We start from the raw sequence: 72,089 nt of genomic DNA on the forward strand, positions 1-72,089 counted from the left end.
AACATGTTAACATGATCATCTTTTTGAACAAGAACCAGTAGGCCTGCCGCCTACAGTCTCTCGCTGGAGTTTAAATGTAAGTTAAGTTGGACGCTCTTAAGGACACTAACGTTTTCAGTCATCCTCCTATTTGTGAGTAACAGTTTTTTTACTGCTCCTATGGTGAGTTACTTATTTTCTATATTTTTATTTATAATGTAAAATGTGTTTTTAAGTTAAACAATTTAGGCTACTCACTGCCTTGTTTAAGAGGATTGTTATCTGACTGTAGTGTCTAGTTAATGTGAATGAATGAATGTGTGCATTGTGCAATTCTGCAATAGCAACACAAATAAAGTTTTTTCCCCAAGGAAAACATGTTTGTTATTTCTGCCCTAGTTTTTTTTTTTTTTTAATGAAAAACAACCTTATTGATTAATCGATAATTGATCGTTAATTCGTTACGATTATCGAACAAAAAAATTTGATCGTTTGCCCACCCCTAATCGCGACGACTCTCCACTCCACTCTATCCCACCTGGAGAGGGGAAACAGCTACGCGAGACTGCTCTTTGTGGACTTCAGCTCTGCCTTCAACACCATCCTTCCAGACAGGCTAGTGACAAAACTACTAGACCTGGGACTATCACACTCTATATGTGCATGGATCAAGGACTTCCTGTCTGACCGCCCCCAGAGGGTGCGGGTGGGCTCCCACACCTCCACAGCCCTCAGACTCAGCACTGGGTCCCCCCAGGGCTGCGTGCTAAGCCCCATCCTCTACAACCTCTACACCTACGACTTCACCCCCGTCCACCCCAGCAACCCCACCATCGTAAAGTTTGCAGACGACACCACCGTGGTGGGCTGCATCTCGGGGGGGGACGAGGCGGCGTACAGGGATGAGGTAGAGCAGCTGAGCAAGCTGTGCAAGGTTAACAACCTGCTGCTGAACCAGTCAAAGACCCAGGAAATCATCGTGGACTTCAGGAGGAAAAAATCTGAGGTCCAGCCCCTGCTCGTCGATGGAGAGAGAGTCTCAACCCTCCGATTCCTGGGGGTGCACATACAGGATGACCTGTCCTGGAAGATCAACACAGCAGCCATCATCAAGAAGGCACAACAGCGGCTCTACTTCCTGAGAGTCCTCAGGAAAGACCACATCGGACAGGAGATGCTGGAGACCTTCTACCGCTGCGCAGTGGAGAGCATCCTCACCTACTGCATCTGCGTGTGGTTCTCCAGCTGCACAGCCGCAGAGAGGAATGCGCTACAGAGAGTCGTGAGATCGGCCCAGAAGATATTCGGCGCCCCCCTCCCCTCTCTGGAAGAGCTGTACAACACACGCTGCCTCAGGAAGGCCTCCAAGATCTCCAGAGACCCATCCCACCCTGGGTACGAACACTTTGCTCGGCTGCCCTCGAACAGGCGGTTCAGGACCATGTTCGCAAGGACAAACAGACTGAAGCTCAGCTTCTACCCTAGGGCCATTCAGGCCCTGAACACAGCAAAGACCTAGGTTCTAGGCCCTGGACAATCTAGACAAATTGATGGCAGCTACTAGATTGAAATCAAGTGTAATACTGAAACACAACTGTGTACATTTCAAACCTGCAAACTGCGACACTTTAAATGAATGTGCAATAACACTATGTGCAATATGACAACCCTAGGGTACATAAGGTTCAGAGAATAGGAAATGTTAGAATAGGTATAGCATAGCATAGAGTACAGCACAGTGTTTTATTTGTATAGTATAGTATAGTGGATAGTGTACATAGCCTTTATTTATGTAAACCAGCTCTTTTCCCTTCTTGTTTTTAGTTTTTTTTTTCCTAGCACCAGGGGAGCCCCCCCCTCCCAAATGTCGTTGTTTGGTACCTGTACTATATCAATGACAATAAAGACCATTCATTCATTCATTCATTCATTCAATGAGCTTGCATCCTTTTTTAACAATAAAATAGAAACCATTAGACAAGGCATTAGGTCTTCTGTGTCAGGCATGAAAAACATGTCCCCATTAACAACCCCAAATAGGGCGGACATAACAACCATGTCACAATTTAACACCATTGATTACAAGACCCTAGATAAAATCATGTCACGTCTTAAACCATCCACCTGTGCCCTTGATGTCCTGCCAACAAGCTTTTTAAAAAACATATTTAGCTGCATGGCAGGCGAACTAATACAAATAATTAACACCTCCCTTTCATCAGGAATCTTCCCTGAAGCCCTGAAAACTGCAGTTATTAAGCCTCTACTAAAAAAGAACGGCCTAGACCCATTTGTACTAAACAACTACAGACCCATATCAAACCTTCCCTGTACAGGAAAAATTATTGAAATGGTTGCCCACGAACAACTTAGCAATTATTTGACCCTAAATGATCTCTTTGATGACTTTCAATCAGGCTTTCGCCCCCTACATAGCACTGAAACGGCCCTTATTAAGGTCCTTCATGACATTCGTGTAAACACAGACTCCGGAAAAATCTCAGTTTTGGTACTACTAGATCTTAGTGCTGCCTTTGACACAGTGTAGACCAGGGGTAGGCAACCTTTTTGATATGAAGTGCCATTTTTAAATTTTCTTGTTAGTCAGTGTGCCAACCACAATATCAACATAAATTATGACTCGACATCAAACCAAACCAAACAGACCAACAGATCTGCAAAAAAATGTTCCCCCCCTCGGTGGATTTTTTTTTAAAAACAGTTGTGCAATAGTCAATTTTGATGAGTTGTTTCTATACAATTTACTTATGTGACATTAAGGAAATGAATAAAGGAGACAACAGGTATGCAGGTAGTAGCCTACATCTTTCCTAGCAGGCAGACTGGTTCAATCTCCTTAGAAACCAAACATTACAGATTTAGCTATTCTCAACTCTAAATTAACTGCACTGTTAAAACGCTAGATTAGACCTCACCTGTGTCCCTGTCACCTGTTTAGAGCTCACCTGTGTCCCTGTCCCTGTCACCTGTTTAGACCTCACCTGTGTCCCTGTCCCTGTCACCTGTTTAGACCTCACCTGTGTCCCTGTCACCTGTTTAGACCTCACCTGTGTCCCTGTCACCTGTTTAGACCTCACCTGTGTCCCTGTCACCTGTTTAGACCTCACCTGTGTCCCTGTACTTGTCTCTGCTGCCCTTTGACCAAAAGAGGTCTTTATGTCCATTTTCCTTTTTTCTCCTGGTATATTTGTTTTACCAGCTCAACTAGTAAAAGTGAGACGATTGATAATATCAAAAACATGCTTGCACACACATATAACGTACTCACACACAAGTAAGTGTTACTGGCCCCAATTTGGTACAATTATTACTGAAATTATTGAGAATAGAGACATTGTTGACATACGTAAACTAGCTCTTGTAATCTTTAATGTTCGCTAACTAGCGAACTCACTAAAATAACATTAGAACATGTTTGTACTGACAAAACATGACATGAACTTGTTCATTACTATGTTACATTTGAACCAACAGTATGTAAATGGCATTTATACAGTTTGTTTAACCCACCTGAATGAACGAGAATCGTGGACAAGGTTTTAACATGAACGTTACTCATGGCTTGTTTATTGAGGAACCGATGTCCCGCTCCAGTGTTGCCAGATAGGCCTACTTTTGGTCACACTGGACGGGTGAATTTGGCAGCTTTTAGACTGGTTGGGCTGGAAATTGTCAAATCCCGTCTGGCAACCCTGCGCTCCACTACAGCGCTTGGCTGGTGGGGTGAGATGGAGCCGGGAGGTTTTGAGTTACCGTTGTGTGGAGTGGATAAAATCACCAACATGACTAAACGTGTTTCAGATTTTTTAAAATGTTAAGCCAGGTATGGCGAGTGCCATGAATTGCCATACCAAAACGACGCCTATTATTGAGACACAGAGAGCGAGCCACGCACTTTTAATGAATGGATTAAAGAGCCGCACAGAGACAGGCAAAGAGCCGGGTTGGCCACTCCTGGACTGGGGCTGCATTCGTAAATTCGCCCTGAGAGCGCCGGAGCGTCCCTGAGACTGCCTCTAGTCCAATCAAATGACTTGGTCCCATTGTGATGTTGAACCCAGTGTGCGCGAATTTACGAACGCGGCCAACATAAACATAAAAAAAAAAAAAAAAACATTCTCGCACTTTTCTCGCAATTGCTTGCGTGCCACTGTTTAAGCTGTCGCGTGCCACTGCTGGCACGCGTGCCATAGGTTGCCGACCCCTGGTGTAGACCATGACATTCTAATAGATAGACAAAAAACCTGGGTAGGACTTTCAGGCACTGCCCTAAACTGGTTTAGATCCTACCTACAGGACAGAAGCTACTATGTCTCCATTGGCAACTTTGTATCTGACCAAATTAAAATGACATGTCGGGTTCCCCAAGGGTCAATCCTTGGCCCCCTTCTATTCAATCTCTACATGCTTCCATTGGGACACATCATAAAAAAGAACAAAATTGCCTACCACAACTATGCGGATGACACTCAAATCTACATAGCCCTCTCACCGAACGACTATAGTCCCATTGACAATCTCTGTAATTGCATTGAGCAAATAAACGCCTGGATGACACAAAACAACTAAACAAGGACAAAACAGAGATAATTGTATTCGGTGCACCTGACAAAAGATCGAAAGTCAGTGCAAAACTTGATTCTCTCTCTCTTCACACTAAAAAACAGGTCAGAAATATTGGTGTAATTCTAGACTCCAATCTAAACTTCAACAGCCACATAAACTCGATAAATAAATCAGCCTCTACTATCACCTGAAAAACATAACAAGAATGAGAGGTTTCATGTCCAAGCAAGACCTTGAAAAACTCATCCATGCATTTGTTTCGAGTAGACTTGATTATTGTAATGGTCTACTAACAGGCCTATCTAAAGGAGCTGTTCGTAAATTGCAGCTCATCCAAAACGCCGCTGCTAGGGTCTTAACAAAAACAAAGACATTTGAACACATTACACCAATCCTGAGATCCCTGCACTGGCTACCAGTCTCTCAGAGAATTGAATTCAAAATCCTCCTAATTACATACAAATCACAAAATGGTCTTGGACCAAAATACATATCAGATCTCCTCCCACCCTATATTCCCGCAAGGTCCCTAAGGTCAGCTGAGACAAATCAGCGAATAATTCCAAGAGTAAAAACAAAACACGGTGCAGCAGCTTTCAGTCACGCTGCTGCATGCTCCTGGAACAAACTCCCTGAAGAAATCAAACAGGCCCAAACCCTTAAAATATTTAAATCTAAGCTAAAAACCTTCATGTTTTGCACCAGTTATGATTAAACACAAACACTTCTATCAATGTCTTTTTTCCATTAACTATTGACTGCATGTTGTGCGTATACAGCAACAGCTTCCAAATGCAAATGCCACACTTGGAATCAACTCAGACCTTTTACCTGCTTAATTGATAAAGAAATAATGAAGGAATAGCCCACACTGCCCCATGAAACAGCTTTTGAGTCAATTGTCCAATTACTTTTGGTCCCTTGAAAAAGAGGGAGCTACATATTAAAGAGCTGTAATTCCTAAACCCTTCCTTCGATTTGGATGTGAATACCCTTACCCTAACGCTGAGAGTCTGCACTTTAAGGCCATATTCATTATATGACTGTAACTTGAAGATGTTTTGGTAAACAGCTAAAATAACCCAAATTCTGTCTGTGTCCAAATATATATGGACCTAACTGTATATATATACATACATACATATGGCAAAGAACAGCAGTTTCTATACATGTAACATTCGTTTTTAACAGTTAAGCGGGGTACACACATAAGGAATTTCAAAATCTTAACAGAAATCTTATCTGAGACAGACCCCACACATGAAGAAACAAAATCTTGGATTTGAACAGCCTTGATCGTGTTGTGTGTGGTGTGCGCCAATTTCCCCATTTCAGCACCCCACAGACATAAAGATGTTCGTTACGACAGACTCCAAACTCTCTAGTCTCGTTCCCCACGCTTCTTGATTGGCGAGCAGGGTTCCATCACTGTGAATATGGTGCTCCTTAAAATTACTTTAAAAATGCTTTTATTGAAATAAAACCTATGCTGATTCTGTTCAATCCTTTACTCCCTTTGAGTTTGCGGGATCCGTTTTAAGTAGAATACACACAAAAAATAAAAAAGGAAGAAGCGGGGGGAGGAGGGGTGGGGGCGCTCTCTGATTGGTGCATCTGGGTTGCCAGATGGGAATGACATTTTCCACCCTAACCACAGTCTAAAATCGCTAATTTCACCAAACAATCTGGCAACCCTATGGTTTCTGGTCGGAAGTATTTAACGCATTTCACATTTACGATTGCCGGCCACGCCCATTTTCCGAGCAGGTTGCCGGGAGAGTTGATTGCACAATTGAAGAGAAGTGACTCTTAACACACCTCACACCACAGGATTCTGTTATAGGAAAATGTTAAGATCCATCTGATAACCGGGCGTTTTCTGTCGTTTTCAGACATCCGAAAATCGGGCCAAAACCGGCCAAAAACTCCTTATGTGTGTACCCCGCATTAGCGCAAATCTTCTTTCCTTAAGCGGGGTACACACATAAGGATTTTCTGGCTGATTTTCGGATGGCTGAAAACGACAGAAAACGCCCGATTATCAGATGGCTCTTAACATTTTCCTATAACAAAATCCTGTGGTGTGAGGTGTGTTAAGAGTCAATTAACTCTCAATTACTCTCAAGAGTCAATTATCTCTCCCGACAACCTGCTCGGAAAATGGGCGTGGCCGGCAATCGTAAATGTCAAATGTGTTCAATACTTACGACCAGAAATCATAGGGTTGCCAGATTGTTTGGTGGAATTAGCGGTTTTAGACTGTGGTTAGGGTGGAAAATGTCAGTTCCATCTGGCAACCCTGCTCGCGAGTCCAACTATAACGTGGATGGAATGTAACCAATCAAGAAGCGAGCTGACTTCTTCTTTTCGTTATTCGGCACTTTATTTGCCCTGTCGCACATGGTTGTCTCGTACAGGTCAGTCAGGGTACTACGTTGGATAATAATAATAATAATAATAATAATAATAACTTTATTTGTATAGCGCTTTTCCTGCAAACGTTGCGGCTCAAAGTGCTTTAATCATTATATAATCTTAATTTAATTATTTTGTAGGCAATGGAAACATTTAAAGTCAATATTAAAAGGATGGGTTCACGCAAGATTTCTGGCTTGGGGAACGAGACTCTAGAGTCTGGAGTCTGTCGTAACGAAAATCTTTATGTCTGTGGGGTGCTGAAATAGGAAAATCGGCGCACACCACACACAATACGATCAAGGCTGTTCAATCCAAGATTTAGTATCTTCATGTGTGGGGTCTGTCTCAGATAAGATTTTGGTTAAGATTTTGAAAATCCTTATGTGTGTACCCCGCTTTACTTTATTATTTAGCTATTTCTTGCGAGACACCTGGCAGAGCTTCTGCTCATACAGCTGAGCCACATTTGCCATGATGGAGTATGCCTTCGAGATGGGAATCACTAAGCCTGGATCTGTACTTGCATTTATTAAAGTTGGGGTGGAGAAATCTTTCTCAAACAGCTATGTGCTTCCAAAAAGCAAAAGAAAAGCAAAATCTTGGACAGCTCTGGGAAGGATGGGGGTAATTCTCTCAGAAATTGTCCAGTCATGTCTGCTCTTCCCTGTGCCTCCCTGGATTTAGTTTTTAGGTCACTGTTGCACTGCAAGTCAATAAGTTCCAATTGCATCACACTTGGGACACCCTCCCCATCAGCTGAGAAGGGGTCTGCAAACAGCTGGAAAGTGTCACGGCGTGCCTTGAAGTCGAAAAGCTGATTAAATTCCTGCAGTAGGTTTCCAATAGCAGAGACATATATATCACCTGAATGTTGTGCCATCCTCCACACCTCCTTGCAGAAGGATGAGTTTTTCACAGTCTCAGTTTTGTGGAGAAGGCTTTCACACTTTCAAAAGCAGCTGTGATGAGCTGACCAGATTTCAAAATGCAATCCTTCAGAAACTGTCCTTTGTGAATGGCTTTCCTGCTTTTGCGATGAACTCACTCACCACATTACTTGTTTCAACTGCAGTATTAGCATCCTTCATGGCTTTCTGGAAAAAAACATTGATATGTTAGCCCTCTCTGTAGGTGCGTGGCTCGTTTTCCCCTCTCGTCTCCATGGTACTTCTCATACTGTTCTCTGTGCTTAGTTGAGTAATGACGCTTGAGATTATATTCTTTCATAACGACAACGTTTTCCTTGCATATCAGGCAGATAGCATTCCTATTGAACTCCACAAAAGATACTGCGATGTCCATCTTTCTTGAAACAGTCTATGTTCATCATCCACTTTTACACATCTTTGTTGTTCGCTGTCAAACATCGAATTTTGAGACAGTTTGAGACCCCTGCTTTACAGCCTATCACTACTTCAACTAAAGCTGTAAGTGTTGGTCTTCTGAATGTAAGGTCCCTGTCAAACAAGTTAATTATCTGCCACGATCTGAGACAGGGTCTGTGGTGAAAGAGTCCTCAAGGTAATTTTTCTGTTTTTTACAGATTATGGAAGTGCAGATTGTATGCATTCAAATGATATGTCATACATTAAAAATAGCTGAAGACAATATGCTTATTTGAATGTTGGTATACCTCAAACAGAATGGGAGAAACTCGCCCTGAATCACAACACATGCAAAACAGCTGCTAGTAACTAATAGCTAAGAGCATCGCTATGAACATCTAACTGCTTGTTTAGCACATCACAACATGGTGATAGAACACCAACCTGCTAAAAACACATCTACACATAATAAGATGATCACAGTCCTTGCTTTTGAACACGTCCTAAAACGCAAGTTTGTTTACAAGCCATGTATCACTAACCCAGTAGCCTGCGGCAGACAATACAGTGAATCCAATTCACAAATTATAAGCATTTAGTGATCCTTAAACTGTTGCTTGTTATATCGAGTGGGGTCTTAAACACTCGTAATATGAAATAAAATAATTGTAAAAAAAACAAAACTTTTTTCTCATTTGCGCGACTTGAGAATTGCCGACATGTGGACATTTTCACCGAACTGTTTCACATAGCAGCATGTTGGTGTGTGTGTGTATAGGAGAGTCAACAGGATAGCTGATCATTATCTTAACTGGATAGAAGTTGTCACAGTCTATGAGCCCCGATAGCATCTTCCAGATTGGAGCAGGTGAGTGTCTGGGTTGACATTGCATGCAATGTTATTTCTGGCACAGAATGTGACTGTGTACCAATACCAATATCGTAGTTCCCATATCCTGAGAAACTAGGCAATATGTAATCAAAAAGTATCAACGTTTCTCCTCTGTTCCAGTCTTCCTTTTGTATTATCGTTTGTTGTTCTTTTCTCCACTGCAGCATTAGTTTATCCATCTGTCTCAGAGTGAGAAAGGATGGAGCATTCTCACATTTGAGTTATTGTTATCACAAAAAGAATGAAGCTAACTTACAGCTGACAGACCCTGTCACAGATCGTGGCAGATAATTAACTTGTTTGACAGGGACCTTACATTCAGAAGACCAAAACGTACAGCTTTAGTTGAAGTAGTGATAGCATCTTCCAGATGGGAGCAGGTGAGTGTCTGGGTTGACTGAGGTGAGTGTCTGGGGTGACTGAGGTGAGTGTCTGGGCTGTTGATCCTGATGATCCTGAGTGTAGAACCTGATGATCCTGAGTGTGGCATTTGCCATACCAGCCATCCCCTCAGCACACTTGTGGTAATGTGGTTAGGCCCAGTATGCCGTTTTTAACGTTTTATAATTGTGCTAAATGGCCGTGATAAATCTGTAGCGATCAAGAAATTAGATCCTGAATTAATCATTAATTAATTAATCATTACTAAAGAATGTTTCTTTCGGACACTACAGTTTCCTCTCTGAGAGTGCTGCGGCTGCTGAAAGGAGAAAACCTAAATTCTGGAGAGAAAAAAAATTATATGTATTACTGAAGACAATAGCAAAAAGAACAATCTAGAATCCAACTGAAAAGAATAGTGATAAAGAAGGCATCGATCAGATTTAGATAGGTGTGCCAGGTAAAAGGGCACTGGTGAACAGCTTGATAAATCTGTCACTATGCTAGCTGTCCTGTCCAGTTTCACTATGCTAGCTGTCCTGTCCAGTTTCACTATGCTAGCTGTCCTGTCCAGTTTCACTATGCTAGCTGTCCTGTCCAGTTTCACTATGCTAGCTGTCCTGTCCAGTTTCACTATGCTAGCTGTCCTGTCCAGTTTCACTATGCTAGCTGTCCTGTCCAGTTTCACTATGCTAGCTGTCCTGTCCAGTTTCACTATGCTAGCTGTCCTGTCCAGTTTCACTATGCTAGCTGTCCTATCCAGTTTCACTATGCTAGCTGTCCTGTCCAGGTTCACTATGCTAGCTGTCCTGTCCAGGTTCACTATGCTAGCTGTCCTGTCCAGGTTCAGTGATTTAAAGGCTGCACTGTGTCAGGCAAGGAGGGTTTGATCATTGGGCCAGGCACTGTTTAGTAATTAACAATGAACCCATGGTTGTGCCCTTGGTTACGAGAAATATATTGGAAACAAAATAAACACATTCATGAAATTGGTATGGAGCTTAAATATATGAGAATATTTCAGATATTATGGTGTCATGTGTTGCGTAACATCTTAAGTCTACTAAATCAACCTGGTCTCACACGGAAGCCGTCAGTATTCGACGTCTGTCGTTCGTCTCCAAACGTCGAATTCCGACGAGAAAACGAGCTCTGAAAGCGCAGGGGTGCGCGTGATATGTGCGCCTGTCGGGCTGCACGCCACATTTTGAGATACAAGCGCTTCAACGTTCATTCATTTGGAACTGCGAGAATGAGTAACATTTGCCCGATTGCACTTGCATTAATAAAGCGTTAATATATTTATTCTTTAAACAAACAAATCTGGGGGAGTGGTCGGAGTTAACGAGATATTGTTCCAATCCATTACCTGGCCATTCAAGTTTGCATTGCCTAGCGTGTAGGCCCGTGAGAAATTGAGAGCATATAAATCACTAGATGCCTACAACTACGCAATCTGTGGTCATGTACAGTACATCAAATACCATGACAGATTCTAAATAAGAACAATATTCCATTTGCTTACAGATTCCAGGGTGGTGTTATTTGCCGATGTCCGTGTGAGTCGTCCGCGAATACATGCGTCTTCCTCTTTGCTGGATTATTTGTTCATTTGCTTTAATGAAATGACAATAATTAAACCAGTCCTGAGCAGGGCGAACGCAGGTGTAAACATTAGAACAGTATCTATTTCCTCTTCCGGTGCAAACTAATTGCTCTCCTTTCCTCAACGCAACACCCCCCCCCCCCCCCCCCCCGTGACCTCCACCAATCACAGGAATGCATTTGCACACAACACAGCTCACAGTAACAGTGCTAACATTGAATTTCTGAGCATTAATTGCGACATTAATGAACATATTATTACACGGTTGCTACAATACTTTACCTGATATAAAATGGGCGGCACATGCACAAGCATTTTTTTTTTATCTTGTCCTCAGTCCAGTTGACGCCGCCTGTTGCTCTGAAATGGTCTGATCCTGATGGAATTCGGTAGAACTTGAGTCCGATAGTCGTGGAATATCGATTCTGACAACCGAACACGCAACAATCAGACATTTCTTTATGCTAGTAGCCGTTGTAAGCTATTTTAAGCGTACCTAACTCTATGGAGGGTGGATCGTGCCACATTTAAATGCAATACACACATCGGAATGCAATACACACATCGGAATGCAATACACGTGTAACACTAAATGCAATGCAAAAATACGGCATATTTGTGCCAAAATAAAATCAATGTGTATTACATTTGAGCGCAGTGTATTACATTTGGTCATGAGTGTATTCCATTCGAGTGTCGGTGGAAGAGTTTGAAGCAGCGGAGACAGGGTTGCCAGATGGGCTGTTTTTTGTGGATTTAGCTGTTTTTAGACTGGTTAGGCTCGAAATTGTCAATCCCATCTGGCAACCCTGAGCGGAGAGTCTACAGATAGTATGTTTACAGATATCGCACTGCTGGAGATGCACTCTACACGTTCTTAAAAGAAATAAAGCTTTATTGTACTTAAAACAATATTTCGTATGTGTTTTTTGAGAGTTCTTTAGATCAAATTATATACATCATGTCAGCTGTGTGCCAATCAATCAGGGGGGTGGCACCTGGTGTGGCCAATCAGATTTCAGGGGTGGCACGTGCTACCCCAGGCCACCCCCTGGACACGCCCCTGGCTGCACTTGCATTAATTAGTTAGGCCACATCATTAGTTAGGCCACATCATTTTGAGATACAACCAACGGAGAACAGATTTTAATAGGCCACATTTTGAGATACAACCAACGGAGAACAGATTTTAATAGGCCACATTTTGAGATACAACCAACGGAGAACAGATTTGAATAACAACAGCAGAAACAATTGTCATCTTCACTGTTTTATTCGCTGTCAATAGGCCTATCAAACTAGGCTATTTTACAACCCGACGGCAGTGCGCTTCAACGTTCATTCATTTGGAACTGCGAGAATTAGTAACGTTAGCCCGATTGCACTTGCATTAATTATAGGCTACATTTTGAGACCGGTCGGATCTATTCATACAACAAGGGACACAGCACTTTCCCGTTTTCCCCATATTGTCAGGGTATTTGAGCCTCGGAAAAGCGCTATATGAATATAATTTATTTATCAAAGTGGGTGTGGCTTAGACAGTTAGGGGGAGTGGCTTGTATCAAAGTGGGTGTGGCCTGTCGGTGGGGCCGAGTCGGAAAATATCTGAACCGTGTCTGTGGCACCTACGGTTGCGACGCTAAAGTCCTTTAACCTTTAATGTCACACTAGACTAGGCCCAAAAGCCTGAATTAAAGTGCTGGGGTACGTTTGGGCCCAGGGAACGGGCTGCGAAAGAGTCACACTCACCAAACTTGACACACTCTTTCCCCTTCATGGGACATTGTACCATGTCAACTTTCACCCTCCTAGGCCATTCCCTAGAGGCCCTGCACGCGACTGCTATATATTAGCAGGGACCTGCTATGCTAGGAAGCAAGTTGCCTAATGGCATGAAAATGCAACATGTTGTACTTGTTGTGTGCCTGTACGTGTGAGAAGATGTCTTTTTACAAACGGCACTTCCAATCAAGCACTAGAGCTCCCTACAGTTTTCCACTTTGTCGCGTGCAGGGCCTCTAGGGAATGGCCTAGGAGGGTGAAAGTTGACATGGTACAATGTCCCATGAAGGGGAAGGAGTGTGTAGAGTTTGGTGAGTGTGACTCTTTCGCAGCCCGTTCCCTGGGCCCAAACGTACCCCAGCAGGAGCACCTTTCAGTCAAAGGGCACAGACCTATGAAGGCCTCTAGTGAATGGCCTAGGAGGGTGAAAGTTGACATGGTACAATGTCCCATGAAGGGGAAGGAGTGTGTCAAGTTTGGTGAGTGTGACTCTTTCGCAGCCCGTTCCCTGGGCCCAAACGTACCCCAGCACTTTAATTCAGGCTTTTGGGCCTAGTCTAGTGTGACATTAAAGGTTAAAGGACTTTAGCGTCGCAACCGTAGGTGCCACAGAAACGGTTCAGATATTTTCCGACTCGGCTCGGCCCCACCGACAGGCCACACCCACTTTGATACAAGCCACTCCCCCTAACTGTCTAAGCCACACCCACTTTGATAAATAAATTATATTTATATAGCGCTTTTCCGAGGCTCAAATACCCTGACAATATGGGGAAAACGGGAAAGTGCTGTGTCCCTTGTTGTATGAATAGATCCGACCGGTCTCAAAATGTAGCCTATAATTAATGCAAGTGCAATCGGGCTAACGTTACTCATTCTCGCAGTTCCAAATGAATGAACGTTGAAGCGCACTGCCGTCGGGTTGTAAAATAGCCTAGTTTGATAGGCCTATTGACAGCGAATAAAACAGTGAAGATGACAATTGTTTCTGCTGTTGTTATTCAAATCTGTTCTCCGTTGGTTGTATCTCAAAATGTGGCCTATTAAAATCTGTTCTCCGTTGGTTGTATCTCAAAATGTGGCCTATTAAAATCTGTTCTCCGTTGGTTGTATCTCAAAATGATGTGGCCTAACTAATGATGTGGCCTAACTAATTAATGCAAGTGCAGCCAGGGGCGTGTCCAGGGGGTGGCCTGGGGTAGCACGTGCCACCCCTGAAATCTGATTGGCCACCCCAGGTGCCACCCCCCTGATTGATTGGCACACAGCTGACATGATGTATATAATTTGATCTAAAGAACTCTCAAAAAACACATACGAAATATTGTTTTAAGTACAATAAAGCTTTATTTCTTTTAAGAACGTGTAGAGTGCATCTCCAGCAGTGCGATATCTGTAAACATACTATCTGTAGACTCTCCGCTCAGGGTTGCCAGATGGGATTGACAATTTCGAGCCTAACCAGTCTAAAAACAGCTAAATCCACAAAAAACAGCCCATCTGGCAACCCTGTCTCCGCTGCTTCAAACTCTTCCACCGACACTCGAATGGAATACACTCATGACCAAATGTAATACGCTGCGCTCAAATGTAATACACATTGATTTTATTTTGGCACAAATATGCCGTATTTTTGCATTGCATTTAGTGTTACACGTGTATTGCATTCCGATGTGTGTATTGCATTTAAATGTGGCACGATCCACCCTCCATAGAGTTAGGTACGCTTAAAATAGCTTACAACGGCTACTAGCATGAAGAAATGTCTGATTGTTGCGTGTTCGGTTGTCAGAATCGATATTCCACGACTATCGGACTCAAGTTCTACCGAATTCCATCAGGATCAGACCATTTCAGAGCAACAGGCGGCGTCAACTGGACTGAGGACAAGATAAAAAAAAATGCTTGTGCATGTGCCGCCCATTTTATATCAGGTAAAGTATTGTAGCAACCGTGTAATAATATGTTCATTAATGTTGCAATTAATGCTCAGAAATTCAATGTTAGCACTGCTACTGTGAGCTGTGTTGTGTGCAAATGCATTCCTGTGATTGGTGGAGGTCACGGGGGGGGGGGGGGGGGGGGTGTTGCGTTGAGGAAAGGAGAGCAATTAGTTTGCACCGGAAGAGGAAATAGATAGACTGTTCTAATGTTTACACCTGCGTTCGCCCTGCTCAGGACTGGTTTAATTATTGTCATTTCATTAAAGCAAATGAACAAATAATCCAGCAAAGAGGAAGACGCATGTATTCGCGGACGACTCACACGGACATCGGCAAATAACACCACCCTGGAATCTGTAAGCAAATGGAATATTGTTCTTATTTAGAATCTATGTCATGGTATTTGATGTACTGTACATGACCACAGATTGCGTAGTTGTAGGCATCTAGTGATTTATATGCTCTCAATTTCTCACGGGCCTACACGCTAGGCAATGCAAATTTGAATGGCCAGGTAATGGATTGGAACAATATCTCGTTAACTCCGACCACTCCCCCAGATTTGTTTGTTTAAAGAATAAATATATTAACGCTTTATTAATGCAAGTGCAATCGGGCAAATGTTACTCATTCTCGCAGTTCCAAATGAATGAACGTTGAAGCGCTTGTATCTCAAAATGTGGCGTGCAGCCCGACAGACGCACATATCACGCGCACCCCTGCGCTTTCAGAGCTCGTTTTCTCGTCGGAATTCGACGTTTGGAGACGAACGACAGACGTCGAATACTGACGGCTTCCGTGTGAGACCAGGTTGACTAAATAGTACCATATCAGCCAGTGTGTTGGATTGTGGAAGTGTGTTGGATTGTGTGTAGGTCGAGGTAGAACAAAGGTAGAGCATAAATGCAAGAGTGTAAGAATCTGGAAGACAGTGGAACTAGTGAGAAAGCAAGGTGACAGTATGACACAGGGCTGCTTAGGAGACACATGAAGAAACAGAAACAGCCCAATGGACCAATAGAATGAAATGAGCACATCCAGGCCCGCAGGCCTGCATGTGTGTCTCCAGAGAGAAGTCTGTCAGTCTGAATCAAGCCATGTCAGGCACTAATTGCATGCAATGTTATTTCTGGCACAGAATGTGACTGTGTACCAATACCAATATCGTAGTTCCCATATCCTGAAAAACTAGGCAATATGTAATCAAAAAGTATCAACGTTTCTCCTCTGTTCCAGTCTTCCTTTTGAATGAATGAATGAATGAATGGTCTTTATTGTCATTGATATACGGTAGTACAGGTACCAAACAACGAAATTTGGGAGGGGGGGGCTCCCCTGGTGCTAGGAAAAAAAAAAACTAAAACAAGAAGGGAAAAGAGCTGGTTTACATAAATAAACTATCCACTATACTATACTATACAAATAAAACACTGTGCTGTACTCTATGCTATGCTATACCTATTCTAACATTTCCTATCTCTGAACCTTATGTACCCGAGGGTTGTCATATTGCACATAGTGTTATTGCACATTCATTTAAAGTGTCGCAGTTTGCAGGTTTGAAATGTTCACAGTTGTGTTTCAGTGTTGCACTTGATTTCAATCTAGTAGCTGCCATCAAATTGTCTAGATTGTCCAGGGCCTAGAACCTAGGTCTTTGCTGTGTTCAGGGCCTGAATGGCCCTGGGGTAGAAGCTGAGCTTCAGTCTGTTTGTCCTTGCGAACATGGTCCTGAACCGCCTGTCCGAGGGCAGCCGAGCAAAGTGTTCGTACCCAGGGTGGGATGGGTCTCTGGAGATCTTGGAGGCCTTCCTGAGGCAGCGTGTGGTGTACAGCTCTTCCAGAGAGGGGAGGGGGGCGCCGGTGATCTTCTGGGCCGATCTCACGACTCTCTGTAGCGCATTCCTCTCTGCGGCTGTGCAGCTGGAGAACCACACGCAGATGCAGTAGGTGAGGATGCTCTCCACTGCGCAGCGGTAGAAGGTCACCAGCATCTCCTGTCCGATGTGGTCTTTCCTGAGGACTCTCAGGAAGTAGAGCCGCTGTTGTGCCTTCTTGATGATGGCTGCTGTGTTGATCTTCCAGGACAGGTCATCCTGTATGTGCACCCCCAGGAATCGGAGGGTTGAGACTCTCTCCACGCTCCCTCCATCGACGAGCAGGGGCTGGACCTCAGATTTTTTCCTCCTGAAGTCCACGATGATTTCCTGGGTCTTTGACTGGTTCAGCAGCAGGTTGTTAACCTTGCACAGCTTGCCCAGCTGCTCCACCTCATCCCTGTACGCCGCCTCGTCCCCCCCCGAGATGCAGCCCACCACGGTGGTGTCGTCTGCAAACTTTACGATGGAGTTGCTGGGGTGGACGGGGGTGAAGTCGTAGGTGTAGAGATTGTAGAGGATGGGGCTTAGCACGCAGCCCTGGGGGGACCCAGTGCTGAGTCTGAGGGCTGTGGAGGTGTGGGAGCCCACCCGCACCCTCTGGGGGCGGTCAGACAGGAAGTCCTTGATCCATGCACATATAGAGTGTGATAGTCCCAGGTCTAGTAGTTTGGTCACTAGCCTGTCTGGAAGGATGGTGTTGAAGGCAGAGCTGAAGTCCACAAAGAGCAGTCTCGCGTAGCTGTTTCCCCTCTCCAGGTGGGATAGAGTGGAGTGGAGAGTCGTCGCGATGGCGTCCTTTTGTATTATCATTTGTTGTTCTTTTCTCCACTGCAGCATTAGTTTATCCATCTGTCTCAGAGTGAGAAAGGATGGAGCATTCTCACATTTGAGTTATTGTTATCACGAAAAGAATGAAGCTAACTTACTGCTGACAGACCCTGTCTCAGATCGTGGCAGATAATTAACTTGTTTGACAGGGACCTTACATTCAGAAGACCAACACTTACAGCTTTAGTTGAAGTAGTGATAGGCTGTAAAGCAGGGGTCTCAAACTGTCTCAAAATTCGATGTTTGACAGCGAACAACAAAGATGTGTAAAAGTGGATGATGAACATAGACTGTTTCAAGAAAGATGGACATCGCAGTATCTTTTGTGGAGTTCAATAGGAATGCTATCTGCCTGATATGCAAGGAAAACGTTGTCGTTATGAAAGAATAGAATCTCAAGCGTCATTGGCTGACTACTTTAGCCGGTTCAGTGACAGGCACAACTATGCAACCAGAAGAGGGAATACAGACTTTATTTTACCTAAATTCCGAACAGCAATGGGTACTAATACATTTTTAATTACAGCAGCTTCAGAATGGAACAAGCTTCCAGTGGCCCTAAAAAGCTTAGAGGGAGAGGTAAGCTTTAAACGTGCAACAAAGAACTGGCTAGCCAGTGAAATGAGAGAGTAGAAACACGTCATAGGTATTTATCATAGTTTTTATAGGTTTTTATCATGTTCTGTAAATTTGTTTTATGGTAACTGTCTGTCCTGTCCTCAATCAGGGACCATGATGGAAATAAGCACTTGCGCTTTATCATGTTTTTTATCCCTTGGAAACTGTCTATTTAATTCCACAATAAATCAAATCAAAGCTAAAGCCTCCGACTCAAATCCAAAGTGTTTTAAAAAGAGTTTACCCCCAATGAGCTGAGGAAGAGCAGAATATTCTGTGGATTAGTGGAATATTCAGCCTCTGTGCCCTACAGGTGTCTGTGGATTCACAGGAGCTCTGACCTGATCCTCTGTGGTTTCACGCCATATCGCTCCCATAATTCAGGACAGGGGAGCACAGCACTGAATGAATACTGCACAGGGGGGCTCTCTCACAAACCGCTGGGTCAAATGTTGGACCAGTCTGGTAAAAGATGAGATCTCACTATTCGGTTGTTAAGTCGTGACGTGTTTCCGGGTCCAAAGTTGGCTGAGATGCTGTCTTCGAAATGCCTCAGTAATAATAATAATTAATTACATTTATATAGCGCTTTTCCGACGCTCAAAGACGCTGACAAATATGGGAAAAACGGGAAAGGTAGTAGAATCTCATAGTGTGAGGGGAAGCCCAACTGGCTGCAGCACAAATCTTGAAACAGAGACGCCCTCGAACAAAGCCCAAGACGTGGAATGCGTCCAGACTCCCAAAGGCTTCTTCAATAGCTTCCACGATCCAGTAGGAAAGGCACTGTTTGGAAAGTGCCCTACCCTGTGCGGGGTTGGCGAAACACACAAACGGTTGATCACATCCTGAATGCCTCAGTTGTGTTCATGTACATGCGTAGTGCACGCACCGGGCAGAGACTGTTCAGGCGCCTATCCTCCAGGGAAGAAAGTGGCATTATGGGACAACAAGAAACCAGTTCAATGACAGCATACGAGGAAGAGGAAAAGTACAGGACTAGATGATGTCACAGGATGTCCTATTAACTATCAACAATCCAACTCACTAAAAAAGGAATTCTGAATGTTTCTAAACTCCATGTTTTGGAACTAAACATGTCACTTTCTCTGACTAACTAGCCTCAAACAAGATAGACTATCAAATACCACTTTGCCTGTTCTGTGTATCGTCAAGAGAACACACCAATTGACCCACCCGTGACAGCTGAGCTGACAGTGAATAATAGCTTCTCCAGCTTTCGCCCTCAACATAAAATATATGAAATCCAGTGGAAGTTTAGTTTGATCAGACATAATCTTCTAAGTGTCATGCTGGTGGAAACTGGCCTTGTTAACCTCTTGATTAGAATTAGCAAGGGTTTAGCTTTAGTGTGAAAAAAGCCGCTCCTGTCATGCATGGTTGGATGCTCTGAGTAAACAGGAAGATAGGGCCCGAGGGCGTGCTGCTTTTAGATGATGCTCCTTTGAATCTGCTCCCTTTTGTACTTGGAACAGCAGGATGGAACACCCAAAATAAAATCACAGATCCACAGTCAGAAACACTTTCACATGAAGTTGTAAAAATACCATGTTAGCTGCGTGGAATTTCTTGTTTCTCTTACGATAAGTAACTACTAGGATCCTTTTTGAAACAGTGTTACAGTAGTTTACTCTCACTACAATTCCCATGAATGACGTATGTGCCAAACCTTGATATTAAACATGTGTGGGGGGAATTTTACAATCAATCAATTGATTGCTACAATACTGCTATGCTAGAACATATTAACTAAAATGGGCAGGGGAGGGGCTACAGGGGTGGCCCCCAGAAAAGAGCTTGGCCACCTCAGATCTGATCAATTATATTAGTCGTTTTTTTTGTTTTGTTGCTGTAACAAACCTGAATTTGTTTAATTACCTAACAATAATAATCATAAAGGTGTTTGCCTTGTTCTGACAGTGTGTTGAATCAATGACTATGGGCGCCCTTCATCCCATGATTCACTGAAATATTAATTTAAAAAAAATATCTATCCAAAACCTTGGAAAGTTTTGCTACCTATAGGCCTGCAATTTCATCTTTTTCCATTTCCAAATGGATAATTGAACACTATCATTAGTCACCCCACTATTCATCCCATCCTTGCCACCACACTTGAAATGTTCTGTACACGCCCCTGCCCATGGGGAGTAAACATTATATTACACAAATGTTTCGACTTTTCACTCTCTGTCTATGGTTAAAAATAAATACATTTACTTTAGAAACCTGCTGGGAAAACTCAATTGACAAAGCCAGTAGAAACGCAATAATAAAATGATGCAAGTCATTGCAAAATCCTGAAAAGACCAGCTGCCAAATGGCTGGGGTAATAACACACACACACACACACACACACACACACACACACACACACACACACACACACACATCAAAAAATGGGGTCCAACTCATGAGTTTCATAATTAAATGGACTGTGGAGACTCCCTTTGGACTGACTAGTGTGTCTGAGAGGATGATTTGTAGTTTTGAAAGTCATGTTTTGTGTATGAAGCTCTTATCAGTGACAGATGAAATACTACAGTCCAGCAGTTTGCTGGCAAAGGATAGAGGAGGAGGCCTGGAGGGGATGTCCTGTTTGGGTCATGTGCAAGGGAGCACATTACTGTGGGAAAGGGGAGAGAGAGAGTTTCAGTGGTCAGGGTAAGGGACCAGACGCAGGGCCTTACTGTTGTGCATTACTGTTGAAGGACTCTAAAACATTGTGAAGTCTGTGGGAATAGAGGCATGTTACACACATACACACACACACACACACACACACACACACATACACACACACACACACACACACACACACTTACACACACACAAGATGCACACTCCCCAAGGCACATATATTGGAACGCACAGTGTACACCAATACAACCTTGATATTTGAGAGTAGTAGCCTGTGTGGCAATTAATATCCAGCGTATTGTAAACAAGGACTATGAGGGGTGGGGGCGGGGCGGGTGGTAAGGGTGGGAGTCTCTGGGGTGGGCGGGCGAGAGACAGGCAAAGCTTTCTGAGCTGAAGCAGTGCCGTTGGCCAGGCATAACAATGCATGTATGTGGAAGTATGGCACTCTTCGTAGTTCCTGTACCTCTTTTGGTAAAAATCCTAGCCAGCCCACTTCCTTTAATTCTTCGCCTGCTCTGGGAAAGGATTTTATATCCTTCCTGCAGTGAGACTTTTAGCTGCGGACGCACTGAGAAGTCATCCTTGAGGGCATAAGGCAAGACGTCTCCTCAGAATGAACTATTGTCTTTTGTTTGCATTTTGAACCCTCTTACAATGCCGGGCTGTTTCTCCTCATATAAATAATTCCTGTTGTCTTGTTTGCTATGTTTCTCCTAAACGATAATACCAAATATTTAGTTTTCATTGTATAGATTTCATTCTCTCCCGTCTGGAGGATTGGAGCTTAGCAGCAATGTCAATCAACATCTTTTTCATACATTCACAATGATTGTTGAATTACATGATAAGAGAATGCTTATCTTTTGTCTTCTCTTTTTAACACAGCAGAATCTAATCTGTCATCACTTCTAACATTTTCATATGGCCTTGTGTATTGTGAATTCAACAGCATGATTGAGGTTTAGTTCTGAATTCTAAACCACCATGAGAAGACACAATGTCTTCATAGATCAGTGCAGCTTTGCAGACATAAACATGTCGCTCTGAGACTGTTGAAGTGTTGAATCAGTCTTGAAGAAGTTAAATGGATCAGGAGAACAGGTGAAGAAGATGATGACGATCTTGACAGGGGGAGGGGTAAACTATTTTGCAGCTCTGACAATATGATTAACAGTCAGTGCACGGACTAATTCTAAGTCATTTAATTAAAACATTAAATAGCAGTACAGTAAATAATTCAACAGTTCCATAATACCAAAGGTAGAACTCCTGGCACCCCCAGATATCATCTCACAATTAGTGTGGGCGGCTTATCTTGACAGTGATGTATTACTCCTTCTCCCCCCCGCACCTCCCTGGAACAGTTAAACTGAGGATTTAAATCACAATTAGCGTCAACAGGGTTCCTGCTGAGGTTTCACCACATAAGCAGTTCAATCAGTGATGACAACTTCTGGGGCATCTCAGCATCAACCCAGAGACATGAGGAGAAATGAAGGCAAACACTTGTGGGGGGTTGGGGGCGGGGGGGGGGGGTGTGGACAACAGTTTGACTGTGGGAACAGAGTACAGGAAGTGCTCTAGTCTAGGGTACACACACGGACACATGAGGAAGCGTAACGTTGTGCGATGGCTCCGGGACACATCGCCATGGAGAAAGCATGGTGGGTGAAACAGGTGAGATATGAGGGCTGTTTTTTTGGGTGTGTTTTTTTTACAGTAGATGGCACTGGTGGAGAAAAGGATTGTACATTTTCGGTGTCAATTTATCAACATTTACTGTTCATCCATTGAGGATCCTTCTCTGTGAGTATATATCCAAGGACTTAGAACGTGTCTGATAAGTTATTATGATATTGAGGCAGTCCCTGGGGCCTCTGACTGTCCTATTTCACACAAAGCACTGAAAATCCCCAAATGTCCTGTACTGCAGTCCCAATCCAGTCATATAGGTCCCCAGTTCCAATCCAGACAAAAAGGCTTCAGCTTCAAAGGCCTTATGGCTTATTTGGTCCTTTCGTTCCACCCTATCCTGCAATGTTGAAAATGAAATGATGAACAAACACAGTGATACAGTAGGCTCTCTCAGTAGGCCTACAAGGATGATTCTTTCCTCCCTCGCTAACAGGGTTCATGGTCTCTAGTGTTGGACAGCAACTTGGCTTTAGAATGGGGCGGGCGGGGCGGGGGGGGGGGGGGGGGTTCTAGGCGAGGATATCGCTGCGCTTGCTGCACCAGACCACCAGGGCGATCATGGCCAGGGTGAGGAAGACGGGGATGAGGATCAGGACGGTGAGCGTCTCATCCGGAGGGTCCACCCAGATGACGTGGTCCAGGGTGCAGTTGGAGAAGAAGTGCTTGTGTATGCGGATGATGTAGCTCTCCACCAGGGGGTTCGGCCAGTAGCAGTTGATCCGCTCCGCGTTGGTCTCCGTGCACTCCGAGAAGAGATGGTATTCCCTAGGGACAGACGGGAGCACAGGGACACATGAACACGTTAACGCTATGAAGTCATCTGTCAGTCAGAGAGAGTGTGGACAGGGTAAACTGAGGTCGCGGATTAGAACGAGAATCATGTATCTCAGAGTGTGTTCACTATGTCAGGGGATCATGTCAGCTTTAGAGGCTTAGCGGCTACTTTACACACTGCTGCTTTGGATAATAATAATAACTTTTTATTTGTAATTTCCTGCAAAGCTCAAAGCTCAAAGTTGCAGCTCAAAGTGCTCCAATGATATAATCATCAAGGATGCGTCTACAATGAGTAACAGGAATTTATATTTCTGTATATTCCCCCAAATTCCTTAAAATATGAAAATATTTACGTATGAGTATGAGGCTTATAACCATCAAGAATTTAGCATCACTTATAATATGAAAGACTGGTGGTTGGTGTGATCATATGTCATATTTACATCAATATACAGATTTGTTCAAAGCCTGAGATCAACAGGGTAAAATATGTGTGTCATAATAAAGTGTGTGAAATTTTATCTGGTAAAAACTATGTAAAGGAGGTGTTCTTGGGCAAAACACTGAACCCCAAATTGCTCCCAATGAGCGGGCCGGCGCCTTGCATGGTAGCTTGCTGCCATTGGTGTGGGAATGTGTGTGTGAATGGGTGAATGAGAGGCCGTTGTAAAGCGCTTTGGAATAAGGCGCGATATACGTCAGTCCATTTACCATTTTATAGTATTGTCTCAAAACTCTCTGAGTGGTCCAAATGATGTATTGTTGCTGTATTTTTGTATTGTTAAATTGGTGCATTGTCTTGTAATGTCAAACAGAAACGCATCATAACATTCCGGAACCTCAAGTCCATTAACCTCTCCTCCTTCTCTCCTCCCTGGCTGACTCCATCTCTGAGTATGCCCCCACTGAACTGGTCAACACCTACAACGTTGCACTTCCCTCCTGCCTTGATCAGGTTGCTCCCACCAAAAGCAAACCTGTCTCCTTCACTCACTCTGCACCCTGGTACACCGACCAACTCCACCATCTCAAAGGCAAAGGCCGTCAACTTGAACGCCGACACAAAATAACTGGTCTCATTGTCCATTTGGATGCCTACAAACTTCATCGACAACAATATAAAGTAGCCCTCAACAGTGCACGCTCCTCCCACTATTCCTCCATCATCGATTCTGGCCGTAACAACCCCAAAACACTCTTCTCCACCATCAACAAACTTCTCCAGCCCATGGACACTATCTCTAACTCATTCACCACCAGCAAATGCAACCTATTATTCTAAGATTCTTTCAAACCAAAATCGACACCATACACCAGTTGACTGCTGCCTCTCCCACCAACCTCCCTGATTCCATTCCAACCCCCCACGCCCCCAAAGGCATCCTCTTACATATTTCAGTCCAATCACTGATTCTGACCTATCCTCCACAGTCACCAGCATGAAGTCCTCAACCTGCGCCTTGGACCCCATTCCCTCCTCCCTAGTCAAGGCCTGTCTCCCCACACTCACCCCACTCATCACAAACATAATTAACTCCTCCCCGTTCACCGGCTTTGTCCCTCCTGCCCTCAAGCTCGCTGCTACTACCCCCATACTTAAAAAACCCGGTCTAGCCCCTGACACCCCCAACAACTACCGGTCCATTTCCAATCTCACCTTCCTGTCCAAAATCCTCAAGAAAGTTGTTGCTGCCCAACTCAAATCCCACCTTGACTCCAATAACCTGTATGAACCATTCCAATCCGTTCCAAACTCAGCACTGAAACAGCACTACTAAAAATCACCAATGACATACTCCTCTCTGCTGACTCTGGCCACCTCACCATCCTCATCCTCCTCGACCTCAGTGCCGCCTTTGACACCATCAACCATTCCATCCTCCTCACCCGTCTTCAACACTCCATTGGCATAACCGGCACCACCCTCTCCTGGTTTAACTCCTATCTCTCAGACAGACATCAATACATCTCAATAAACTGTATATCCTCCGCTGCTCCAGTCGCCCACGGTGTCCCCCAGGGTTCAGTGCTAGGCCCCCTCCTCTTCAGCCTGTACATCCTTCCCCTTGGACAGGTCCTCCGCCGCCACGGCCTTCCCGACTCGACTATTGCAACAGCATCCTACGGTTTACCTAATAACATCCTAAACAAACTCCAATACGTCCAGAACTCTGCTGCCTGTCTGCTCACCTCCACTCACCGCCATGACCACATCACCCCTGTCCTCCAAAATCTACACTGGCTCCTGGTCAAATACAGGATCCAATTCAAAATCCTACTCACCACTTACAAAGCCATCAACAATCTGGCCCCCTCCTACCTTGCCGACCTCTTCCCCCTCCACACCCCCTCCCGTTGCCTCAGGTCTGAAGACCAAACCACCCTCAAGACCACCAGGACCGAGCTCCGGACCTGGGGTGATAGGGCCTTTTCAGCCGCAGCCCCGTCCCTCTGGAACGCCCTCTCCAACCACATCAGACAGGCCAACACCCTCCCAACATTTAAACAGGCCCTCAAAACCCATCTCTTCAAGGTCGCCTTCACCAGTTAACCCTCTCCCCCTTTCCCCCTCCCCATGTGTCCCCTGCACTACCTTAATTATACTTTCTTTTACTTATATTGTTTCTTTTTTATTACTACTCAATCTTTTCAGTTTGTAAAGCGTTTTTGAGTGTCTAGGGTTAGACACTCATAGGGGTAGTGGTGGTCTAGTGGATAGTGAGTTGGACTTGTGATCGGAAGGTTGTGAGTTCAAATCCCGCCTGAAACCACACCACTAGTGTGCCCTTGAGTAAGGCACTTAGCCCTCAGTTACTCCAGGGGGAATGTCCCTGTAATTCGTAATTGTAAATCGCTTTGGATTAAAAGCGTCTGCTAAATGGCAAAATTAATTAAAATTAAGTCTAATGTATCTGTGGAAGTTGTTGAAGCAGCCAGATAGCAAGTGAACTAATTACAGTATAAACCGTGTGCTCTGATTGGGTCATTTCATCAGTACACCTCTTTGGATTGAGTGTTTGATTAAAACATCAAGTGCACCTCATTGGCTTAAAGCTGCACACAGAAACACCTCATAAGGGTCCATTTCTGTGTTGAAGCAAGTGGCCCTGGGCCCCATCATGTCACTAAGAGCAACCTATTAGAACATGCACAACAAGCACACTTTATTTCTTCCATTTTAACACAAATGTTCTGCACTTCCCAGGTTAGGTACAGTACATTGGTTAGGAGTTGAATAGCACTCTGGATGACGTGGGACCAGGCCATTGTAGAGGCTTGATTAGCTTGACAGATCTGATCTACACCATTAACAAGAACTAGTCGAGAACAAAGTGGTTTGGCTACCTCTGTGTTTGACTTTGGCTTAGCTTTTACTCCAATGCCCTCATTTGCAAGGGCTGTGGTTTGACGTCAGGCGATGGCCATCATTGTTTCAATGATCTCGGCTTAAGTGCTGCAAATCAAATGAGTCCCTGTTAAGTGTATGTATATATATAGATTGCGTCTCCATATGGGCTGGAGCCACCTGATCGCTGAGATAAGGATGGCTATTCTAGGCTCTATAGATGTCCTGCTAAATCTGGAGTTGTTATTCTGCGAGTCAACGCTGAAAGAAAACTGTACGAAATATAATATAGTACCAGCTTTTGACCAAAGAGACAGAAAAGTAATGAAATAAGAATCTATGGTCATTTTGTGCAATGTTTTTTTCTGTTTAAAACCAGTAAAAGCTCATGGATCATAACATGGTCTAATACATTCTATTAAAAACGTATATTGTCTGATGCATATATAGTTACTTTTAAATGAAGGTTCTAGTTGGGTGAACTGGGGTTTTTAGAAGTAATTTGTTATAGAGAAAATACGGTACTGCTGTGTTACAGATAAAGGAGAAGCTGTTGAGACTTTTGAAGAGTGAAACCTGGAAGAGCAATCCAGAATAATTGTTCCAGCAGCAGCAGTATGCATTTGAAGTCTTCTTAGATGCAATAGTCTTTGATTTATAAGGAAAGCAAACAAGTTCAATGCCTCCTACTGAACAAAAACAGCCCTTAATACCAGCATTGTAGTAAATGTATCACTGGTATCAACATTGGCTGACTTTGATTAATGATCAGTTGGTGATAGCACAAAGCCACTGAGATTTGAGTCCATAGTAGGCAATTCAACTGCTGGCCACTAGTAAGCCTTGCCACGCACTCGCATCACTATCGAAAAGCAGCTTATAGTATGGAAACTGCCAGTACTATAGAAGCTAATCATGACGTTAGAATTATAAGGTTCTATCTCCATTTTTGTCAAAATTGAGTTTTTTACATAATCTGATCCATTAGGTGTTTATTAATGCCTGTGTGGTGTTGTTTTTAAAATGTTGACATTTTTGAGTTAGTAATTCATAAAATACAAAGGTTCCGTCTCACAAAACATAATGGAATGTAAAAACGTTGACGCTCAATATCTCTGAACTGCCCTAAACGGAGATAGAACCTTATCATTCTTGCATTATCTGACAGAAGTGCATCCAATCAATTTCTCGCAGCTCAGAACCTACATGGGGACCACTGATTAGGTCAACGTTGTCCCTCTCTCAAGTCTCACAGATTTTCTCTGGGGATATGTCTATGAGGTCTCATGAATAACATGTAAACATGTACATTTAAATGTGAATTTCTCTTCAAATACTGTACATGTGGATATGTCGCCTATGCTAATAAAGGGGGAGAGATTAAAAAAAAAGTGTTCAGCTCGATACTCTTCTGCAACTCTTGATATTCTGCAAATGTGTTTTGTTGTATTTCTCAACATGAAAGTACAGTACAGTAGTGGTTGTGCCCCAGATGAATGAAATAGATGTGTGCCTCCTGGTTATTACAGATGATCCTACTATGTCTCATGAAACCCTGCCCGTCTCCCTGGGAGACGCAGTTCTGGGACACTGTATGTTTTCCTTATATCCTGTATAAATAAAACAATAAATAGCTGGTGGGGAAAAGGCTATAACAGGACTTGCTTATCTTCACAAATGGACTCCCCATGGAGAAGTAATCTACCGAGGACAACAGAAGAAAAAACATATTAGTTTTGTACAATGTGTATGATGTAAATCAAAGTGACTTGAAAACTATTTGGATGGTTGAGAAAAGTGAAGTTGATGAGGGTGTATATACGTCAAGCCTTCAGTCCTTATATTATCTGTTACAATCTAGCTACTTCCTCCTTTAGCATATTAAGGTCTTTAGCATCTTCAGCTATCTACAGTGCTTTTCATAACCATTGTGTCTTTTAGCTCTATTCAGTTTGGATTTGAAATCAATCAATTACTATGGGGTTAAAGTACAGATATCAGCTTTAATGCAATGTTTTCTTTTTTTCAGATTGGTTTCACCATTTATACACAGTCCTCTTATTTCAGGGCACCAAAAGTATTGGCTTCAATCAGGTGTGTTCCATGACATCATTTGTGCAGGCATAAAAGAGCTGTCAATGTTTAGTAACATTGAAAGTCAAGGAAGCCATTATGAGGTTGAATAATCAGAAACATAGCCAAAACCATATACCAAAATCAACAGTTTGTGACAAACAAAAAATAATGAAAGAAAGAAAGAAAGAAAGGTGAGCTCAGCAATCGCAAACAGGTGGGCGAAGTCAGACTTCTACAGTGGATGACTGAAGAATGCTTATCATAATAAAACAAATAAAATAAACTATCCCATTCTCCAGGAAGTAGGCATGAATGTGTCAGAGACTACAATCCGCAGAATACGTCACTAGCTTTGATTGATTGAGAATGTTTATTTTTGGTCCCCTATACAATTCGCAATACAGATATTAAAAAATGTACACAGTCACAATTTATAACACCAGGACCAAAAAGGTGTAGGCTGAAGGCGTGGCTTATTGCGCCTACCCTTGTTACATGTATGCATGTCCCCCCATGAATGCATAATCAAAACACTTTTATAAACAACATTTCACTTACGCATGTCAACAAAAAGTTCAAAAAATACCAAAACAAAAACTATATTTAAACCTCTGTTTTATACTTGTTAATCATCTTATTTTTAAGTAATTTTTTAAATCCTTTTAGTGTACTACACATTTTCATTTCCTTTTCAAAAGTATTCCATAAATTAAACTCAAAATAAACTCCTTTAACTGTTATACATCTTTGTTTTGCATTTGTTCTAATCTTTGTTTTCATAAACATACATATTCCTCTGAGTTCATAATTACTCTGTCTAACTTGAAATAGTCTCTGGATACAGTCTGGAAGCATCTTATTTTTTACTTTATACATTACTTGTGCCATTTTGAAGTCCACCAATTCTTTAAATTTGAGATCATAGGTGTTTATGAATAATTTGCTAGTTAGCTAAACTACCGATGCTTCACTGCGAGGTGCAAACCACTAGTTATCCTAAAACACTATGTTCAGGTTATAGTTTGCTACCTAAAAAGCCTGCGGAGGTGGACATGGTCTTGTAAACAGACAAGACAAATGTACCAGGGTGATTACAAGAGGTATGTTTGGAGAAGAAATTACCTGCCCGAGATTTACAGCATGCCACCTCATCTGTGAAACATGGTGGAGGGGGGGGGGGGAGGGCTACGGTTTGGGCATGTATACCGTAGTTGCCAAAATAGATGGCTAGCTCTGAATGTATGATGTGACTGCTGACAGCAGCAGAAGAATGTATTCTGACGTGTACAGAAACATCTTGTCTGCTGGAGTACAAGTAAATGCCTCCAAATCCATTGGTTGGAGCTTAATCATTCAGTAACACAATGGCACTGCATACAACCTCCTCTGTGAATTATGGTGAATTATGGCTTGGGCATCCACTGGAACTGGCTTCAATGATGATGTGACTGCTAACGACAGACACACACTTGTCTGCTCAAGTACAAGCAACTAATTGGACAGCGTTTCATCATACAGCAGGACATTGACACGAAACGTATTGCCTTAGCAATTAGGGACTTTTTCAGAGCCAAAAGTGGAAAGCTCTTGACTGGCCCGAGACAAGTCAATCTTCCGATTTAATTCCAATTGGAAACGCATTTCATTTAGGCAGAAAGACCTCAAAACGGACAACAACGGAAGATGACAGAGCCTTAAGATGACAGAGCATTAACAGAGAAAACACGCAGCGTCTGGTGGGGTTAAGGTCGGGTGGCTGGGGTCAGCCAGCAGTCACATATGCCATCCACTGGCCCTGGGACAGTTGGACAGTGGGGCAGACAATGACAAGCACACAAATACCTGTATCTGCCAAAAGAATTCAGATGTGCTGCTCTGTGCCAGCAGCCACAACACACACACACACACACACACACACACACACACACACACACACACACACACACACGCACGCACAGACACATGAGCATACATGCACACATTGCCAGAGAGAATGGAGCATAGTGGTTCATAGGCACCATTTTTACACTCTAAACATGCTCCACAGTGGTTCTTTATGACTCACTTGCTTTTATTGATGAGGTTGGAAGGGAGAGGAGAGGTGAGTCTTTACCTGATGAAGTGTGTTAAGTTGCACCAGTTCTGAGGATCCACATGGGCCATCTCCCTCTTGAAGCCCTCCCCACATATCTCCATTTCCCACAGCAGGTAGGTCTCGTTACACATATTAACACGAGACCTTTGTGGTATAGACTCAACATTGAAGGTATCTGTGGCTGGTGGATAGAAATAGTACCACATTAGCAGCAGAATGGCTCTTGGTATCAACAGTATAATTCAAACAGTGTTTTTGTGGCTTTAACTGTTACTAACTGTTTTTAACTGTAATTGTAACTTTGGTCTGGGAGAGAGTTATGAGAGTCCGTTTAGAAAACCAATGTTTTGAGATGAGATTACTGTATGTTCAGCGTTTCAAATGTGAGGTCTAACAGACATGCCACATAAATGGCCAGTGCTTCTGTTTATGAAAAGAAGGAGTTAGTTAAACAAGCTTACCTGACAAGCCCCTCATCATCCAAGTGTTCACTGTAAATGACAAAATCAAACAGAGACAGGAAACACAGTTAGAAACGGGCATGACAACAATCTCAGTGAAACATGATTAAAACACGACCGTTGTGGATATTGTAATATTGCCTTTATGACCAGATGGCGCAATACTCCTTTCAAATTCTGTTCATTGAAAAGGGGAAGAAATACCAATATCCTGTTCATCAAGCAAGTTGCTGCTAGAATCCCAGGGGAGAGAATGAGAGGATGATTCGTTCTGAGGAGATGGTTAGCTAACAGTGTTCTGCAGTGCAGTGTTTCTCTCTACCACTGCCCGTCTCAGTTAGAGAGCCAGGTTTCAGGGACCAGCGGGGAATGAAACTGCTCAACTCTGTGAGAAAGACACCTGTCTTCCATATGCGGAGGACATATTTCAAACTTGATGTAGTGAGTGCACTAGGCCTATTAGAGGAACATCACATCTATCCAAAAGCTATCGGCATAAGTACTAGACTTATAAACCACACTGCTCAGTTTGAAACCATGCCATACAGTTCAAGCTCGCCTGGGGGATAACTGTTGTTGAGCCACCATGCTAAATTTAGCGTTTTCCTGCCGCAGGATATAGACTTGTTCAAAGCAGAGGGGCATGCGATCGCTAAGTGTGATAAGTTCAAACAGTGGCGGGGAGCTAGTGACGTGAATGCAGGGTCATCACAGTGGACACAGTGAATGTTTTTACAAATCAGTCCCACCCACTAAATCCCCAGCACTACTAATGTTCATCACAGATCCCAGGCCAGAGGGGTTTCATATCCCTTCTACCACACACTTAATGTCATAGAACGATCAAGAGAATTAGATTTTAGCGGAAACTCTAAGCACAACCATTTCATGACCTGAGCACAGAATATTTCCAAAATGAAATCTTCTGATAAACCTACCAGGGTAAGATGATAACAGGCCACTGAGTTTCCTGCAATGCAATTAAAGTCATTGAGGTGCATATCTTATCCAGAGACAGATCCAATTCTGGATGCCAACCATCAAGTTCAAAGCAGCTCTGAATGTCATGTTGGATACTACAGTATGTACAGTGGTGGAAGGCTGTCCTTAGTATGGGGAAAAGCAGCAGACTTTACAAATCTAAACTTTATGATGACTTTACAATGCATGTCTGAGGTGAATGTGTCCTCTATTGTGGTTTGATGCTGCTGTTGCTTCGGTTGCCTGAGTTCTCTGTGCTGCCTCGTTCCTCCCATGTTTATAGGAAACATCAAAGCGGAGAGCTTAAGTCACACACTGGTTGACTAACGAGGTGTCATTTGAGTAATATGTTTAAGTTTTGCAAAAACATTGAGCCAGAGAAGGGCCAAATTAAACAGTGGAGAAATTCAAACCCAACGTTGATAAGACTCAAGTAAGTTAGTCTTGTTTCTATTTTCATACCACAATTTACTCTATAAACCATGAAATTCACTAGCCTGGAAAAAGTCGTGTTTGATTTATGTTAGGCTCCAAAAAAGGTGTTTTCAATTCGTAGGACAGAAGCAGGCTAATGAGTTGCCCCTTAGCAACCACCTAATTTGGAAACAGCCTGCATGAGCAAAGTCTATATAAGTAGCAACACTACTCAACAGGCTAATTATGCTTCATTTATTTTTATTACGCATTAGTCCATTATTATAAATAATACAATGGCCTTGAATGAATGGATGAATGAATGAATGAATGAATGGTCTTTATTTGTCATAGCTACAGTACAGGTACCAAACAACGAAATTTAGGAGGGGTGGCTCCCCTGGTGTTAGGAAAGGAAAAAAAAAAAAACTTTTTAAAAAATCACAAGAAGGGAAGGAGCTGGTTTACATAAATAAAGGCTATGTACACTAATTTGGAAACAGCCTGCATGAGCAAAGTCTATATAAGTAGCAACACTACTCAACAGGCTAATTATGCTTCATTTATTTTTATTACGCATTAGTCCATTATTATAAATAATACAATGGCCTTGAATGAATGGATGAATGAATGAATGAATGAATGAATGAATGGTCTTTATTTGTCATAGCTACAGTACAGGTACCAAACAACGAAATTTAGGAGGGGTGGCTCCCCTGGTGTTAGGAAAGGAAAAAAAAAAAACTTTTTAAAAAATCACAAGAAGGGAAGGAGCTGGTTTACATAAATAAAGGCTATGTACAATATCCACTATACTATACTGTACAGATAGACGACTAGGGTTGTCATATTGCACAATAGTGTTATTGCACATTTATTTAAAGTGTCGCAGTTTGCAGGCTTGAAATGTACATATTTGTGCCTCAGCACTACACCTGATTTTTTTCAGTCCAGCAGCTGCCATCAATCCGTCCAGACTGTCCAGGGCCCAGAACCTAGGTCTTTGCTGTGTTCAGGGCCTGGACGGCCCTGTGGTAGAAGCTGTTCTTCAGTCTGTTTGTCCTTGCGGCCAAGGTCCTGAACCGCCTTTTCGAGGGCAGCCGGGTAAAGTGTTCGTACCCAGGGTGGGTTGGGTCCCTGGAGATCTTGGAGGCCTTCCTGAGACAGCGTGTGTTGTACAGCTCTTCCAGAGAGGGGAGGGGGGCGCCGGTGATCTTCTGTGCTGTTCTCACGACTCTCTGTAGCGCATTTCTCTCCGCGGTTGTGCAGCTGGAGAACCAGTTGCAGATGCCGTAGGTGAGGATGCTCTCCACTGCGCCGCGGTAGAAGGTCACCAGTATCTCCTGCTTGCTGTGTTCCTTCCTGAGGACTCTCAGGATGTATAGCCGCTGTTGTGCCTTCTTGATGGTGGCTTTTGTGTTGTCCTTCCAGGTCAGGTCATCCCGCATGTGCATCCCCAGGAATCGGAGGGTTGAGACTCTCTCCACGCTCTCTCCGTCGATGAGCAGGGGCTGGATCTCGGACTTTTTCCTCCTGAAGTCTTACGATGTGTAGGTACACAAAATATAATTTTAAATTAGTATATAATTAGGAATTATTTCATAAGTGAGAAACGATTACAACTTGGATTCTTCTATTGGAGATTGTACACTTGAATATCTAACAGACTAGCTGTTCAGCTTTTTGGTTGCAAGTGAATAAGATGTTGTACTCTGCATTCTGTAATGGCCATCACTACCACCTTGGATTACATAACCAGGTGGCACTCAGCTAATTGGCAAATCAGATGGTTAAGGGTGTGTTCTCACTAGAACATTTGCTTCACTTGAAACAGAGTTTAGGATTAAGTTCGCTTTGCTCTGCATCGTTTGGAGCGGTGAGAACGCACATTGGAAGTAACCCTCGGAGCAAATACCCATCGGATGCTCCGCTTGAAAAGGGTGGTTTTGCTTCGGTTAGAAACGACGCATCCATCACTTTGCTTCGCTTCGCTTTTGGTGAGAACGCTGCTCGACGCAGTCCATAGGAAAACAACAGCGCATGCGTGTTGATCTTGATAAGAGCGGGACGAACGGGCAATTTTCTTTTTTTCTGACCAATCAACTACCACGTCTGTTGCTTCGATTGAGTATGTTACTTCGTTTACATCAGAGGTTCTCAACCCTCTCCTCTGGGACCCCCAGCTACTCCACATATTTAATCTGTTCCACCACCAGCACACCTGATTCAACTGATCAAGTATAAAGCAATTATGGTTTGTACTTGATCAGTTGAATCAGGTGAGCTGGTGGTGGAACAGATCAAACATGTGGAGAGGCTGGGGGTCCCCGAGGAGAGGGTTGAGAACCACTGGTTTACATGAAGGGCTGTGAGAACCAGATCAAACGCAAATCAGATAAATAATTTATGCAACAATGAACTCATCCATTTGCTCCGGGTCTCGATTAGGACTTTCATGTGAGAATGAATGAATGAATGAATGAATGGACTTTATTGTCATTGCTACAGTACAGGTACCAAACAACGAAATTAAGGAACATGACCTTCGTAGCAATTGGCCCTATAAAAATACTTGTGTGATGGATGTCTCTCTGCATATCCTTCATAATAGCTCCTTAGTAATAAACCCAGGGACACAACCTCAAAGACAGACTTCTATTTGGGAGCATGAAACATCTTAATTAACAATAACTAATTCATCCATAATGTGATAGTTCTAATCTACCACAGCCACATTTCTTCAAGGCTGCTGGAGGTTAACTAAAAGCTTGACCCCAATGTAATCAGTAAAGGACTGAGGGAGAGAGGGAGAGAGATAGAGAGAGAGTAGACAGCAGTCCAGACAGAACATCCCTCTACAGAGTAGATGCCATGCTTTGATGGGTCCTAGATCAAGAATGGCTGACCTCATTTGCAGGCACAGCTCTGGCTGACTTTCCTTTGTAGTAGGACTGTACTCGTTAGGTGCATTGCTCATATAGTCTTATTGACTGTGTAATGTTCTCTGTCTATGTGTCTGAAACTGATTTAATCAAGTTGTATCATATATGATTTACCACACTGCATTTGTCCAATGTTTGCCTGTTTCTGTAAAAGCTAAACAATGCTAACCTCATTTCCATTGCTTTGAAAATAAGGTAGAGGATGTGTTTCTCCTCAAGCCCCAGCATCGACAATATCAGACGCATTGATTGGCTTGTGTTCACTAATCTGGGACAGATAATTGAACACAGAGATCATAGAACGATTAGAGGATCAAAGAAGACAACCCTTCCAAGGAAATGTATGCTGCTAGTTCACATAAGAAGGTGACATATTACAGACTAGAAAGACAGTAGGTCAGGGATGGACATCCTAGAAAATTCATACTATGGAAGGGAACACTGTGAATACATGTACTGGTTTCGGTAGCAAGATGTGGGTGGTTTGTCAAACATGCAGCCAGCGCAGCACTCTTATCAAGTAGAGGATTCTCTTTACTCTTTAATACTCCTTGAAGTCAGGTCACTTTAATCATCTGTGGGAATTCAAATTTCCTCAATGGATCAATGAGGATATTAGGGGGAGATCATTCAAGTGTGTTGCAAAAGAGGGGCTTATTTGATGTTATATTTTTAGATGTAACATGTGGATAGACAGCTGCATGCTCCTGGAACAAACTCCCTGCAGAAATCAAACAGGCCCAAACCCTTAAAATATTTAAATCTAAGCTAAAAAACCTTCATGTTTTGCACCAGTTATGATTAAACACAAACACTTCTATCAATGTCTTTTTTTCCATTAACTATTGTCTTTTTAAATGTTTTATCTATTTACTTCTTATATTTGCTTTTATTCATTGTAATTTTTATTTTCTTATGCTCCTCTTGCTGTACTTTTAAATAATGTATGTAAAGCACTTTGAATTGCCCCTGTTGTATATTTCATACAACAGGGGCAATTCAATGTGCTTTACATATAAACTTGCCTTGCCTTGCCTAGATGAACCCAATATGTGTCCAGTTACAGGCAGATATCACAGGTAGAGTAGGGCTGCATGTCAGAAGACAGAGATGCAACCCTCACTCGTTTTACAAACTGTTACTTACTTACTGAACAACACACAATGTATATTGACATATTGTGAATCCCAAAATAATATGTAGGTAGGTACAACAATTATCTTACAGTTTGGATTATATCTGAACATGACTAGCTAGTTCCGCTTCAAGACACCCAGGTATTCATTAGTGGAAGATCAGGTGTAAACAATGCATGATAAAACAGGTACTTACTTTCATTTATTTCTGACTGACTGTCTTGAGAAATACAGTGTAGAGTCAATGACCACAGGGAACTCAAATATCTTGCTTACATTGCTGTTGTCTAAATTGCTTCCCCTGTAATTTTTACAAATGTATTATCACACCATTGAGGCAACATTAAGGGCTCACCCAAGTTCTAATAGTTGACAAAAAAACAATGGGAGGATGTGGTTGTGATACTGACTTCAACTGGTCAAGGTCCCTCAAGGTCATGCTACTATCTGAAGCTCATCTGTCACTTACTGGAGTGAAGCCCTTCCTGTCAAGGTCATGCTCTGAAGGTTAAAAAGGCAGTCATCCAGATAGCCAATGAGGGTCTATTGTGGTAAATGGTATTGAACTAATCCACAATCCATAGACCCTCTTGTAAGATATACTGTACGTTTCCCAAACCTCTTCTTGATATCAATACATTATCTATGTGAAATTGAAAGTTATTTGCTGCTTGTGTCTCAAGTTAAGAATCGGTCCATCAGATAACTCATTTCAGTCCTGCACATTTCTGTGTCTAAAGTCACATGACACAGTTTTGTATGGCACAATAATGGAGTAGTACAATAGTACAATAATGATAGGCCATTAGAGGGGTTCTGAAGTGTTCCAGATCTGCCCTGTTCATTCATTTATTTGGTTGCCCTTGCTGTGGGAGAATGGGTGTGACCCCTCTTGATAGAACATTTCAAAAGACTTCATTTAGGCAAGAGAGAATGGGCTGTGCAACAGCGGTTGTTCCATCAACTTCACTTGTGTAACAGCAAAACAAAAGCTAAAATAGCATACGGGGTGAAGTTGCCCCTCTACGCACGGATCTAGGATCTGTTTACTCTGCCAATATCCTAATAACTTAACCTAATAGGGAGAAACAAACTGGCCTAAGACCAACGTCTGTGGGCAGCTTCACCCTTGTACATAGCTGCTGCGGTGGATTTCATGATTGACAAAACACCCTCCACCCAAGGTCCACTTGGAAGGACCTATATGGGATGCTGGGGTTCTGACACTGGGGGGTGTTGTTGGTCGAGGAAGGGAGCGGAAGACGGGACTGAGTGACACGGATGTTGCAGACAGAGAGAGGATCTCAGCACTTGGCAAACAAAAGCAGGAAGGGGTTGTCTTGGATGGCCGTGATGGAGAGAGACAGAAATAAACCCAGTGGTCGGAGGAGAGAGAACGACACTGAATGAAATCATATTATGAGGGGTCGTCCCTAGGAGGAGGGGTATTCCTTCTGTTTGGGACTGTCAGTGCATTCACCTACAGTATATGTCTGGATCTAAATCTGATATACAATCAGGTTTAACCTTTTCATGTTACATCACATCCTAGTCATACATTTTTGTTTTACAGTATGTGTCTATTTAAGATAACGTTCCTCTAAACTCTGTTTGTCCAGTTAAGAAGTGATCTGATAACCTTTTTCAAAAGGATTTCAACAACAAACTTAAAACGTTCTATGAATGCCAAGGCCAGATGAATGCTGATCTATGACAAGAGAACATGAATTTCTGAAACATTGTACATGACTACAAAAATCATATTGCATTATACTCTGTGGTAAGATGGGATAGTTAGAATGTTCAGCTCCAGTGTGAGACTTCACACACCCTCCAGTATTATGAATGTATACTGTTGGTTACAGTTAAAGAACATTGAGGTTCATAATATTATGGTATTATTATGTTACCATATTTTACCATATTATGGTGTATAAACAGGAGAGGATGCCTCCAGGCCACTCAACCAAAGCTTTTGAATTTCAAAGTCAGCCCAAAATGGTGAGACATTTTTTTTTGAAAACACACTGGAACAAATGGAAAGTCACTGAGGCATTTTGCCAATAGTCCCTGGCTCAACATCATGCCAACAATTTAATTCATGAAAGAAAGTCTGAATGTCTTCTGCTTTCAGTTCTTTCCAAATACCAGACATTATGTGGGGCACCCAAAAAAATCATCTTCACTAGAATAGCAAGGAAGTCTATTACTAGCTTTACACAGGTTCTAAGATCAGACAAACATCAAATGCCCCAGGCACACGAACAGTTGCATTACGACATAAAACAATAGCAATGCTTTAAACCCAGCAGCTGTATTGAGGTGGGAGTCAGGCGAGAAGATGTTTTGGGAGAATTCAAGTTGTTGCCAAGAGGATCAACATCAATATCTGTCCTCATAGTATGAGATCACAGGCAACTACAGCTGCTACTTAATACTATTTTTACTAGCCTATTACATTGTAATTACATAGATTCATTATAAAGAACTTCATATGGAAATAGCATAGGTTCTCTTACTCTTCCTGTATAACGTTTGTGTAATGTGACAGTCACAAATAATGTAGACATGGTCTGTGACGCAGCAGTATGCTGTTGGTGGCTATGTTCTCTGAGCAATTAGTTGTTTTGCGGAAATATTGCTGCCTAAAGTGATGATGGAGAGAAGATTCAGTAATAGAGAAAGCAATGTTGTTGTTTTTTTTTATCATACAGCTGTCTTCATGGTTCACTCCAGATCTGCCGTCCTGCTCACCAACCATGGTTACATCAATACCAATTAAACCTATTTATTAAACCTATCTATTCTTGAGACTGTGTACATGCAGGACATTTGCAAATCTGTCTAATTGCTAGTGACCCTTATCATGCAGCACAGCATACTGCCAAACAGCCATATGATTGTTGTATATAAAACTGAACTAGGCAGAGAAGAAGTGGACAACAGAAACTGATGAAGAGAGAGACAGAGAGAGAGAGAGAGAGAGAGAGAGAGAGAGAGGAAAGGCATTAATGGAGTTTTTACATTGAGCAGAGACCATATCCTATGTCTTTCCATTGTAAGTGTTCAGCTTAGCTGAAAACATGTTCAACAATACTGCTGAATACTTTCAACACAAAATAAATGGACTGCACTTATATAGCACCTTATTCCAAAGCGCTTTACAACGGCCTCTCATTCACATTCACACACCAATGGCGGCAAGCTACCATGCAAGGAGCCGGCCTGCTCATTGGGAGCAATTTGGGGTTCAGTGTCTTGCCCAAGGACACCTCGACACAAGGACAGGAGGAGCTGGGGATCAAACCGCTGACCTTGCGATCATTAGACACCGGCTCTACCTCCTGAGCCACAGCCGCCCCACACAAAGTGTGTAACATGGTACACCGGGTTCACCTCGGTTTGAATGTATGCCGAAGGCACCAGGAAATGTGACTAATATGTGTGACACATTTCATGTGCACAATGTTAAAAGGTCAAAACTATTCTACCGTACAAACTACTATAATAGATGCAACAAGAATACTGTTTCTATTGGTAAAGGAATTGGTTTATTTCAAAAAGATGACGGGCTCCTTACCCTCAGGGGTGTGAAATGCAACCCACAGCTCCTTGGCTGATGCACACTAGCACACTATCAATGCTATTCTCAGCTGATACGAAACCCTGTTGCAACTCTGCCCTCTTGCTGTGACTTAACATTAACATTGGCAGCGCAAATGACAATGGCACTTTGCCTACATGGGAGTGTCTGCTCCTTTTCTCAGCTTGAGGCTTCGACCTGGGCTTTACGGAGGCCAAGTTCAAGCACCCACTGAGTGTATGAAAATGTAAAAAGGTAATTGAAAGCTGAATACGTCTTTTTACCCCTTTTCGCTGCTGTTGATGGAGCAGCTAAAAGAAACGTATGGTCAGAGAATTCACATGAGAAACAGTTTTGTCATGTTCTACTACATTTTATCACCACGGATCAATCTACCAACCAGATGTAGATTTGTAGCTAAACATTTACATTCTATTAGAAGTTTCAGAGTTCAGAGCATTCCATGCACAGCATCGTTTCAACAACAATGGTTTCAGTCCAGCTGTGAAGAGGTAGCCAACGGGCATTGTGCTTGGTCTCAGAATGTTGATGCTGCATAACATCTATTATCATCTGCTCATTCAAGCAAACTCTTACTCAGTGGAACAATACTGATTGCACTGAAGATCTAGTGCAATTACATAATGTATCTGAAATACATTTGACTATACACCCTTGTGTGCTTTGCTTTTGAAGATCGCATTCATGTATAATGTCCATTGGAGTGGTAAATCTGCCTATATATTTTCTACTGGACATAGCTGCTTATAGAGCAGGTTTTCAGGAGAGCTTTGGACAATTTTGAGTGAGTATCTCTCTCTAGTGTCTCTCTATATAGTCTCTCTCTCTCTCTCTCTCTCTCTCTCTCTCTCTCTCTCTCTGACCCATATTCTCATATATATCATATATATCTCATCATGATGTTGATCTGTCTCGTGGTTTCTCTGAGAAGTTTGTGTTTAAACCACATGCTGATGAGGACCAAAACACAACACCCCAGGATGAAACCAACTTAAGTATATAAGCTGCTCTCTGTAGGGTTTGAGGTACATGATCAAAACATTTAAATGAACTTTGGGATTATGATATTGATCCCTTTTATTCATCACTATCATTAGGCTGATAATACAGTTGGAACCCTTTTCAATCGAAATACAACATCATTCTTGTTGACTTATTGTTTCAAGTGCACTGCAAGTATAATATTTCAGCATATAGTCTAAAAGTTGCAGTATATCATTTGAGATTTAATATCAAGATAGTGTATGAAATTCAACTAATCATTCATTGACAATCTGAGACCAATTTGTACATGACATCTTTGATGAGATCAGGCCAAAACAAATCATTAAGACGTGTCTGTCATCCCATTTAAAAAAAAAATGTATGCCTATTATTTCATACATCAGCACGCAGGATTTTCATCAAATACATCAAGTATATCAGGAATTTATATAACAAGTAAATCAGGAATTTCATCCAGTTACTCAAAAGTATTAGTTACTGCGATCATTTCAAACGGGTGCAATAGACCTATACCCTGGACAAAAGGATCGTTTATTCATAGCCTTATTTGACAATTTCTTGAAAAGCCCATACGCATGTGGCTAAACTTACCCAAAATTCCAACCACAAAAAGTTTAAACACTGCGGACGCATTTGTATCCATCACGTTGAGAATAATGATCCCACCCACGAATCGGATGATTTCAATGAAATCTCAGCTCGTTGATAAATGTATGTGGCAAACCATCATTATCCATGGAAATACGGCCGCGTAAGTTCTCGCATCGTTCAAATGTTCTTCGCCAGAACTCGGGTCTTGGCAGTGAGCTCTGCCTCCTCAGTTATCTTGGCAGTGAGCTCTGCCTCCTCAGTTATTGCCCCGAACAACAGCTGAGATGCGCATCCCCTCGGCTCCCGGTCCTTGTGCAAGCTTGGCTGCACATGTCACACATGACTTCTGCATCGCTCAGAATAAAGAAAGGAGGGGTGAGAGAGTAAGTAAGGGGTGAACTATCGTTCTCCATCCATAAATACATAGGCAATCATATTAAATGATAGTAGTAGTAATAATAATAATAATAATAATAATAATAATATCCGAGATAACATTTAGCATCGGAATGAAATAATACAATCTATAAACTTGAATAGAAAATAAAAAAACAACAACGGGACAAATGGATAATAATAAGAGGAACAACAACAACAACAACAACAACAACAACAACAACAACAGGAGCCACAATTAGCCTACACAGCAAGATTGATAAAATAATTTAAATAAATGTATAGAAGCAAGAAGAAGCTTTTCCACAAAACATGTGTGAACATGCAGGGATATAATGGTTACACAACTGAGACCGACACCCAATAAACCTGATCAGAAATATAGATAAATAACTAAGTTGACTTGATGCAATAGGCCATGGTCTAGCACATAATGATATAACGGATGTGTAGCCCTTTCTCACATGCACAAAGGTGGAGGAATTCCGTTGAATAGAAGAGTGACTCGAGCGCTATCTTCTGGATTTCTCGAAAAATGGCAAATAAAGTGCAAATAAATGAACATACATTAAAGACAAAACTATAGGCGCAAGCTGCAAATTAGGGCGCAGGGGTTAACCTCAATTGTGCTACACATCTCTGTTATGGCACTGTCTCAAAGTACACTGACTTTAGAGTATCAATGACTGACATAGCCCTATTTGCATATTTCATGGTACTCATTAATGTGCATGTAGCTGTTTATTTTTTAGAAGTATGAACTTGGGTCGGATTGGAAGCAGGTAGTGGATGCTTTAGCCAAACTTCCCGAGGTCCCGTTGAATAAGGCAGAGGCTATTGCCTGATATGGACGGTGGTGGTCCGGAGGGGGTCCTGAGGTGGGACAGAGAAAAGGCAGCAGGCATGTCCAAATGCAGCGAGGAGTTGGAAAGGGGGGGTCGTCTTTGGGACTGAGTGCCTATGGGGGGGAAGAGAGATAGTGAGTTTGGGCTGAGAGAGAAGGGAATCCAGGAATTATTATCACTGAGAATTTTGCTACATCCTTATATAAACCCCTCAAAAAAAGTTCGGAAACGCTTTTTTGGTTGATTATTCCTCCCCTTTAATATTGTATTGTATATCGTTGGAAAGCCTGATTAGTCACCTTTACAACGAGGTACATCTTGTAAGGATCATGCATTCGTGGAATGAGTAACACATCTAAACGTGTGGGTAGCTAGAGGCCCAAAAATATTTGCCAAAATCCCCTATATTCTTCTGTTGGTATTTTGAGGGGTTTATTTAGTGCCCAATTTTTTGTACACACTCCAGGACAGTAGGTGGCGGTAATGCACCAGTAGCGTTTGATGCCAACTGACATACAACTCCACTGAAGAAGAAGAAGGAGGAGAAGAAGAAGAACAGCAGTAGAAGTTAGAATAAATAAAGCATAATAAATAATAGCAGCAGAATAAAAAGTAGAATAGCTCTCTGAACACCTCAGCTCTCCGGTGACAGTCTGTGGTCTCATTGGAAAATGAAGTTTCGGGCAAAAATGATTGATGTCGGGTGCCTTAATCATTTCACACGTGAGTAGAGAGCCAGTGTGTGATTCTGTGTTTAGTTTAACTTTAGTCTCACAACTGGCAGAGTTATCAGCTTCATAGAGAGCATCTATCTATCTAGTATGTTTACACACTACTGGAGGAACATCCAATTTTAGGTATTTAAACGACGTCCGCCTTGCTACAAAACACGTTTGTCAGCTACAACTCGTGATGTTAGAATGATAAGGTTCTATCTCCATTTTTGTCAAAAAATTTTTTTTTTTTACATAATCTCTCCATTAGGTGATTATTAATGCCTGTGTGGTGTTATTTTTAAAATGTAGACTTTTTTGAGTTAGTAATTCCTAAAATACAAAGGTTCCATCTCACAAAACATAATGGAATGTAAAAACTTTGACGCTCAATATCTCTGAACGACCCTAAACGGAGATAGAACCTTATCATTCTAAGCTCACGAAGTGGCATGTTAGAGAATGTAGCCACCCAAAGCTTGTCCTTTGGCAGGCTTTGGTCTGAGTCAATGCTGTGCTGTCTTCCTGCTTGAGGATGTCATCGCTGTCCACACCTGTGTGGTGCTGCTCTCATCGCTCGTTTCTCCTATCCCCCAACAGGTGTTGTGAATACCATCTCCAAACTAACCAAGACGTGTGTCCTGCGTCTGACCCCAGACAACCTGTACTTTGTACTGTCTGGCAAAGTAGCCAGCGGAGGGGTCAGTATGTGGTGTGAATTATCTCAGGTACCTACCCGCATGATAGATGTTCCCAGAGAAACGAAGAATACTACTGCTTTTAAGTCTACACAATATTATGCCGTGTCACTGCTTGGTAATAGATAGAAACGTCATCTAAATATCGAATAATTCACTCTTGTCTCCACCAGGCTAACTTCTTTGACGAGTATCAGTTGGAGGGTGTGGCTGCTGATGCTAATGAGATCTGCCTGGAGGTCAGCCCAGAGAACCTGTCCAGAGCGTTGAGAACGGCCCAGAATGCAAAGTGTCTGAAGATCAAGCTGACCAAGAAGCACTGCCCCTGTCTCACTCTGGCTGCCGAACTGGTAAGAGTCTAACGTTCAGGCCCATTGTGTGTTGGACAAAAGAAAAAAGCACTGTCCAGTAGTATCTATAGTGGACTTGGAATTAGTACCCTTCATATGATGGTTGGTTCATGGTCAACTTTATCTCTTTGCTCCTTTACATTTCCATTTCATTTTTGGCATTTAGTTATTACTTATTCCAAAGCAACTTTACAATCAATACATTTGACTAAGTAAGTGAGTCATCAATCCACCAGTCGTAGCAGGAAAAGTAAACAAGTTCAGGCCAGCGGCCATTAGCAGTCGTCGTGATAGAAGAATATATATGTTCCTTTACTTTCCATCTCCTGTCTTCCCCTGTAAGCCAACCATGTCCAGCGTCAGTCGGGTAGTCACCCACGACATCCCTGTGGACGTCATACCCAGAAGACTCTGGCACGACTTCAAAGAACCAAGCATGCCAGATTTTGATGTAAGTCAAGGTTGTCACGGTGCCAGTCTGTTTTTGCTTTGGTCTGTTTCTGTTCTGGCATAACAAAAGTGTGTTGAGTTGTTTCATTTTGTTCACTGAAATAACTTCACTGTAATGTCTCGCAGGTAAGCATTTATTTGCCTCCATTGAAGACTATGAAAAATGTTGTGGATAGAATGAAGAATCTCTCAAACCATTTGGTAAGAGTACATATTGTGATATCAGATTACTGTACACATGCCCACGACATGTATGCTGTCATTGTTATATCCTTCATTTTAAGCCTGGTATGCTGTAAAGTAAAACATTTCTTGGAAATCCTAAGTTCATGGTACATAACCTCTCAATATGTTATTGTAGTAACATACAATTTAATTATTTTGCTCAATGGGCTGTTTGCATTGAGTCTAAAGTCTTGTTTATCTTGTCCAAGGTAATGGAGGCTAACCTGAATGGTGAGATGAACCTGAAGATTGAAACAGACCTGGTATCTGTCACCACACACTTCAAAGACCTAGGAAACCCTCCCTGGGGTATGAGCATCACCTCTACTCCATCTATTGAGACTTGCTGCTGCAGCTGTCTCAAACCAAAGCATTTCTAGGATCTCTATCGTGCAGAATATAGAATCATGACCTTTTTAAAACGGGTTTCTGTCTGCAAAGTTCTAAATGTTACTCTACATTGAAGAATCCCTTGATGTACTGCATGTTTCCTCCTCTCCAGGTGACGATGGTTCCCAGGGGCGTACTCAGAGTAGGGACCCCGAAACCATGGCCCACACCCGCGTGGACATCAGGAAGCTGCAGCAGTTTCTCATGGGCCAGCAGGTCAACCCCAGCAAGGCAATGTGCAGTGAGTCAAGAGTATACCTATCCCTTTTCTTCTATCAAATTCGTTGACAATAAGCCTCTGATTTCAATGCGACACACAGTTTCCAAAATCTGGCTACAAAGTGTTAGCCTATTCTTACAGGTTTTGAAAACAGTGTGCTTATACTCTGGTAAAGTGCAACATCACTTGCTGTTTTGAGAACACACAAACAGGCATAAGGGGGAACAAGGGGAAACAGGATTTGTTTCTGTCCAAAAAGCCGACCTTCTGACGGAGCTTGCTGACAAGGTTATTAATATGATACTTGAATTGAAGTTTATGATCAATCCAGATAACAAGATACTTGTACTCCGCCAGAGCCATTTACTGTAGTTATACATAGACTATCAGGATCAGTAATTTTAGCATTCGTAAATAACATAAAGGTAGTTTTACTGGGGGAGAGTTACAACACGGCTGCTTTTAAGCCTTATCCCTTGGACATTTGATGGACGTGTTTGCATATGTGCGAACCAGCTTTTGCGTCGTCCGACTTAAAGTGCCCTGTCGGAACTTACGCGAGCTTCATTTAAGAAAGACAAAAGGAAAAGGTTTTCAGCTTGCTCGCTAAGGTGCCTACCACTGCTGTTGTGCCCTTGAGCAAGGCACTCAACACCTAACTGCTCCAGGGGCACCAAAGATGGCTGACCCAGAGCTCTGTTCTCCCTGGGGAGACGTGCGCACAAACTACATTTGGTTGTCTCTGTTCAATGACAATAAAGTTGAATCTTATCTTAACTTATCAAAGTCGACTGTGATCACACACATCAGTCATCAACATTTCTTTCCACAGATATTGTCCATAAAAGGATTATTCATTTGATTCTACTGCATGAAGATGTGTCCCTCCAGTACTTCATCCCAGCTGTGGCTTAAACGGAGAGGCATTCTTCATCATAAGACATTGAATAAATTAATTGACATTGCTGTCTGGATGTCCCAAATAATTATTTTGAAAGTAATTACATTTCCTAATGTAATTTGATGAACTGTGAACTGTGAAAAATTAACTGTGCCCCCTCAGTTCAGCAGGCTTCAAGAGCTCAGCCATTTCCTGGTATGCTCTTAGAACTGAAGCAATGTTGTTTCTTATCATTATTTTCAAGCTTTTTCCTGCAACCTATTGAGTCTAGCTTATGTATAACTAGCTTAACTAGCTTATGTATGCATTTTGATACCTTGAAATTGTAAACCACCTATTATTACTTTCCCATGTCATCATTTTTGTTGTACAGTATATAAATAAAGTATTTTGCTTAAGATCATTGTTCTCGGACCAGTTATTCCTGTTGGTTTGATCCGTTACTCGACGTGATGAATGGTATGGTAATATGATGAGGAGATTGATAGAAGGATCCACTGATTAAAATGGAAAGCTAATGATTATGATTGTGAAAGATAACCAATGTATGGCATTAGTCTCTCAGTTGATGAAAGTAAGTAAATAAGTAGGAAAGAACAGCAAATTAAATGTCCAGACGTAACACTGGATAATAACCTTTGCATCTATAATGGAATAAAACAGGATACTGTAATAACTTGCCAGATAATGTAATGAACTTGTTAAATGGAAAATGTAGTAACTTTATTACAACATCTGTGTACAACATTTTGGATTAAAAAATGGAATAACTTGCCAAAATCGTTGTCTCACCGACACAAACATGCATGCACGTACACACACCATGGATCTGATAAAAACATAGAAAAACCCTGTTGGATTATCTCAAGGATTACTTCAGATTCAGATTCAGATAACGTTTATTGCCATTATGCATACACATAAAGGAATTTGCTTTGACGTTACAGTAAGTGCGTTTATCCTTTTTTTCACGTGTTTGCATGAATACAAAAACAAATACAAAAACAGGACAACACAGGACAGACAACAGTGCATGGGATAGTGCTACAAAGTGATACTTGATCAGTTTTTGTTACTGATCATTGACCATTACCGTAATAGAGGGCTTTTACAGACCCTGTCAATTTCTTCCATATTTTCTTGGCTGAATCACACCATGTTAATCTCACCAAGGTAAGATATGAAATTGAGTGAATCAAACCAAATATATCACTTTCAAAGATGACTACAATGAGCATTACTAACCAGCGACTTCAGTGAGTCCTTTCTCAAGGCTTTCTTATTTAAAAATAAGTAAATAATGGAGTCCCTGATAAATGTTCAGATGCAGTCCTTTTGATCAATACATTGCATTTTAAATACTTTAGATAATGCCATAGGACCATCTCTGCTGTTTCCATAGTAATAAATGACATTGTGTTCTCTCTGGAAAAGGAACAGCATTGTGTAGCACTGTACTGTATTGTCCTCTCTGAGGCTTTTGATAAGGTTGATCATGCCCTCTTAAATCTATAAGAAGTCTATCAATAAAGTCTATAAGAAGTCTATAGATAAAGTCTATAGTAGTCTGTCAATAAAATCTATAAGAAGTCTATCAATAAAGTCTATAAGAAGTATATTGATAAAGGCTATAGTAGTCTGTCAATAAAATCTATAAGAAGTCTATCAATAAAGTATATAAGAAGTCCATTGATAAAGTCTATAGTAGTCTGTACATCTTTACCTTTTCTTTTGACTGTTTTCCCCTGCTTTTATATTCATTCTATGCTTGTATGTGTTTTTATATTCACTTTATGTTCTTATTCCTGTTGTAAAGCACTTTGAGCTGCATTTCTTGTATGAAAGGTGCTATATAAATAAAGCTTTACTTACTTACTTACTTATTACAGAGGTTATCTGGATCAGTCAGCCTGTACAGGATAGGACTCTCTATTTTAGTAGATGGAATGATGATGATATGCTGATGATACTGTTGTAATGTATGTCTACTCTTGTGCCCCCTCAGTTCAGCAGGCTGTTCCTGACCATCAGCAAGGCTTTGATCTTACTCTGGTGCTCAATGAGGACAAAACTAAATGTATGTTTTTGTCTAGATCTAGATCCTGTATTTATTTATAAATGTATTAGTGCATCCATGGAACTGCCCCCCCCCTACCTCAAGGAACTCCTCCATACCCCTCAGACCTCCTCACGCACCCTCCGTTCTACTGCCACCAACCTCCTCAAGACCCCCAGGACCAAGCTCCGCACCATGGGAGATCGGGCCTTCTGCTCGGCTGCTCCCAGGCTGTTGAATGCTCTCCCTGACCACCTAAGGGCACCACAGTCTGTGGATGCTTTTAAACAAGGCCTTAAAACCCACCTTTTTAATAGAGCCTTTTTTTTGCCTTTTAATTGAAAATGTTTTTTGCTTTATCTTACTGTGTTGTAGCACTCTGAGATTTTATATGTAAAGTGCTTTTATAAATAAAATGTATTATTATTATTATTATTATTATTATTATTATTATTATTATTATTTGTACCATTAAAGGAGTCCAAAGTCCCTAGGGATTTGGATAGATTATAAACTGTCCTTTAAAACACATTGAAAAAAACTGCTAAAGAGTTTGAGAGTTAAACTTGTTTTTTTGTCCAGAAGTCCTAAAGACATTTAGTATTTTTTTTAAATATGACATGTGAGACAAGACATTGATTAACATTATATCATGGACCATACTGTCAACATTCAAGCCAAAATGTGATGTAAAGCATGTGTTATGCATTGTTTCTTTAAAACTCAAAAATACATTTTAAATAATTAATGAAACCGTTTTTGAATATACAAATGTACGATATACCCATTGATTCTTAAAGAATATTACTTACAGATGTCTCATGATCTTAAAACACCTGTCTTACCAAAAATATAAGGCTCTTGGTTGATTCACAAAAGAGAGTCACAAACTGTTGGTCCTTGCAGAGTTCTGTCTATGTATTTTAGAAGGATAACATATCCAACCCCATCACCCCCACTCGTGTGCATGTGACGCTTAAAATTAATTGAAGTGAATAAATACAACGATTTTGGTATGTTATTCAAGAAAAATAATGTTCTCCCCGGATGAGGTAATATTACTGCAATTTTGTGTAACAAGTGATAACAAGTGATAAAATAAGACTTTATCCAGCGGCAAGTTATTACATTATCCACTTTTATTAGGCTACATTCTAAATTAAAAGGTGATTCATTACATTATAAACAGTATTGGTTGTTACAGTGCCTGAATCCCTTCATTCATTTGATTCTACATTTTTGGGACGAAGTTTCAAAAGACAGATTGGAAAATTAAAACCTAACATAACATGGGGTGTAGTTTACTGTTAATTAGTTAAGCAACCCACTAAAGTCCTAGGTACTCTATGGTGTTAATAGGACTACATCTCAACACGTGCATCGTCAATAATGCATATAATGTATTATTGATGCTATTGACTTGCTTGTCATATATTGTGATAATAGCTACATAATGTAAAGTGTGGTAGGCAAAAGGCTAGTCAAGGTCAGCAGTGGGAGAGGGGAGAGAAGAAACAAGGAATTCTGTAACTGACTGTAGCAATCAATTGTGATCCCCACTGCTTTCGGACCAACCGAAACCATTCACGTGATACAGGTTATATATAGCGTACAACAGCCGACTACTTCATGTTCACGGTGTGGCAGTTATAAATTCATATATAATATAGCCCATATAATATGCTGCCATATTATCGTCGGAGTTATGATTATAGTGCCTTCTTTGTAACTTTTAAAGCTTTCTTTCTTTCCGAAATTAAGGTACCGCGATGCACTCTGGGAATTATTTATGAATCACTGTATTGGTCAGACCTGTAAAATCTCCAGGAAATAATAAAAAAAAATACAACATGAATTAACTGATTCACTTCAGAATAAAGTTAGAATAAATAATGCCACGAGATGAATCGGCGTCACCTCGGAACCCCTAAAAAATAACTATGGCAAGACATTCACCCAAGTTTAATAAAAAATGACATAGGAACTGACAGACTTCTGTGACGAACGGACAGATATGGGACGGATAGTAGCAGCATAGACTTTATCAATAAACACAATTGACAAAATGACAACGAGATAAATGAAATAGGAAGAGGTGCTGATTTAAAATGTTGCACCCATGTTATGGCTTGGAGGCTGATAAAGGATTGATGGACGCAATGTAACAAGCGTTTATGCTACTGTCCACTTGGGGGCGCTACCTCCAGCTCCATGTCCTCCAATGAAGAGAGTGACTCTCTATGATCTGTGTTAAAACATGAATGGAAAGTATGCCAAAGTGATAAGGACCACAACATGTTATTGTTTGCTGAAATTACCCAAACAGAAAGTATATACAATTTAGAAAAAGTATTTTTTTAATCTTTAAAATGTAGCCTACATTAGGCTATTCGTGATCTTAGAATTATAAGGTTCTATCTCCGTTTAGGGCAGTTCAGAGATATTGAGCATCAAAGATGTTACATTCCGTTATGTTTTGTGAGATGGAACCTTTGTATTTTATGAATTACTAACTCAAAAAGGTCAACATTTTAAAAATAACACCACACAGGCATTAATAAACACCTAATGGATCAGATTATGTAAAAAACTAAATTTTGACCCAAAATGGAGATAGAACCTTATATGCTGAATTGCATTCTGCTGCTATCATCTATTATATTATTGACGCTCTGACGCTATTGTTTATACAGCTATTGTTGACTGTTGTTTATATCCTGCTTAGTCTTTTATTGATTTTGTTGTTTATATCCTGCGTATTCTATTATTGATTTTGTATTTCTGCTGCAATGCCAAAGTCTAATTCAACCTGAACCCAAGAATGTCACTCTTTGTATCCGTAATAAAAGCAATTCTGATTTTGATTCTGAATCATATTTGTATTTACTGTGGGTCCATATACTACTATGTCTATGTCTGTAGATCCATACTATTTAGCACTTAACGGCTTCTCTCCGTCCTTATAACTGAACTGACACGACTTGATTGGTGGAGGCAAGGCCAGGAACAGCTTGCTTCCATCAGTGCACTCAGGTCAGTGACTTCTTCAAAGAAGGAAGGATACATCGTGAGCTTAGAATGATAAGGTTCTATCTCCGTTTAGAATGATAAGGTTCTATCTCCGTTTAGGGCAGTTCAGAGATATTGAGCGTCAAAGTTTTTACATTCCATTATGTTTTGTGAGATGGATCCTTAGTATTTTATGAATTACTAACTCAAAAATGTCAACATTTTAAAAAAAGGACACCACACAGGCATTAATAAACACCTAATGGATCAGATTATGTAAAAAACTAAATTTTGAGCCAAAATGGAGATAGAACCTTATAATTCTAACGTCACGACATATAGAAAGTAGTATTGTATCAGGGCCTCAGCTCTATGGTGAGGCTGGGGGACATCTAGCATGACGCGCTATGCCTACTGTTGCTTGGTAACCAGATGCGTTTGCCTGTTTGTAAGAAAACACATGATGGAGGGGCAGCTGATTATATAACATGTTTGCGTTAGCGTCTCTCTGACACACGGAGGTACGTGACATTTCATCAGCCAGGTAGGAGAACCTGCAATACTGCCATTATTCATGTCCAGTAAGAGCTCCGTCAGGAATCATTATGCACGCGAACTTAAACGTTTTTCCAAAAATGCCAGTTGAGAGAGGACGGTCCAACCTTTTATTTATTTTTTGTTTCTTTTTTATTATAACTACTCGATCTTTTCAGTTTGTAAAGCGTCTTTGAGTGTCTAGAAAAGCGCTATATAAGTCTAATATATTATTATTGTTATTGTTATTATTATTGTTGTTATTGTTATTATTAGCTATTTTGTCTAACACTGCATAAAGTCAGGGTAGTTTGATTAACCGTTTTTCTTAAAGGTTTTGGTCGTCCACACAAGCATGGAGGTCAGGATCCGATACAAATTGAAAAGGTTAGCAGCTTCCAAGTGCTTGATATATAGCTAGCTAGTATATCTCTACTCATTAGCCCAATTAGTTCTCAGTTATCACAATTCTCATTCATAAAAATAAATATATAGGCCTATATAGTATATTGTTTTCTTCTTTTCTCTAGCACTGTCACTGCTGATGGCATGTGTGCTTTGATTCACTTAATATTTCGATAAATGTACTTATTGTAAATCACTTCCAATTAATGATATTAATTATATTAATTGTACCGCACCCCACCCCCATTAGTGCCAGGCCGTTCCCAGAGGAAGACCCACCTGCGGAGAATAATAACACACGTCTGAAGCCACGGCAGGAGGGTCTCTACCACAGATCAGCCAGGATCATACAGAGGACATGGAGGAGACATATGGTATGTGTCACCCAGTAGACAGTAGACCTACACCTGCACACACAGAGACACAAAATGACATAAAGAAACATGAACAAAGATGCATATTTGATATAAAACTACAACTGAGTTTTCCACATATATTGTCCAAATCAGATTTTTTAAAAAGCTGCTAAATAGTACATTCAAGTGATATTTGATGGGGGAAAAGTAGCCAAACCTTAAAGTAATACTTCACATAAACATGGTAGGTCTAAATAATTTTCCATCACTGCTGGGGGAGTCTGGAGGCATTTCATTTACAGCTACTGAATCAAAAGGTCAATCCTGCAGACATTGGAGGGCAGAATAGGCCTTCAGAGTAGTGGGTAAACATCCAGTTTAACCACCTTGTTAAATGGTTATGAAATGGTAACCATGTTGGTAAATATTCATTAAATAGTAAATATTAAATGGTGTTTAGTTACCCAACGGTTGCATTTTTCTGACAGTCAAATCTGAAATGAATTGCTCACCCCAAAAAATGTTTTTTATAATTGTCTACATATTTTCACATAAAATATCTTTGGTTCGAAAGGAAATATTTCTTTCTTTCTAATGAAAGTTATTGTAAAAATAACAATAATAGTGGTTTACACCTATGGCAGTTGGTGCTCCAAAGCATTTCATTTTCGATAAATTGACAAATTGTGATAACATCAATTAATGTAATCAATTAACATCAATTAAACCATTCATGTTTATATATGTTTCTTAAATGCATGAAAACACTTGGAATGCAATAGTGACAGGATGGGCGCTGAGGTAGTGTGTCAGAGGAGGAGGAGGAGGAGGAGGAGGAGGCGCTGAGGTTGTGTGTCAGAGGAGGAGGAAGAGGAGGAGGAGGAGGAGGAGGCACTGAGGAGTGTGTCAGAGGAGGAGGAAGAGGAGGCACTGAGGTAGTGTGTCAGAGGAGGAGGAGGAGGAGGAGGAGACACTGAGGTAGTGTGTCAGAGGAGGAGGAGGAGGAGGAGGAGGAGACACTGAGGTAGTGTGTCAGAGGAGGAGGAGGAGGAGGAGGAGGAGACACTCAGGTAGTGTGTCAGAGGAGGAGGAGGAGGAGGAGGAGGAGACACTGAGGTAGTGTGTCAGAGGAGGAGGAGGAGGAGGAGGAGGAGGGGGAGACACTGAGGTAGTGTGTCAGAGGAGGAGGAGGAGGAGGAGGAGGAGACACTGAGGTAGTGTGTCAGAGGAGGAGGAGGAGGAGGAGGAGACACTGAGGTAGTGTGTCAGAGGAGGAGGAGGAGGAGACACTGAGGTAGTGTGTCAGAGGAGGAGGAGGAGGAGGCACTGAGGTAGTGTGTCAGAGGAGGAGGAGGAGGAGACACTGAGGTAGTGTGTCAGAGGAGGAGGAGGAGGAGACACTGAGGTAGTGTGTCAGAGGAGGAGGAGGAGGAGGAGGCACTGAGGTAGTGTGTCAGAGGAGGAGGAGGAGGAGGAGGAGGCACTGAGGTAGTGTGTCAGAGGAGGAGGAGGAGGAGGAGACACTGAGGTAGTGTGTCAGAGGAGGAGGAGGAGGAGGAGACACTGAGGTAGTGTGTCAGAGGAGGAGGAGGAGGAGGAGGAGGAGGAGGCGCTGAGGTAGTGTGTCAGAGGAGGAGGAGGAGGAGGAGGAGACACTGAGGTAGTGTGTCAGAGGAGGAGGAGGAGGAGGAGACACTGAGGTAGTGTGTCAGAGGAGGAGGAGGAGGAGGAGGAGACACTGAGGTAGTGTGTCAGAGGAGGAGGAGGAGGAGGAGACACTGAGGTAGTGTGTCAGAGGAGGAGGAGGAGGAGGAGGAGGAGGAGACACTGAGGTAGTGTGTCAGAGGAGGAGGAAGAGGAGGAGACACTGAGGTAGTGTGTCAGAGGAGGAGGAGGAGGAGGAGGAGACACTGAGGTAGTGTGTCAGAGGAGGAGGAGGAGGAGGAGACACTGAGGTAGTGTGTCAGAGGAGGAGGAGGAGGAGGAGGAGGAGGAGGAGACACTGAGGTAGTGTGTCAGAGGAGGAGGAGGAGGAGACACTGAGGTAGTGTGTCAGAGGAGGAGGAGGAGGAGACACTGAGGTAGTGTGTCAGAGGAGGAGGAGGAGGAGGAGGCACTGAGGTAGTGTGTCAGAGGAGGAGGAGGAGGAGGAGGAGACACTGAGGTAGTGTGTCAGAGGAGGAGGAGGAGGAGGAGGAGGAGGCGCTGAGGTAGTGTGTCAGAGGAGGAGGAGGAGGAGGAGGAGACACTGAGGTAGTGTGTCAGAGGAGGAGGAGGAGGAGGAGACACTGAGGTAGTGTGTCAGAGGAGGAGGGGGAGGAGGAGGAGACACTGAGGTAGTGTGTCAGAGGAGGAGGAGGAGGAGGAGACACTGAGGTAGTGTGTCAGAGGAGGAGGAGGAGGAGGAGGAGACACTGAGGTAGTGTGTCAGAGGAGGAGGAGGAGGAGGAGGAGGAGGCACTGAGGTTTTTGCCATATATACTAACGACTAACCCTCTTAAAACCACAATTAATAGTGAAAAAAACAAAACAATATCTGACAAGGGAACATATATGACACAACACCGACACTTGGACTTGGAATTTGGTGCCAGCTGAAAATAGAGCTGACAGACAGCTGAACACTGTTTACAGGCCCACTCCAGTACTATGGCAACCTTTCAAGCTGCAAACCATTTACCCATGATGTTCTATGATGATTTTAGTACCCAAATAATATCTTTGGTGAAAATGTAAAAATCTCCTACTCAGACTGTCACCTAAAATTGAATGTTTTGAGCCATGACATTGGTTTCCTGAATGTAAATGTTTATTTATATAGCACATGTTCATAATTAAAAGTACACGATAAAAAGCGAGATTAAATAGGTATGTCTTAAGATCTCGCTTAAAAGTTCCCACAGTTTCAGCCATTGTTAGGTTTTCTGGCAAGGTATTCCAGAGGCTGGGGGCATAAAACCTGAGGGCTGCCTCCCCATGTCTCTTGGTCCTGGCTCTAGGGACCGTTAAAAGTTCAATGCCAGAGGACCTCAGCGATTGGAAGTAGAATTTCCCAAATACCACCTTTCCGTCCTGGGTTAGAGTTAGGAAGTGAAACTACTGCTGGAGTTGCCCTTTAACATTGACCTCCACATCATTTGTATTATTATTATTATTAAACATATTATCTACAGGACATACACGTGTTCAAATACTTCAAGAACCTTGTGAGATTCCGCAACCAGGGAGACCCACGCCTCATCCTCAAATCAGTCAACCCCAGAGAGGTACAGCCATCTCACACACACACATACAGACAAACATTCACACACACACACACGCACGCACACACACACGCACACACACACACACACACAGTACAGTAATAGCGTATCTGAAAAACGATGCATCCTTGCTCAATGTTTGTTTGTTTATTAGTTTATTTGACAGGGATAATGCACAATACATATATTGCTCCAGATATAGCTCAGAGCTCATTTCTATCTGTAGTCCCTGGGGGAAGGGGAATAAGACAATGGGAAACAGGCTATGCTAATGCAAATGACTAAGATACAATAAAGTTCTAATCAACAATGGAATAATAATAATAATAATAATAATAATAATAATAATAATGTGAGTGATGTTGTTGTTCCAGGCAGAGCTCCTGGATGCGGCGGCGGGGGTGTATATCAGGTTCAGACTGGGCGGGGTGAGTTGACCTTTCACATCCATGTACCTCCATGAGTACAGATGGCTGGATGTGAACTGCATCACAAGCCATTCAAGGCTTAAACAGGGCCAAACAGGCCAAACATTGACATTCGGAAATGTATAGAATAGAATACATAGGCTAATCGTCCACACAATTTGGACCTTTGCCATTATAGGCACGGTCATTAGAGATGTGCAGTTGTAGTAAGTCCACACTTCATTGGGGTCTCATGAACTCATGTTATTTCTCTCCGGTAGACCACATTTCCCCCCAACATCTACTATAAGATCTTCACCCATCGACCCATAGTGGATATGTGTTCCAACAGCCCTAAGGATTACACCCACCCGAGCCAGAAGAGGCCTGTCCCCAGGCAGATCCACAACAAGAGACCCCTGGTCCCGGGCGATCGTTCTGGGTGGTACCGTCGCACGGAGAACAACGGCTGGAGAGTCTTCTCTGGCAAGGTGGGTGGGAGCAGAGACGCCTGACTAGACATAGGTATACATGACTCAAACTATTGTGAACATATCCTGCTATTTCTCTTTTCCCTCTCTCTCTCTCTCTCTCTCTCTCTGTATTCCTTGGTTCAGTTTACTGACAGTAAAGTCTTTACTGACACCATCACCTTGGACACCTCTAGCAAGAAGGTGGAGTTCCACCATTGTAAACTCCAGCGCCAGCAGGACGTAGCGATGAGGAAGAAGAGAAGGAAGATTGACTGGCTGAAACATATGTGAGTCAGGGAGTGTGAAGAAACTATGGGTGGTGGTCACTCTTTTAGTTTTCACAACTGTACAGGTGTGTTCCTCCACCTTCCTTCTCCTGTCTCACCCTGTGTATGGGTGCACCTGTAACAGCAAGTGAGATCCTGTCCCTCCATCTACTCCGCAGTATATTGCTCACCTCACCACCCCACATGTATCAATAGACAACTACCACTCCCGCTTCTTATCTAGGTATAACCTACCTCTCATACCTATCTGTCCCTATCACCTGTCCCCTATCATCCTCTTACTCCTCCATCTTCACCTGTCTTTCCCTCTCACATGTTGTCTCGCCGGTGTCCACAGGTATGACCAAGGCCGTCTGGACGCTCGTACAGAGAACAGACAGGCGGCTGCTCTGGTGGATAGGTCAGCTCAGGGTATGATGAAGGAAATAGAGCAGCTAGGACCGAACCTCGTTGAAGAGTGGGAGGTGGATGAGCTACTGGAGTGGACCAATGCACTCAACATTGACAAGTAACTATGACGATGAGATTTGTTCTAGATTGATGCAGCCGATTCCCATTTAGATGAGATAATGTCCACAACTTCCTCTCAAGATTCACAATATCTCCCAAAACCCAGTTGTCACCAATTCGATTAAGATCTGGCTACAATTTCGTAAAACATTTTGGACTGGATAAACCTTCCACCCCAATCTATGAAAATCATTTATTCCCACCCTCTTCCTTTGACCCCACCTTTCGCATCTGCCGTGACAAAGGCTTAATTAATGTCAAAGATCTCTACAAGGACGGAATTTTTACAGACTTTGCAGAACTCTCATCCAGGTTTGAACTGCCCCAATCTCACTTTTTTCGTTTCCTCCAGGTCAAACATTTTATTAAAACTAAATACCCCCACTTCCCCAATCACCCACCCGGGTCTCAGTTCGACTCTTTACTCACAGAACATAATGGAATGTAAAAACTTTGAAGCTCAATATCTCTGAACTACCCTAAATGGAGATAGAACCTTATCATTCTAAGCTCACGACTTGTAACAGATGCAAACAATCACCTGCTAACCACACCCACATGTTCTGGTCTTGTCCGAAATTGACAGACTTCTGGCGCCAGGTATTTGACACACTCGGGACAGTCTTTGGCAGGAACCTCGAACCTGAACCTCCCACAGCCCTATTTGGAATTGGTATCCCACTGCCTACAACACCCATTTTTTTCGCTCACAAAGAGACGCGTCCTTGCTTTTACAACTCTACTTGCAAGAAGACTTATCCTATTTAAATGGAAGCACACCCTCCCCCCCTTACATAATAGCTGGCTCAAAGAGATCCTGAACCACATCAAACTAGAACAAATTTGATTTTCACTTAGAAATTCCAATACAACCTTTGACATGACTTGGAAGCCTTTCGCCGACCACCTGAGTAAGATCACCATTCAACCAGATGATGATTAGATGCCCCCCTCCCCCCTCCTCCTTAACCTTATTGTTCTATTATGATTTTATTTTATTGTTTGTTTGGGGTTATGCTTTTGGTTTGTGTTAATTTCATTACTTTTCTTTCAGGGATATTACCATTACGTATTATTTCTTTTTATCAATAATGAACTGAAACACCTAGGGGCATACTAAGCTGTATAGGAGCTGATGGAGTCACGTTTTGGCTCTTTCCATTTTTACCGTTTAGATATATGTCATGTACTTATACTACCACCTTGTGGGGCATCCGGGTACTGCCTAATATATATGTATGACGTGTTATCCGTTTCCGTTGTCGACTAATAAAGTTACCACCATTACAGTAACACGGTCTCCAGCTCCTGCTTGCTCTACTATATAGAAAGTATATTTAGTTATATCAACATACCTAGTTAGGATATAACAAGTGGCGACGAGGATCGGCGAGACTTACGTGTGTTTTCGTCGGTTTAGTAGAGTTAGTAGAGTTAGGAGACGTTACGACGGAGCCAGGCTACCAAGGTATGCTAACAACATTAGCATTGCTAGCACCGGCAGTGAAAGCGACGCATGTCTGACGGCGAACAGCGGCAGCCAGCTGAACCAGCCAGCCTATCCCAGCTGTTATTATGGCGGGGATATTGGGAAGCATCGGCCCCTTTGAGGAAGGTACGGAGCAGTGGAACTCCTACACTGAACGTTTTGAGTACTTTGCAGCAGCAAATGGCATTGAAGGGGTGAAGTTGGTGCCGACGTTTTTGAGTGTCATGGGACCTAAAGCATATAATTTGCTCCGTGCACTAGTCCAGCCTGACAAACCTGGGACTAAAAACTATACTGCTATTGTGAAAACCCTGTCAGAGCACTTTTCACCAAAGCCCCTGGTGATTGCGGAGCGGTTTCGCTTCCATAAAAGGAACCAGGAGGAGGGGGAGTCAGTAGTGACATTTGTGGCTGCCCTTAGAAGGCTGACAGAGCATTGTGAATTTGGCAATGTACTGAACGACACCATACGGGACAGGCTCGTGTGCGGCCTCAGGAGTGAGGCTGCCCAGAAACGCCTCTTAACTGAAAGTGCACTTACCCTGGAAAGAGCTATTGAAGTGAGTGTGTCCATGGAATTAGCGACCAAGGACGCTCATCAGCTCAGTGAGAGCGGTAAGCTGCACAGAGTCTCCGCAGAGGACAGAGGTACCCAGAGCAAATGTTACAGATGCGACAAGAGTGGACATTTGGCTGCTGAGTGTTGGAGTAAGGATGTGGACTGCAGGAAGTGTGGAAAAAAAGGTCACATTGAACGGGCATGCAAAAGTAAGGGACTGATTAAAAATCCTAGTCTGGACAACAATAAGTCAAAATACAGATTCCAAAAGAGACAGCCTGTGCATAGTGTACAACCTAGCCAAGCTACGGCTAATCTCAGCAGCTCATCAGACGAGGAACCTGTGTATGTCCTGTCAGTAGTGGGAGGTGCAGGGGGTTATTTCGAAACTCCACTGCTGGAGGGGAAACCAGTGCGTATGGAAATAGACACTGGGGCAGCAGTCTCTCTTATATCGTATGCTGTCTACAAAGAAACCCTGCCGCATCTGCCACTACAACCAACGAAACTCAAACTGAGAACCTACACCGGCGAGTCAGTGCCAACCAAGGGGGTCATCCATGTCACAGTCCAGGTGAATGGGCAAACCGCACACCTACCACTGTACGTCGTGGGGGGCGGCTTGTCATCTCTGCTAGGCCGTTCGTGGCTGGCGGAACTCCGACTGGACTGGCCCAAGGTTCACATGCTGAACAAAGGGGAATCCCCTCTGACTGCTATCCTGAACAAACATGCGGAGGTGTTCAAAGAGGAACTTGGAAAAATGAAGGACATCATAGTCAGTCTGAACATCAAGCCAGACAGCAGACCCAAGTTCCTGAAAGCGAGACAAGTCCCATACGCCATAAAGCCAAAAGTGGAAGCTGAGCTGGAATCATTGGTCAAGAGTGGGGTGCTGGAGCCCATCAGTCGAAGTGAGTGGGCCACTCCCATCGTACCAGTCATTAAAAAAGATACTTCGGTGAGAATCTGCGGAGATTTTAAAGTCACCCTGAACCCTGTGCTAGAGGCTGAACACTATCCACTCCCTCGCATAGAGGACCTGTTCACAGGCTTGGCTGGAGGACAAAGATTCAGCAAAATCGACCTCAACCAAGCCTACTTACAGATGCAGGTCGACGAGAAATCTAGAGACCTGCTCACCATAGTCACTCACAAGGGCCTGTACCGATACTGCAGACTACCTTTCGGGATTACGTCTGCACCGGCTCTCTTCCAGCGTGCGATGGAGCAGATACTGAGCGGCTTAGACGGGGTCCAATGTTATTTGGATGACATACTCATCACTGGAAGGACAGAACAGGAACATCTGGGGAACCTGGAGGCCACTCTGCAGCGACTGGAAGAATATGGATTAAAAGTTCGCAAGTCAAAGTGTGAGTTTTTCCAGTCTTCCGTCGAGTATCTGGGTCACGTGATTGACGCGGAGGGCTTGCACAAGGCTCCATCCAAAACCAAGGCCATCGTGGAAGCACCAGCACCTCAAAATGTGAGTCAACTCCGCTCTTATCTGGGGCTCCTCAATTACTACGGGAAGTTTATCCAGAACCTGTCTTCTCTACTGCGACCCCTACATCAGCTGCTGTGCCACGGGCAAGCCTGGGTATGGACTCAACAATGTGAGGCTGCGTTTGAGATAACGAAACGGGCGCTGCTGGAATCTGACGCCCTGACACATTTTGACCCCGCACTGCCCCTACAACTGGCGTGTGATGCCTCCCCATATGGGGTGGGAGCAGTTGTTTCACACATCATGCCCAGCGGGGAGGAACGGCCAATTGCATTCGCCTCCCGTACACTCAGCAAGGCTGAGAGCGGCTATGCACAAATAGAACGTGAAGCACTGGGGATTGTGTTTGGAGTAAAAAAAATTCATCACTATCTCTTTGGGAGAAAGTTTGTTCTCCTGACAGACCATCAGCCCCTCACAACAATCTTCGGGCCCCACACCGGCATTCCATCCCTGGCGGCGGGAAGGATGCAAAGATGGGCCTTGTTGTTGTCTGCTCATGACTACGACATCAAATACCGCAAGTCGGAGATGCACGCCAATGCGGATGGCCTCTCGAGACTACCCCTGCCTGTGGTCCGTGCCGAGCCGACACGGACCGGCATTTTCTACTTCAGTCAAGTTGAGGAAGCGCCCATCACAGCAGCTCAAGTGAAGAGACACACCCGGAATGACCCTGTATTGTCAACGCTGATGGATGTACTGATCACCGGTAGGAGGGGAGACCTTCCCGAGCTCAAGCCCTACCTCACAAGAAGGAGTGAACTGTCTGTGCAGGCAGGATGTCTCCTCTGGGGACGCCGGGTGATTATTCCGCCTGTGTTACGGAAAAGGCTACTACTGCAGCTACATGAAGGACATAGTGGGATCGTCCGCATGAAGGAGCTTGCGAGAAGCTACTTTTGGTGGCCTGGACTGGATGGTCAGATCGAGGAGACGGTGAAAACATGTACGTCATGCCAGCAGGTGCGCTGCATGCCGCAGCCAGCTCCCCTCCATCCGTGGGATTGGCCGGAGGCACCATGGCAGCGAGTTCATGTGGACTTCGCTGGCCCGATGGAGGAGAGGATGTTCCTGGTGGTGGTTGATGCCCACAGTAAGTGGCCGGAAGTGGCGATAATGAGATCGACCACAGCAGAGAAAACCATCGAGAAACTAGGAGAGATGTTCAGTCGATTCGGGTTTCCAGAACAGCTGGTGAGCGATAACGGGCCCCAATTCGTCTCACAAGAGTTTGAGAGATTCCTGGAGGCAAATGGAGTACAACACATCCGCTCTGCCCCCTATCACCCATCCACAAATGGATTAGCAGAGAGATTTGTTCAGAGCATGAAAAACGGCCTGAAGGCCTCACAGGGACAAGGATCTCTCCACCAGCGGCTCAATAGGTTTCTGCTGTCATACAGAAATATACCGCACTCAACCACTCAAGTCGCGCCGGCAGCACTTCTCATGAAGAGACAACTCCGCACCAATCTCGACCTTCTGAAACCCCCAAAGACCAAAGAGACTGTGCACCTGAAACAACAGGCTCAGGTCAAGAGACGTGAGCAGAGAGCAAAAGAAAGGACCTTCCGGCCCGGTGACCGTGTACTGGCACGTAACTATAACAACCGAGCTAAGTGGACGCCTGCTACAGTCCTGGAACAGACCGGGCCGGTGTCTTATACAGTGCGGACCAAGGATGACCTAGTCTGGAGGAGACACACCGACCAGCTTCTCGCGGGGTCTGCAACACCTGGGTTAAACACACCAGTGGTTGCTGCTGAGCCAAGCAACCGGGGCAGCCCAATCCAGAGCACACTCATCCAGGATACACCAGGTACAGTGGAGCCTGTTGACTCTGGATCCACTTTCACCGCTGTATCGGAGACAGAACTGTCGCCGTGTTCCACACCGAAACCTGTTCCGGATACAGACAGTGTAGTTCTGCCGGATGGCCGTACTACTCATCGCCAGTCACAGAGAGAGCGGCGACCGCCGAAACGCCTGGATCTGTAGTAGGGATGTGACAGACCCTCAAGAATGGGGCATAATAATCCCCTGGGTCATGTCAGGGTTTGAGTAGTCCGTAACTCATTCCCTTAGAATAAGATGAATGGAATATAACTAGTTAACAAAGTGATCTTGTTTTTGTGATTGGAGTTCTGAGCGATTGTTAATTTCAAGGGTTTGATAGTGAGCCTACTTGTTCATTAAGTGGGGAGGAGTTGTCATGTACTTATACTACCACCTTGTGGGGCATCCGGGTACTGCCTAATATATATGTATGACGTGTTATCCGTTTCCGTTGTCGACTAATAAAGTTACCACCATTACAGTAACACGGTCTCCAGCTCCTGCTTGCTCTACTATATAGAAAGTATATTTAGTTATATCAACATACCTAGTTAGGATATAACAATATATATATATATATATATATTTACTTATTTCTTTTTTCATGTAATGCTGTCTACATGCCGCTATACATGCCTAATATGAACCAGCTCACCCGACCACCCCATAGGTAATGAGTATTGTCTAATGTGTATGTCTAAAAAATCTATAAAAATAATTAAGAAAAGATTAGATAATGTCTCCAATAGAATCTACCAGCATAACGTTTCCTAGTACAGCATATTGGACCATATATTAGGCAATGCTATGATATACTAGATCTGCACTTTACACAGTAGTACAGCTGCATGATATTGACATTGGTATTTACAGGTATATGAGTGAGTGGATGGATGTGGGCACCAGTAGTTCCTCTTGCAAAGGTCAGTGAGTCCGGTCAAATTGGTAAACTTCATTACTGTCTTGGTCTGATTTCACTTGTTCTTCAGAGAATTCCATTCCACACAATCACATACAGCTATAACTTACAGTTTTTTTTTTACGATTGCTAAGTCACAGTGTTCAAAACTGAAGTCACATTGTCAACTCTTCATACAGTCTGCATTACTAACATGCATCTACATACAGTCTACATTACTAACATGCATGTTGGCCAAACACTTCATATGTCTCAAAAGAAGCTCGTTCAACCATACACTCGAAACAATGTTCACTCAGAAAGCATACACAGTCATTCATAACCTCTGACCTACAAAACACTAACAACAGGGAGCATTACATGGTTTGAATGATTTTCACAAGAATTAATATTTCATTATAAGAATGGTTTGATTTATAGTAATCATCACAGAATAGTTGACTGTACAACTGTTAAGTATTAGGCAACAAGAATGAATCGGAAATGCTGCAATTTGCTTCTATCCTTTAGTGTATAATTTTTTCAGTATCTTTGCAGAAAGTAAGTTACGGTATTTACTTCAAAGTACACTACATTTATTTGTGGAAAATAAAGTGGAACATTCCAGGGCTACAATACTATAGCACTCACAAAAAAACATTCTCACTCCTGAGGGTTTTGGTCCACCCTCTGGTCTGCATCTGGTCACATCTAATGTCTTCCCTGACAATGCATCTAGTCTATTTCATTTCATTGTATATATTCTGCTAATATTTTCTAGACATTTCAATTACTGCTTACTGCAAATAGTGAAAATACCACCGCTCATCCGTTATCAGACTTTGCTGAGGTTCTGGAACTGAAGAGTATCAATAGAGTGCAAAATAACAGCATCTGCACACTCAAACACTGTGCAAAAAACATAGTTTATTGCAAGCTTTCGGTCATATATGATAGAAATATGATCACTGCAAAAATGCACCAAATCATTCTGTTTTGAATGTGTTCTTCACAGTTTTGAACACAGTGTGTTAACATTGGAAAAATGTGTTGCAAATACATAGTGTTTTGCAGATGGGGGAGTTTGAATGAGAGAAGTGTTCATGGATTTTTGAGAATGTGGTCATTGAATGCATTTTGTGTGAAAGCAGCAATGTAAAAAGGAGTCACAGTTTGGTCCACATGGACTTCTGTTTCGCTGACTGTATGAAGAGTTTTGACAATGTGACTTCAGTATTGAACACTGCAACTTAGCAATCGTAAAACAATTAAATTGGATTATACTGCATCCTGCTGGTCAAAGTGGGGCATAACAAGATATCTCTCCCCTTTCATCTGTATCATCATCCTTTCTTCCCCTTATTCCCATCCACATCTGTCTGTTTCTTTCCTTACACCCCTGTTTCTCTCTGTGTCTTTCTTCTCCTCCCTACAACCACCTTGATGGTGGAGTTTGAAACTCTCTCCCCCTCCAGCTGTAGATAAGAGGTTGGTCCTGTCCAAGCTGTACCCGTGTGAGTCCTCTGGGCTGGGCCAAGAGGACAGTCAGATGGGCACCTACCGTTGTATCCACCCCCTGGTCTCCAGCCTCACCAAGTCAGAACACTCCACGGCCAACATATCCGACTGGAACCTGGCTACCACAAACCAGCCATCATAATACAAAAAGACTGGACCAACTGACTGACTGTCAGACTGAGTTACCGGGAGCCATTTTAATCCAGAGATGACTGACACAAAGACATTACAAAATAGAATGTCCAAAGTCCAATAAAAAGTGAAATAGAAAAAGTATTGAAAATTTTGCAGTTAATACTTTATTTTTTATTTATTTTTACGGTTAACAAAGTAAGTATGGCTACTCTAAAAAATACTTTTTGAGTCAGTTACACTCTTATTTGCTGATTGGGCTATGCAGAGGTGTGTTGCAGAGTTTATTAGTGCCAGCCACCACAGATAGATAGAAAATGTGGCACCCTGCACAGTAGACAGAACATCCATCACGTGAACTAAAGATGTTTTGATTGGATTCTGAGCAAAATGAGGGGGCACCCGGATTTGAACCGGGGACCTCTTGATCTGCAGTCAAATGCTCTACCACTGAGCTATACCCCCGTTCTGTATTACACTTGATCAGAGTTGGTAGATATAGCAACTATTGGTGTTATATGATAAATGTATTATATGCTATATAATATACATATATTCTAATGAGAATTATGTTTCTCATAAACAGCAAAAGAAAGACAAGAAATGCTATGAGTGTCGAATCTCGACTGACGACTATAGCTAGCTTCTCTGTCTGATCTGATCCGGAAGGTACGTCACATAAACGAGCCCGGACCGGATGTTACAGAAAAAAAAAACTACAAGCATCACGACAATGGTAAGTCAGCTAGCTTGCGATCCAATTTCCAATGTAACAATGAATTCTGGCTCCTATTCATTATCTTTTGGACTGAATATACGATGATGTACGACAAACATGCCAAACAAGAGCTTATGGCTTCGAAACACTTGCTTACACTGATGATTTTCGCAAATGTGATTAGTCACTCTAGTCTCGTCAGTGAGCTAACGCTAGGTGGCTAGGATGGTTGGTACCTGGGCTCAGATAATGTCGTGACGTTAGAATTATAAGGTTCTATCTCCCTTTTTGTCAAAATGTAGTTTTTTACATAATCTGATCCATTAGGTGTTTATTAATGCCTGTGTGGTGTTATTTTAAAAATGTTGACATTTTTGAGTGAGTAATTAATAAAATACAAAGGTTCCATCTCACAAAACATAATGGAATGTAAAAACTTTGACGCTCAATATCTCTGAACTACCCTAAACGGAGATAGAACCTTATCATTCTAAACTCACGTAATGTGTTGTAATCTAATGTGTTGTAATCTGGCGTTTTCCCAATAAACCAGAATACCCGTGGACTCCGCTCGCAGCTGAAGGACAGTGTACCGGTGACAGGCTTATGCCCACAAGCCGGGACTTATGGCGTTCAGGATACGCTCAGAACCGGGTGAGATAGTTAAGAGACCTCTCGTTAGCTCATCATCTTCCATCTGGCCACATTGTATCAGACTGTGTTGCAGTTATAACAGTATCTGCTTTTACAAAATGTGCAAGATTGACCTCCCTCTCTCTCCCTCTCTTCTTCTCGCACACACAGGTTCAGCAGTGTGAAGAATGAACTGCTCCCCAGCCACCAGTTGGAGCTGTCAGAAAAGAATGTGAGCGTGATGATTCTGCTTACATTTTATTATTTCTTCACCTATCCAGTGTTTCCAGATGATTTGTCGTGGAAAGGAGACGAGGAGAGCCATTTGACACAACTTAAACTCTTCCTGCCTGATGCTATTACCCAGTGTTGAGCGTTTTCTTTCTTTTCACTATGCAGTTCCAGCTGAACCAGGACAAGATGAATTTCTCCACCCTCAGAAACATCCAAGGCCTCCATGCTCCCCTTAAACTACAGATGGAGTACAGGGCTGCCATGCAGGTATACACACACACATACACACATACACACACACACACACACACATACATACATACATACAGTAAGAACACAATTATTTAATTAATTCATGTGGTTTCTTTCTGTCTTCTACTTTTTTCTTCTCTCCCTCTCCTCATCTCAGATCCAGCGCCTGCCATTCTTGCAGAGCTCACACCTGGCCCTGGACACACTCAGAGGGAACGACGAAAGCATCGGCTTTGAGGACATCCTCAATGGTGATTGTTACACTACTACAGTCTTTACCATAGTTTTCATACTTGCACAGCAGACAACGTCTGAATCAGCACCTTGCTCCTCAATCGAGCCACTTGCATAATAAAGCCACATAATGTGACTGATGAGAAAACCACCAGCATTATGTGTCTGTTGAGAAAGAGAACTCATGGTCATGTTGTCTCCTTGCAGATCCATCCCAGAGTGAGATGATGGGAGAGCCCCACATCATGATGGAGTACAAGCTGGGACTGCTGTGAGAGCTACCACACCCCAAGCTGTTTTTTTTGTTCATTTGTTAAGGTAGTAGTTACCAACCCTGGTCTTAGAAAGCTAATGAGTGTACAGCCTTTTGTTCATGCCCAGCATTGAACACAACGTACACCCTTTAGCTGTCAATGGCCAGGGTTAGTGACCACTGACTTGGTGTGTGCTATAGAAATGGTTATTTCCACATACCCGGGACAGCACTCAAGAATTTTGTATGGTTGGATTGACTCGTGTGTTTCTAATAAAGTCCATCTAATTCATTTGGAGTGTGTTTTACTGTGTATTGCATAAACTGTAAGGCATGCTGTGTTGATACAATGTTTATATTTAGGTTAGGGATGGGTGAAGGCGCTGTTTTTTTCTTCGGTCCAGAGTTATGAAAGTTGGTAATTCATAGTTTTCAGTCACGTGACTGGCGCAGAGCCCTGGCGGGCAAAACATAGTGGAAACTCCGTAGAACTGCAGCATTGACCTGTCCGTAGAACTGCAGCATTGACCTTCCACCTGTTTCAAGCAACGATTATTTAGATCACCTCTCAAAAGAAGAAAAACAAAGATGGGCACTTGCGATCCATATACAGTAGTACGTGAGACACACGCATATCAACCAGTTGACACTCTCACACGCCACATCTCACATTTGTCACGCCGAGAAATAACAATTGTTTTGCGGGACTTTCGTAGCATCTTTCTGCAGTGTTGCCAGATTGGGCTCCAATGTCAACGTTGGGAAGGCCCTTTGGAGCTCTCTTTCTTATATTGCGGTCATCAGGTTTCTAGGCGAGAGGTGACTTCTCATATTTTTTTTACAGAATGCTACAATCACCCAGTTCTTCCTGCAGGTCTGTGCTGTACTTCTGTACAGTTTGAGGCAGGCCTTGCACAGTTCCTCTGGGGAGATGTTCCTGAGATTGGATAAAAAGCCTAAGGAGCAACAGGTCTCTCTATAGGCATCACATCTTTGACGCAGCATACGTACAAGATTGTCAATGATAACAAAATCCCCATACATTGATCATGGAGAGATAATAATATAACTGAGCACATACTGTACATACAATAGATTCTTATTGATTACTTTATTGTATCACGTTGGACAACATTATTTAATATTAAAGAGGTCAATGGGGGTCTAGGATGTCATCATGATTATTAAGTCCTTCATTAATTATTATTAAGTCCTCAACTTGATAAATAATTGGTCGAAAAGTGGATGTCATATAGCCTATATAATGTTATTTATATAGAGGAGGCTGTAGCGCAGGAGGTAGCTGCCGTCTAATGATCACAAGGTCGCCAGACCGCCGCTATATAAGTGCAGTCCATTTAATAATAATAATAATAATAATAATAAATTTATTTTATAAGGCGCCTTTCATGGCACTCAAGGTCGCCGTACAACAACACATTTAAAAACATTTCTATACCATTTACCAGCTGCGATTTTATTAGCATTTGTCACGTAATTTTAAAACTAGAAGAATATTAACCGAAAATACAGTAGCTGAATGAAACAACTTGTACCATTGATATCAGCGTATAAATATCACATGATGGTAGAGGGCCGCAGGCGGCAGATCAGCAACAACGGGCCGTACCAGACCGACCTAGGGTCCTAGGTTTCTACAAATAATTTGAAATATTATAATTTTCACATCAATATTGTGTGAATTGTTTGAGCATAATCCATCTATTATTCAAAATTGTAAGAAAAAAAAATACACGAAATATTTAATTCACATTCACGATTTCGCCGACAAGCATTTCCGGGACCATCCAAGAAATATTATAATTTTCAGATCAATATTGTGTGAATTGTTTGCGCATAATCTATCTATTATTCAAAATTGTAAGAAAAAAAAAATACACTAAATATTTAATTCACATTCACGATTTCGCCGACAAGCATTTCCGGGACCATCCACTCCCATTTCACTGTAGCTTCCTTTCTACCAACCCGGGCAGGGTTCATCGAATAACAACATCACCGCCGTGATTTAGTCCCGATTTAGTTATTTGGAAATGTTTCGTTTTTAATTCATTTTAGATCGGAACCGATGCTGAAGCTGACACTCTTGATCGGGCTGTTTGCACACATCTAGACTCTATGTCGGGAGCGGCCAGGGGGGGTGCGTCCTCCTGCCTCGGCTCAGCCGCTCACAGCCTCAGCCCGGCCGGGTCAGGGTCAGCCGGATCAGGGTCCTCCCATGGCTCTGGGTCCTCCCATGTCTCCCCTGGCCCAGCCAGGCTCCCCGGCCGGGTTCTGGAGCATCTGTTCTCCTATCTGGACCTGTATGACCTGATGCGCTGCTCTCTGGTCTGCTGGCACTGGAACAACTGTCTGGCGGACGAGAACAGCGAGGTGTGGCGCAGCCTGAGCGCCCGGTCCCTCAGCGAGGAGGCACTGCGCTCCGACATCCTCTGCAATCTTCCCACCTACAAGGGAAAGGTAAGGGAACATCTGCCCACCTACAAGGGAAAGGTAAGGGAAAATCTGCCCACCTACAAGGGAAAGGTAGGGTAGCTAGAGATCTAATACAAGGGAAAGGTAGGAGCTAGAGATCTAATACAAGGGAAAGGTAGGAGAGCTAGAGATCTAATACAAGGGAAAGGTAGGAGCTAGAGATCTAATACAAGGGAAAGGTAGCTAGAGATCTAAGGATTTGTGTTTGCTTGCTGGGTGCCTAGAATCAGTCTGCAGTGTTCACTGACTTTAAATGCATGCATGATGGTTTGTGCGTGCTGTTTTCTGAGACAAGGGCATGGCACATTGGTTATGTAACACTATTGGCGATATCCACTACTATGGGCCGGTTTCACAGACAAGGCTTAAGCCTAATCCTGGACTAAAAAGCATCTTCAATGGAGATTTGACATTGAAAGTGTGATTTAGTCCAGGACTACTAGGCTTAAGCCTTGTCTGTGAAACCAGCCCCAAGTGTCCTGTCAAACACAATGCTCCATGACATATGAACCCCATGCTATGTTGTTTACTTAGGATACATTCTACCAATGAGAATAGAAATGATTTCAGGTTGTCAATGTTATTCTGTTCTTATATATAAGCCTAGCCTTAAGGTCAATTTGTTATTGAATGGGCTGGTTTTATGGACGCAGATTAACACTAATCCTAGACTAAAAAGCATCCTCGATGGAGATTTTCCAGTGCAAGTGTGATTTAATCCTGGACCTGACCTTAAGCCTTGTCTGTGAAACTGGCCCTAAGAGATGCATCTTAGTCAAGATCAATCAATGAGCTGGATAGGAGTCT

General features: G+C 42.6%; 4 protein-coding genes across 5 annotated transcripts in view; 3 read left to right on the forward strand and 1 right to left on the reverse strand.

The window, feature by feature from the left end:
- Positions 1 to 23,110: 23,110 nt before the first annotated feature.
- On the reverse strand, positions 23,111 to 42,142 carry LOC308169272 (receptor activity-modifying protein 3; the record flags this gene model as incomplete). The annotated part of the gene is made up of 4 exons (XM_080543948.1): positions 42,030 to 42,142; positions 31,357 to 31,386; positions 30,914 to 31,076; positions 23,111 to 23,366 (listed from the first exon to the last, which is right to left on the reverse strand). Exons 1-4 carry the CDS (start codon positions 42,079 to 42,081, stop codon positions 23,111 to 23,113), a joined length of 501 nt encoding a protein of 166 aa, XP_080400074.1. The 5' UTR covers positions 42,082 to 42,142.
- A 1,717-nt stretch (positions 42,143 to 43,859) lies between these two features.
- hus1 (HUS1 checkpoint clamp component) lies at positions 43,860 to 47,562 on the forward strand. Of its 2 annotated transcripts, none has more exons than XM_080543852.1 (8): positions 43,860 to 43,993; positions 44,584 to 44,711; positions 44,855 to 45,031; positions 45,375 to 45,482; positions 45,608 to 45,682; positions 45,916 to 46,015; positions 46,209 to 46,337; positions 47,149 to 47,562. In XM_080543852.1, exons 1-8 carry the CDS (start codon positions 43,942 to 43,944, stop codon positions 47,229 to 47,231), a joined length of 852 nt encoding a protein of 283 aa, XP_080399978.1. In that variant the 5' UTR covers positions 43,860 to 43,941; the 3' UTR covers positions 47,232 to 47,562. The 2 variants fall into 2 exon arrangements, with proteins under 2 accessions (XP_080399978.1, XP_080399979.1); XM_080543853.1 differs by having other exon boundaries at positions 44,584 to 44,684.
- Positions 47,563 to 67,174: 19,612 nt separating this feature from the next.
- Positions 67,175 to 69,078, forward strand: pomp (proteasome maturation protein). Its single transcript, XM_080543945.1, has 6 exons — positions 67,175 to 67,198; positions 67,734 to 67,834; positions 67,985 to 68,045; positions 68,213 to 68,314; positions 68,457 to 68,550; positions 68,741 to 69,078. The coding sequence occupies exons 1-6, from the start codon at positions 67,196 to 67,198 to the stop codon at positions 68,806 to 68,808; spliced, it is 429 nt and encodes a 142-aa protein (XP_080400071.1). The 5' UTR covers positions 67,175 to 67,195; the 3' UTR covers positions 68,809 to 69,078.
- A 1,717-nt stretch (positions 69,079 to 70,795) lies between these two features.
- fbxo45 (F-box protein 45) overlaps positions 70,796 to 72,089 on the forward strand; it is a 2,363-nt gene continuing 1,069 nt past the window's right edge. Inside the window, exon 1 of the mRNA XM_080543947.1 lies at positions 70,796 to 71,267. Within this exon, the coding sequence (XP_080400073.1) occupies positions 70,926 to 71,267 (342 nt within the window). The 5' untranslated portion in view covers positions 70,796 to 70,925. The remainder of the gene's footprint in view (positions 71,268 to 72,089) is intronic.

Source organism: Nansenia antarctica, assembly GCF_963989245.1.
Source record: "Nansenia antarctica genome assembly, chromosome: 13".
NCBI classification, from domain to species: domain Eukaryota; kingdom Metazoa; phylum Chordata; class Actinopteri; order Argentiniformes; family Microstomatidae; genus Nansenia; species Nansenia antarctica.

Bases quoted from the DNA above. Each gene is read 5' to 3' on its own strand.
- hus1 (XM_080543852.1), top strand. From the start codon at position 43,942: ATGAAGTTTCGGGCAAAAATGATTGATGTCGGGTGCCTTAATCATTTC. The intron at 45,032-45,374 runs GTAAGAGTCTAA...TTCCCCTGTAAG, and splicing joins TCACTCTGGCTGCCGAACTG to CCAACCATGTCCAGCGTCAG. The intron at 46,338-47,148 runs GTGAGTCAAGAG...TTCTTTCCACAG, and splicing joins CCCCAGCAAGGCAATGTGCA to ATATTGTCCATAAAAGGATT.
- pomp (XM_080543945.1), top strand. The intron at 68,315-68,456 runs GTATACACACAC...TCCTCATCTCAG, and splicing joins AGTACAGGGCTGCCATGCAG to ATCCAGCGCCTGCCATTCTT. The intron at 68,551-68,740 runs GTGATTGTTACA...GTCTCCTTGCAG, and splicing joins CTTTGAGGACATCCTCAATG to ATCCATCCCAGAGTGAGATG.